The sequence below is a fragment of the Vipera berus genome (genome assembly GCF_964194415.1).
Source record: "Vipera berus genome assembly, chromosome: 1".
NCBI classification, from domain to species: Eukaryota; Metazoa; Chordata; class Lepidosauria; order Squamata; family Viperidae; genus Vipera; species Vipera berus.
In genome coordinates this window covers 83,389,863-83,461,951 of record NC_138202.1, presented here as the reverse complement: position 1 = coordinate 83,461,951, position 72,089 = coordinate 83,389,863, and positions in this window count along the sequence as shown.

Genomic DNA, 72,089 nt, shown 5'->3' with positions numbered 1-72,089 from the left:
TCCGACAGATGCTGGTTAAACTCCTCGGCACGACCCTGCAAGGGATCCTCCCTCACCTCCTGATTCAGGAGGGAGCGAGTCACCCTAAACAGGGCGGCCGGGCGGTTATCTGCGGACGCGATAAGGGTGGCGAAGTGGTTAGACCTCGCCTCCCTTATCGCAGCGAGATAAGACCTAGTATAGGTTCTTAGTCGCAATCGATCGGATTCGGATCGGCTGGACCTCCAACCGCTCTCTAGGCCCCGTCTCCGACGCTTCATCTCCCGGAGCTCCACGGAGAACCATGGGGCTCGCCGGGATCTGCACTGGGTCAGGGGCCGCAGGGGTACAACTCGGTCAAGAGCCTCAGTGGCTGCCCTTTCCCAGGCTTCCACTAAGGCATCTGCCGAGCTGTGAGCAAGGGAGGCAGGTGGGGACCCCAGCACCGCCTGGAACCTCTGGGGATCCATTAAGCATCTGGGACGGTACCATTTGATAGGTTCCACACACCCACGGCGGGGGGTGGCAAAACGGAAGACCAGCCGCAGGAGATGATGATCGGTCCATGACAGGGGCATAACAATTGGGGAGCCCCCACCAAGATCATCTAACCACCGTCCAGATAAGAAAACTAGGTCAAGGGTGTGGCCTCCCTCATGAGTCGGTCCCGAAATTACTTGCGTCAGGTCCATGGCCGTCATGGAAGCCATGAACTCCCGAGCTAACTCAGATGATCCTTCCAGAGATGGTAGATTGAAGTCCCCCAAAACTATAAGTTTCGGGAACTCAATCACCAACCCAGAGAGGACATCGAGAAGCTCAGGCAGGGCTGCTGCTGCGTGACTAGGCGAAAGGTACACCAGCAGCAAGCCCAACTGCGCACCAGGGCCGCATCTCAAAAAGAGAGACTCACACCCGACTATCTGGGGAACGGTGGCCTCCCGTGGGCACAAGGTCTCCCTCATAACAACAGCCACTCCCCCACCCCTACCCTGAGCCCGAGGCCGGTGCAGCACCCGGAAACCTGGTGGGCAAAGATCAACCAGAGGAATACCGCCCTCTGGGCCCAACCAAGTTTCCGTGATGCAAGCCAGGTCCGCCTGCTCACCCTCGACCAAGTCACGGACGAGAGGAGCTTTGTTAACGACCGACCTGGCATTCAAGTACACCAGCCGGAGCTCAGGAGGCTGCACATCCTCACTCCCGGGACCTCGGGGCAGAGCCAGAGGGTCGGAGTGCCTCACCGCTTGTAAGCAGCGGAGAGACCTTCCCTGAGATCGATACGGCCCTCTGTTCCTACACCTGCTGCCATTCCCTAATGTCGTGGGAATAGGTAATCCCACGACTGGCCCTGGAGCCCCAGAAGCAACCGACCCCCGCTCCTCCCCCCCGCGATCCGCCTCGGCACTGGCCTGGACAGAGGTTGTTGGACTTCCCCCCTCGTCCAAACAACCAAAAGAAGAACCCTCCCTCCTCCCTAACCCTCGAAAAAATTTTGAAAGAAAACAAACCAGGGGCCTCTTGTTAGGTTTACGTCGGAGGCCCGTACCCGTGCCCAGCCATCTCTCAGGGTCCCAATAAGTGGTCCCTTCCTCGAGATTGTACTCGGCTGGAAAGGCGGGTCGCCCCCAGGAAGGGGGAACACCCCTGAGGGCGAGCAAGTCCGTAGAGGAATACCTAAAACAAGGCATAAGAGCAGTCCAGATACAGGCAGTCCATAGTCAATAAGGAGGGTCTAAGCAGAGGACAAATAGGTGTCCCGACCCTCCACCCAGCCACTGCCACTCAGCTGGGTGCACCCCCAGGACAGGCCAACCACCGTCCTCTCACGACAGTCACAAGGCCTATTCCTGGGGGAGTGGTCCGAAACACCCATCCTGGGTATAGCATGTCCCCTAGAGCTCTCACCTCTAGGGGCAGCAGATGTAAGTTCAAGCCACCCTCTCACAGTGGCTAATCCCCAGGGAACTCTGAATCCTTTGGGGATGATATGTGGGTGACAATAAGCAACAGTCCGAAGGCAGAAGTATAATAATATAATCATCCATCGTAGTACACCATCAAAGTCTGCACTGCTAAATAGCCGAGTCCTCCGTTGCTCTGCCGTTCCAAAAGATTGTTCATGGCCACAGCTCCATGGGCCCTCAGTTCTGCAGTCATTGGGGCCTTCCAGATTGTAATCTACTAAGTCTAACTCCTTTAGGTCCAAAAATCCATTGGCACCGACCAGAATCACAACAGGTGCCACGGAAAGCATAGGTCTTTCAAGGGACCGCTGGGCTCCATTGGGATCCACTGGGGTTAACCGGCTAACCCAGGAACCTTCGAGGCCACCAGCAGCAGTGAGGGTACCAGGCCATCGGGAGCAAGCAAAGCAAACAGGGGAAAAGACAAGTCGAGTGCAGCATCGCCGCAGAGCCACCAAGGCTGCTACCACCACCGGAGCGCCACTGCAGACGCCGCCGCCATTGCTGCCGCTGCCAGGACGCCGCCGGAACCAAAAATGATCCAGCCATTCCCGCCGCCGATGGAAAACGGGCCGAAAAGGCTCAGGCGGGAGCAGGCGAACGGTCGGGCAAACAATCGAGCGAGCAAACGATCTAACAAAAGCGGGCCAAAAGGCAGCAATCGATGACAAAGGCGGCCTAGAGCGGCCCGGGAGCAGCGCCGCCGCCGCCGCCATCGCCGTCGCCATCGAAGTGAGCCGAGAGCGCCGTCGCCGCCACAGCCGAAGGCAGACCAAGCCGACCACAGAAGCGGCCCGAAACGGCCCGAAAACGCCTCCGCCGAGACCACCAACAGCCAGGGACCATCCGAAGATGCCGGCTCTGCCACTGCCGAAAACGCCGCCGCCGGCCGCCGAAACCGCCAAACGCCGCCAGAAACGGCCCGGAAAACGCCCAAAGCAGCAGGAAGGCGCCGCAAACATCCAGTCCGGGAAAGCAGCAGCCCAGCAGCAGACCAGCAGCCCAGCATTATCCAGCTGCCAAATCGTTGCCATCACTATCACCCCAACACAGAGGGTATGAACACCCATGGGGGGCTCCTGGGACGCCTGTTTTCTGGGACTTGCAGAGCTCACCCTAACAGATCCGCCTGCACGTCCGCCATCTTGAATGAGTTTGTGCCTGTGACTTTTGAGAAAATAAACATGGTTATCCAAACTGCTCATTAGATTCAGGTCCTTCCTGGTTGATCGAGGCTTCTTGAAAGATGACATCTTGGGATCTGTGAAGTAATATCTGCTTCTTTCACATAAAAGTTGTCCTCATAGCCTTGAAAGAGATGCATCCCATCCTTAAGAGGCCATAACTGAACTCAACAATTCTGGACAATTTCCAGTCAGCCTCAAAACTTTTCTTTTTAGGGTAGATAGTTGAAAAGGTGGTTGGGCTTCAGCTCCATAGGATTCCAGAGGAGATGGATTATCTAAATCTGTTTCAGTTGGTTTCAAGCCAGGTTACAATATGGACAAAGCTGTGATTCTTCTCCTCTCTTGTGACCAGTTTCAATTGGCAATGAAAGGGAGGAGAGACTGAGCTGCCTCTCACTTTTGGGGTGTGGTATGATTCAATGCTCTTATCCCTTCCATTTAATATCTAGAGGAAACTCCTGGATAATTATATTCATTGGTTCTGAGCCAGCTATTATCAGTATGCTAATACTCAATAATACATTTCAGTCCTGGACTGACTAAGTGACATCCTATCCCAGTGTCTGGATGCTATACAGATCTGGATAAGAAAGAAAAGACTCAGGTTCACTGCTGACAAGACAGATGTTGCATCTTTGAATTTAGATAGTCTTTTACTTCCCCATTCAAGACTGTTGCACAATTTGGAGGCCCTCTTGGACTTGCAGTGTTAGCAGCAGCTATAGCCAAGGTGAGTTTTGCATAGCTACACATAGGGCAGGGGTGTCAAACTCACCACATCATGTGACATGTCACAACGTATTGTGACTTTTTTCCCCATTGCGGGAGCTGAGGTGAGCAGGGTTTCAGCATGATGCATCCAGCCCATGGGCCAGCAATTTGACACCCCTGACATAGTGTGCGGCTTGAACTGTATCAGACAATCATTCAGGCCCTAAATACCATAATGCCCAGAATGCAGTGGTATGGGTAGTGTGCCTAATTATGCTCCTGTGACATCACTATCCCTTGAATTGCACTGGTAACCTGTTGGTTTCCAGGTGCAATTTAAGATGCAGATTATTACTTATATAGTCCTTTAGCACATTGGGCCTGGTTATTTGAAGGAGCCTCATTTCCAATTGTTTCTATCCATCTGGTATGATTGGGCAGAGTGGACCCCATCAAGTAAGCAGTATCATCTTGTAAGACCCAGAAAGTTTGGTATTTTATAATTTTCATTGTGAACCACCCAGTGTGGTTGGGCAGCGTATAAATTATAAAAACAAATTAACAAAAAGAATCTCCCAAAGTTTCAATCTTTTTCACCTCTTTTTCCTGCCTTAGAAGAAATTCCCTTTTCTTAGGCTTTTTTTTGGTTATATGCTCTTGTAAATTATTTCCCAAATATCCTCCTCTTTTCCAAAAGAATCCACATCTCACCTTGCCAATTTCCTCCTTGAAACCACCTTCCCAAGCAACTTATATCTGAATATCTGAATATATGGAAATAGTATCTAAGATCATTAATAAAAATTACACCAGCTGGACATTTGTCAGGTGGACCTAATTTGAAGGCAACCCTTTCCCATGAAGGGGTGTTGATGTTGGTTTCCCTTTGGCTATTTGGGTAGATAATACAATATAAGTTAATATAATACCAGATGTGTGGAAACTGATGGGGTAACATTAAAAAATTATGGCCATACTTGGACTATGTCTTGGGATTTGGGACTCTTTCCCAAGGCCTATAGATAGAATTTGTTCTTACCTTATTTTGGAGCAGTATTCTCCCAATTAGATGAGTGGTACCTGGGATGAATTCCAAAAATGTTTGTTATTAAAAACACACACACACATTCCCATATGGCATCTTAAAAAATAAAATTATCTTAGAACTGTGAAGTGTAAAAGCTTCCTACTCTCACAGCAGAAGTATCTGAAGGTATATATACATATCATTCACGTTACCAGTATACTTTATTTCTTCTTCTCTTACAATTGTCAATATATATCATTTTAAGTGAACAGTTTCATAAGAAATTGTGAAAAATTAAAATAATTATACACATGAAAAATGTGAAGTAAACCACAGGTTGCCCAAGCAAAGGATCAAAGTATGAATGGCTTTGAGATGAAAAGCTTTTGTGTGTTCTTTGTATAGAAATGTTCCATTCGTTTTATTTTATATAGAGGCTTTCTGAAAAAATCTTCTATCTTTTCAAAAGAAAGCTTAATGAATAGATTACATCAGGGGTCCCCAACCCCTGGTCCATGGACCACTTCCTGGCTGTGGCTTTCCAGCAACTGGTCCAGACAAACAAGCAAAGGCCCATCCGCAGGATGCAGGTAGCACACAAAACCACGCACCCTCTGGTCTGCGGAAAAACCTCTCTCCACAGAACCGGTCCCTGGTGCCCAAAAGGTTGGGGACCTCTGGCCTATGCGAGGCCATTTGTAATGAGCAAGCAGTACAGATCCTCTGATAAGTTCTTCAAGTGTGCTGCCAAACAATCTTTAATGTTTGAGTATGCTATGGTGGTTCCTTCTTTTGAAGGTTCTGGAAGACTTTATTCCTTGGTATTTTTAGTTCCATAGATTTTCTGACACCATTTACTTAATGATGCCCTTGTTGACAACAAAATAATAATATCTTTGTGACACTGTGCATTAAAGTTTCAAAGTCTGCAATGTCATAGTGGTTATGCAGATGTTTATAATTACCTTTTTTTTACAAAAGAGAAAACTGACCCAGACTAAGAAGAAGAAGAAGAAACCAAGGAACTTCCTGAAGGCTACTTGGTAACTTACTCTAGTAATAGGCCAAAAAATTCAAGTTAACATGATACTTTGACCTTGCCACCATATTAATGCATTCTACGAATCATTCTATCTTCTCTATTCCTCCCTCTCTTTCCCAGTGTTTCTAACATATATAAGAACTTAGTCTTTTATCAAGTAACTGAGTGAGATTAGGGTTTCTTCCCTTGACATCTATTTGTTTGGAGCAATTATATCAGAAGGAACAATCAAAAAAAGGTGTAACACCAAAGCTGCCTTATTGCAGCATAAGCATTAGTAGATAAAGTTCTGTCTCTAGAAAGGAAATAAGTTACCCTATATTATGTTCTTCAGAAGAAATCTTGAAGCATATGCCAAGAATGGATTTACAGAGAGAGAAAGAGAAAAAAGATGAGTATTAGATAAAGGTTCTGCAAATTTCTTACATTTGAGAGCAATATGGTGGACAAAATCATGGTATGGCTAGAAAAGAAGGTTTCTGTACACACTTTGTTTTAGCACCAATCTAAAACAGTAAAAGTACAAATATCCCATGCCCTGAAGCTATGTTCATTATTATCATGAACTGCCAAAAATATATCAATTACATACATTTTGATTAATAACGTAATACATTTATTCTGCTCAGAAGGTTCTAATGCCTATGATACTAAAGTAGTGGTTGCTGACCAAGAAGTTTTGGTTTTAAAGGAAATTCCTCCAAAGATTTTAAGGAGAAGAAAGGACTTTGCATTTCTTGTGCAGGAACTTAAGCAACGTGATATAAGGTTCAGATGGGAGATTCCAGTTGGGCTGGTGGCGATGTATGAAGGTAAAAGATACCGTCTGGTTACTGTGGCACAGGCGCGTGATTTCTACAATAATGTTTTAAAAGCAACCCCACTATCATTTCTGGAAGTGGCAAAGGGATTTGGTGAAGAAAAACCTCATGAGGCTGAAGATGGTCAGACAGAGGAGGATGGTGCTGGAGGGGATCAAACTACAACTTTGTTGGCTGATGTTGGAGAGCTAAGGGTGACGCGTGCTGCTTTAAAAAGAGCAAAACAAATAAAAGAACAAGACCAGCAGAAGTTTATGGAACTTTCAAAGCGCACTTACAGCGAGGCAGTGGGAGGAGCGCGGCCCAAAGGAGACAGGGCCATTGAAGAGGTGCTCCAAAAGCTTTGGGGCGACAAGTATGGCGACTAAATTTTTAACTTGGAATGTTAATGGATTAAATTCGCCTCAGAAGAGAAAGTTTTTCAATATCTAAAACAATTTAAGACTGATGTTATATGCTTGCAAGAAACGCATATTAGGGCTATGGACCAAAAGTTTTTACTGAATTCAAGATTGGGTACGCAATTTGTTGCCTCTGCAATGAATAAGAAAAACGGAGTGGTTGTTTATGTTAAAAGTGCTATAACAGCGGACTTAATTGAAGCAGATAAGCATGGAAGATACGTAATGATAGATTTGTTGCTAGAAGGCAAAAAAACGCTTTTAGTTGGACTGTATGCTCCTAATCAACAACAACAACAGGCTGACTTTTTTAGCTCACTTCATACAAAGCTTACTCAGTTGGATTACAAATCGTTTATTTTTATGGGGGATTGGAATGGCGTTTTGGACGTACAGATGGATAAGGCTGGTTTTTTTTAAGCGTATTCCGTGTCATGCCAGACTGCCTAAGTCTTTTTTCGAAATGAAGGATGATTTGGAACTGCGAGACATTTGGCGTGACACACACCCGCATGAAAAGGATTATACTTTTTTTTCTGATAGACATCAATCTTTTTCTAGGATTGACTTTATTTTGCTGACTAATGATTTTTTTTTCTAGGATTAAGAAGGTAAAGATTTGTGCAAGAGCTATTTCTGACCATAGCCCAGTATGGTTAGAGATTAATAAGGACAACAGAGATAGGCGCTCGTGGCGCGTAAATGAGAATTTGTTTAGAAACCAGAAAAATGTGGAAGAATGTAAACAGCGGATGAAGGATTTTTTTGAAATTAATATGAATAAGGATACTTCTATGGATATGGTTTGGGATGCTAGCAAGGCCTATATGAGAGGAGTGTTGATATATATGAATAACAAACATAGACGTACTTTGGAAGCTAGAAGGAAAGAATTGGAGAATGAAATTAAGGAAAAAGAGAATGCTTTGATTTTGAATCCATTGGATGTGAAGACTAAGGAGGCTATCAAGCTATTAAGAGGACAATTTGATAAATTAATGGCTGATCAAGTGGCAACCAACTTGAGGTTTGCCAGGCATAATACTTTTTGCAATGCTAATAAGCCAGGTAGATGGCTAGCTTATAGACTAAGGAAAAAGCAGAGGGCTTCTAACATAGACAAAATTGAACATAAGGGGAAGGTAGTGTTTCAACAGGATTTTATTAAGGAAGCCTTTGTGGATTTTTATTCTAAATTATATGCTAAGGAGAAGATTAATGAAAAAGACATTGATGAATATTTGGAGAATGCTAGCATCCCGGTTCTTACGCAAGTACAAAAAGAGGAGATTAATCAACTGATTACAGAAGAAGAAATATTTACAGCAATTAAGGAGTTGAAGGTTGACAAAGCGCCAGGTACAGATGGCTTGACTGCGGCCTACTACAAAAATTTACAATTAGAGATGGTTAAACCGTTAAAGGAATTGTTCCAGACAATCCAGAGAGGGGGAAGGGTGCCTCCATCTTGGAGAACTGCTTTTATCTCTTTGATTCCGAAGGAAGACCAAGATGCTACTCAAGTAAAAAACTATAGACCGATATCATTATTAAATACAGACTACAAGATATTTGCTAAGGTGCTGGCTAATAGATTGATGAGGGTTCTGCAACGGGTGATTCATGGGGATCAAACTGGGTTTATTAGTGGTAGGCAAATGAAAAATAACGTGAGGCATATAGTTGATGTGTTGGAATTTTTGGAAAGGAACAACCAGATCCCTGCGGCGCTAATTTTTTTAGATGCTGAAAAAGCTTTTGATCAATTGAATTGGCAATTTTTGATGAAAGTTTTAGATAAAATGAATTTTGGGGATAAATTTTTGCAACCAATTAGGGCATTATATCAAAAACAAACAGCTCGAATAATAGTTAACAATAGTTTGTCAGAAGTATGTAATATTGAGAAGGGTACAAGGCAAGGGTGCCCGCTATCGCCTTTGTTATTTGTGTTAACATTGGAGATATTATTGGTAAAAATACGAAATTCGGAAAGAATTAAGGGTATACAGATTAGAGATCAGGATTATAGATTGAGAGCGTTTGCAGACGATCTGGTTGTTTCAGTGACCCAGCCGGAGAGCTCTGTTGTGGACCTGATGGAGATAATAATGCAATATGGGAAGGTTTCTGGATTTAAAGTTAATGTACAAAAAACTAAAATCTTGGCCAAAAACATGACAGCATCGCAAAAGGCCCTTTTAGAAGGGTTAACTGGATTTGAGATTGTGAAAAGGGTCAAATATTTGGGGGTGCTTTTGTCGCCCTCTAATACAAAATTATATAAAAATAATTATGAAAAATTATGGGGAAAAATCCAAAAAGAAATGGAGAGTTGGGAAAAATTGCAATTGTCTTTGTTGGGGCGAATCGCAGCAGTAAAAATGAATGTCCTGCCTAAACTCTTATTTTTATTTCAAATGATACCGGTTCTTAAGAAAGATTCTAACTTGGAGGAATGGCAGAGAGGTATCAATAAATTTGTTTGGGCAGGGAAAAGGCCACGAGTTAAACTTAAGATTATGCAGGATACTCGTGAAAGAGGTGGTCTTAAAATGCCTAATCTTAAATTATACTATGAAGCTGCTGCGTTAGTAGGTATAAGTGATTGGATTAATTTGACACAAGAGAGATTATTAAATCTTGAGGGCCACGACTTGTTGTTTGGTTGGCATGCATATTTGTTGTATGATAAGAAGGTAGATAATGTGTTTAGGGTGCATATTTTAAGACAGGCATTGCTGAGAGTTTGGAAGAAGTACAGACATAAGTTAGACTGTAAGATACCATTGTGGGCAATTCCAAAACACGCAATAGAAAATATACATGCTGGTTTCAAACATGATGTGACTACGTACAAGGAGATTTTAAGCTTGGAAAGAAATGTCTGGTCTTTGAAACCATATAGTCTCTTGCGAGATGAGAAGATTGTTCAGAATTGGTTCCAATATACTCAGCTACGGGCCAGGTGGAAAGAAGATCAGAAAAATGGTTTTACAATGACGGATGAAAATCTGATAAAGCAAATCAGAAATCAGGGTCCAGCACATATTAAACGGATATATCTTGCATTGATAGAGATTGACTCAGAAACAGAACTTGTTAAGGACTGTATGATAAAATGGGCCCAAAACATCCAAGAAGTTATTACAATGGACACGTGGGAAAAGATTTGGGTGAGGAATGTAAAATTTACACAAGCTCAAAACTTAAGAGAGAACTTTTATAAAATGTTTTATAGATGGCATCTAGATCCTAAAAAGTGATGGATTTTAGAGTTTATGGTTGTTAGTATATGGTTGTTTATGATTGTTTTTTTCCTATACCTTGTATTTAGCTCTGGGAAGTCGGGGGGGGGGAGGGGGGGAGGGGTAGGGAGGGAGGGAGAGGGGGGACTGTTAAAGATAAACTGTATGTTAAAACTTTTCAATAAATAAAAAACAAGATTAAGAAAAAAGAAGGTTCTAATGATGAGCCAAGATTTTTCTTCATTTTTTTTAAAAAATATGTTTTATAGTTGTTTTATGCCTACTGGAGACTTAACCTGCATAGATTACTTCATATACAACCCAAAATCAGTGGGAAATTATGCTGAACTTGTTTGATGGTTTTTTTCCCCACTGGATTTTGGAGGTATGATCTTGGGAACCAGGGATCCCATAAAGGGGAAAGAGGGAAAAAACGGTTAAAAAAGATTTAAAAAGGGTTAAAAAGGAGGGTCATGGTTATGTTTGGCAATTAAACATGAGATGCCCAGCCTTTATTACATTAGTCAGATACTAAATGAAGAAAATAAAAGTCGACACAAACTACAAAAATGCAAAAAAAAAACAAAAAGAAAAAGGCAGTGTGAAACAGGAAAAGAAGAAAAAAAGGAAGAAGAAAGAAATCTCTCTCCTCTCCATCTCTTAGATATGGAAAATAAAGTCCAAATGCTATGTCAATAAATATATGTCAACAAAAGTCCAATAATGGCAATCAGCTGTGACTATTTTAATCTTTTAATTCTGGTCAAATAAGCCAATCTTATAAATCTTCCCTATTTTCTTTTTTAAAAAATATTCCTTAATCCCTAAAAAAACTCCCATATATAACTGCTTATCTATGTTTCAATAAAAAATGCTTTAGGACTTTAACAAATTTACTTTGTATCAATAAGAAATTTATCTCTATTTTTGCTTGTTTCTAAGAAAGTCCTGAGAAACCTATATGTGGGTCAAGAAACAAAAGTGACATGGAACCACTGATTGGTTCAAAATTGGGAAAGCTGTCCGGCAAGACTGTATACTGTCACCCTTCCTGTTTAACTTATATGCAGAGCACATCATGAGAAAGGCAGGGTTAGATGAATCAAAAGTTGGAATTAAGATTGCCAGGAGAAATATCAACAACCTAAGATATGCAGATGATATCACTCCAATGGCAGAAAGTGAAGAGGACTTAAAGAGCCTCTTGTTGTGAGTGAAGGAGACTGCAAAAGTTGGCTTGAAACTAAACATTAAGAAAACCAAGATCATGGGATCCAGCCCTCTCATTTCCTGGCGAATAGATGGGGAAGAAATGGAGGTAGTGACAGATTTTATTTTCCTGGGCTCCAAGATCACTGCAGATGGGGACTGCAGCCAATAAATTAAAAGTCACTTGCTCCTGGGGTGGCAAGCCATGGCAAATGTATACAGCACACTAAAAAGCAGAGACATCACCCTGCCAACAAAAGTGCGTATAGTCAAGGCTATGGTCTTCCCAGTTGCAATGTATGGCTGTGAAATCTGGACCATAAGAAAGGCTGAGCGCCAAAGAATTGAAGCCTTTGAACTATGGTGCTGGAGAAGACTCCTGCGAGTCCCTTGGACTGCAAGGCGATCAAACTGGTCAGTCCTAGAGGAGATCAACCCTGACTACTCTTTAGAAGGCCAGATCCTGAAGTTGAAACTCAAATACTTTGGCCACCTAATGAGAAGGAAGGACTCACTGGAGAAGAGCCTAATGCTGGGAAAGATTGAAGGCAAGAGAAGAAGGGAATGACAGAGAATGAGGTTGCTGGATGGAGTCACTGAAGCAGTAGGCATGAGCCTAAATGGATTTCAGAAGATGGTAGAGGACAGCAAGGCCTGCAGGATTGTTCTCCATGGGGTTGCGATGGGTTGAATACGACTTCGCAACTAACAACAAAAAGAAAGTCCTTCCACATCTTACCATAGGTATGAATAGAATAGAACTCAAAAGGACCTTGGAGGTCTTCTAGTCCAATCCCCTGCTCAAGGAACTTTCTCCTTAATTCTAGATTGCTTCTCTCTTTGATCAGTTTCCAACCATTGTTTCTAGTCTTTCCTCTAGTGCTTTGGAGAATAATTTGACCCCCTCTTCTTTGTGGCAGCTTCTCAAATACTGGAATACCGCTATTATGTCACCTTTATTTCTTCTTTTCTTTAGACTAGCTAAACCCAATTCCTGCAGCCGTTCTTCATATGTTTAAGTCTCTGAACTTTTCCCAAAATCTCAACATCTTTTCTGTACTATGCTAACCAAAATTGGTTGCAGTATTCCAGGTGTGGTCTCATTAAGATTTTATAAAACGGTACTAATACTTCATGTGATATTGATTCTATGCCTCTGTTTATACAACCCAGGATTGTATCAGGTTTTTTTTTTTTGCACATTGCTGGCTCATAGTCAAGTGATCATACACTAGGACTCCTAGGTCCTAAAAGAGATGAAAAGATATTAAACAAGAAACTCATTTGGATATTTTTTTCTTCTTCTGGATATACAAAATACCAGTAGGACTCCAAGGTCCTAGTGGTCTTTTGTATATCCAGAAGAAGAAGAAAAATATCCAAATGAGTTTCTTGTTTAATATCTTTTCATCTCTTTTAGGGAATGAATCATCCATCAGATTCTTATATATTACATTTAAATCCCCCTTCAAATAAATTTGATGGGCATCCATTCCAGCTTGCTATTGTTTTACAACTTCATTAGAACATGCTCTGTCAATTTTATCATGCCTTTGATCTATTCTGTCCAAAACCTTGGCTGAGAGATACTCAAAAGTTTGCACTAAGGATTTCTGCTCCATTTTCTTTATTCTCTGTTTATAGTGACCAGCCTTCAAGATCTGCTTATCATAACAAAACCCCAAAAGCAATCTCTATTTTCCCATAAGAAGATATCTTCTAAATAATTCAAAAGTGTAAGTCTAAATTCCTCTGGACTCTTAGTTTGTTATTAAAGTTCCAAAATTCATGTATTAAGCACTCTTTTGCTGTGTACTAAAAACTCCCAAAAACCAACTATATATTTTTAAAACTTTTAAAATCATGTTTATGCTATTGTGTTTTAAAGAGTGGAAACTCACCCAATAAATAAAACATTGCCAGTTCAAAGGGTTTTAATCTCTCCAATAAAAAAAACAATCCAAAAAAGTAATTCAGTTGAGCTTAATGTCTGTAAAGGCTCCTATGTAACTATGAGCTTGATGTACAGTCCTGACCGTCATCTACTTCGCTCATAAGCAAATTGTGAAAACATCAGTTTCCATGGTCTACTCATGGGGAGCAGTGTCCGGAATCATATGAATAATTGCAACAATCTTGCCTTTCTTCTGGAGAGATTATGCCATTTGGGATCCAACATCCAGAAGCAATTTTTCTTGCAAAAACTGTATTTCTAGTCAGCAAAAGCCAGCATGGTATCAGTTATCATGCAGCAAGCGGGAGATCAAACAGATTCCTAACCAACCTAGCTGACAACTTTGTCACCCAAAAGGTGGAGGAGGGAACTAGACATAAAGCTATACTAGACTTAATTCTTACTAATAGAGAAGAAAGTGATAGAGGGCATTGAAGTTGCCGGAACCCTGGAGGAAAGTGACCATGTCATACTGGAATTTAATATAATGCAAAGACCAGCAATAGAAAACAATCCAGCCATGGTCTTAAACTTCAAAAGAGCTGACTTTAACAAACTTAGAGAGAACCTAGGAAAGATCCCAATGATGAAAATCCTAAAGGGGAAAACAACCCAAGAAGCATGGGAAACTCTGAAAAATGCAATCATAAATGCCCAGTCCAGCACAATACCACTGAAAAAAAAAACACAAGAAATTCAAGAAAAAAACCAACATGGCTACACAAAGATGTCTCTAACAAATTGAAAGACAAAAAGGACAAATACAAAAAATGGAAAGAGGGGCCCATTATCACCAGACAGCCAGAACATGCAAAGATGGTCAGGAAAGCAAAGGCTTAGAATGAACAAAGACTTGCAACAGAAATCAAGGATAATAAAAAAAAAGTTTCTTCCAACATATTAACAACAAGAAAAAAGTCAAGGAAATTGTAGGTCCACTAAAGAGAGATGATGGCAAGGAAATAACAGGCAACAGGGAGAAAGCAGAGCTACCTAATTCTTACTTTTCATCAGTCTTCACACAAACACCTATCCAACCTTGATTAATATAAATCACCGGGATCTGACAAATTACATGCCAGGGTTCTGAAGGAGCTGGCAGATGTTATCTCAGAACCATTGCACCACATCTTTCATAAATCCTGGAGCACCGGGGAAGTACCTGAAGATTGGAAAAGGGCTGATGTGGTTCCCATCTTCAAGAAAGGGGAAAAAACAGACCCAGGGAACTACAGACCAATCAGTTTAACATCAATAACTGGGAAGATCCTAGAAAAGATAATCAAAAACCAGATCTCCGAACAACTAGAAGCAAACAAAGTTATAACTAGTAGCCAGCCTGGGTTTTTAAAAAACAGATCATGCCAAACCAATCTTATTTTATTCTTTGATAAAGTGACTAAATTAGTAGGCCAGCGAAATGCTGTGGACGTAGTATACTTAGATTTCAATAAGGCATTTGATAAAGCAGACCACAACCTACTCCTTGGTAAGCTAGAAAAAGATGGAATAGACAACATCACCACCAGATGAATCTGTAGCTGGCTGACAAACCATACTCAATGAGTAGTCCTCAATGGCACTACATCCACATGGAGAGAAATACCACATGGAGTACCACAAGGTTCTGTCTTAGGCCCAGTACTCTTCAATATATTCATCAATGACTTAGATGATGGAATTAAAGAGGAACTCATCAAATTTGCAGATGACACCAAACTGGCAGGAGTAGCCAACACCCCAGAAGATGAACTCAGGATCCAAAAAGATCTTGACAAACTTGAACAATGGGCCCTATCCAACAAAATAAGTTTCATTGTGGAGAAAAGCAAAGTTTTACATTTAGGCAGGAAAAATTAAAGGTACAAGTACAGATTGGCTGAGACCTGGCTTAAAAACAGTTACTGTGAGAGGGACCTTGGAGTGCTAGTGGACGATCACTTGACTATGAGCCAGCAGTGTCCAGCAGAAGCCAAAAAAAGCTGCTGGGTTGTATAAACAGAGGCATAGAATCAAGATCACACGAAGTATTAGTACCACTTTATAAAAGCCTAGTGAGACCACACCTGGAATACTGCAGCCAATTTTGATCACCATATCACAAACAAGATGTTGAGAGTTTGGAAAAAATTCAGAGAAGAGCAACTAAGATGATCAAAGGCCTGGAGGCTAAAACATATGAAGAACAGCTGCAGGACTTGGCTTTGGCTAGTCTAAAGAAAAGAAGAAATAGGGGAGACATGATAGCAGTATTAAAGTATTTGAGGGGCTGCCTCTAAGAAGAGGGGGTCACATTATTCTCCAAAGCACCAGAGGAAAGACTAGAAACAATGGTTGGAAACTGATCAAAGAGAGAAGCAATCTGGAATTAAAGAGAAACTTCCTCACAGTGAGGACAATTAACCAGTGGAACAACTTGCCTCCACAAATTATGGGTGCTCCATTACTGGAGATTTTTAAGAAGAAACTAGACAGTCACTTTTCTGAGATGGTATAGGTTCACCTGCTTGAGTAGGGGGGCTACACTGGAAGACCTCCAAGGCCCCTTCCAGCTCTATTCTATTCCAGTTTGCCATGGCACTTCTAAGAAATCAAATACCACATACTTCCTGTGTGAACAACAATCAAAACATTTCTGCCTTTTATAAAATGAATAGAACTGTCCCATGTTGTGAGAAAACCAGATTGGCACATTTACTCCCTTATTTCCTAATCTCCATGGACATGCATTATAACATCTCAAGTATTTCAAGTATTTGCATCAGCCTAGCAAAGTTGGTGTAGCTCAGGCCATATGTGCCTTACTCCTTGGTCATGACTGCAATGCAATAAAACAAGCAGCTGAGAAATAAAGACAAGCTTTCACATTTTAGGCTTTTTTTTGACATGTCAGTCATGATATGACTTGATTGATCTTCTCATATAAATAGGGATTGAATTTCTAATGACAGATTAAAATAATATTGGTTCCAGAGACCACATAATCCCACTCAATATTTTATAAAGCCTCGACTTAGGTAATAAATTTGTTTGTCTTCCTTTCATAAGTAAAGATTTGTAAAGCTATAATGGCACTACATTTTTTTTTCTCCTTTACTTGGATGGGAATTGCTCCTCATATATTTAAATAATTACGTGATCCGTCTCTTAAATTATCATTTTCTGAAAGCAAAAATTACACTACAATTCATAAAGGGACCCCTATACTTCAGCTCATCTCTACTGTCTGCTCTTCTATACTTTATTGACGTGACAGGCACTTTGCTGCTCAGGTTCAATTGCATTTGGTTGCATTCTCAAGAGAAGCTGTGAAGTGTTGGATTTATGCTTCTATGTATGGTTAATTAGGTTGTGCTCATTAAAAATGGAAGGACAAATGGTGTTTCATGGTATGGACAGCCTTTTAAAGAAACTACCACCTAAACCTCAGGATTAGGTGGATGCTTTCTGCAAGATGATTTTGGGTACATTTGGTCTGAAGGTTGCTAACAAAATGCATCCATACCACCTGTTGTGACTCAGGGCCAGCCTGTGGGTCCGACAGCCGGGTCCGATGTATCGGAGGACTCAGATGTGGGGGAGGAGGGAAACGAACCGGCTGATGATGATTTGGAGGCTTTGCAGAGTCCTCAGCCGGGGACCTCTTCTCAGCTGTGTGAGCCCGAGAGTGCGGAGGATGATGACCCACAGCTGGCCCTGTTCAAGGACGCCCGACGCAGGAGGCAGACGAGCAGGGACAAACAAAGAAAGACTATGGGACTCCTCGGGAGGAGGCACAGGGAGACCACGCCCTGAGCTCTCTATAAAAGAAGTGTTTGGGGAGGGGCTGGTTGCTGAAAGCAACTTTTCCGCTTGAGAAGACAAGCTCTTGTGTTTTTGTTAACTGCGTAATTAAATCTTGGCAGAAGCCTTTTAGCCTTGGACGCTTTCCAGACTCTTCTCTTAATTAGGGGTTGCGAGAAGAGGGCTGGTTCAGAACACCACCATGCATTCCCAAAACCCTTTTTCTTCTCCCTTGAATAAAAAGGACTGCCTAATCTTAATAATAATAATAATAATCTTAATAATAAGGGACGTGGTGGCTCAGTGGGTTAGGACGCTGAGCTTGTCGATCAGATGATTGGCAGTTTGGCGGGTCGAATCCTGAGTGCCGCGTAACAGAGTGAGCGCCTGCTACTCGTCCTAGCTTCTGCCAACCTAGCAGTTCGAAAGCATGTAAAAATGCAAGTAGAAACATAGGGACCACTACGGTGGGAAGGTAACAGCGTTCCATGCGCCTTTGGCGTCTAGTCATGCCAGCCACATGACCACGGAGACGTCCTCAGACAAGCACTGGCTCTTTGGCTTTGAAACGGAGATGAGCACCGCTCCCTAGAGTCGGAAACAACTAGCATGCATGTATGGGGGAACCTTTACCTTACCTTTACCTAATCTTAATGGCTCACCACTTTTTTAATTAAAAAAAATCTGTAAGGGGAAACTATCATGCACATAAAATATGGTCAGAATATTGTTTAACTATTGGCAAAGTTGCTTCATGGCTGGTTTCCATGGAAATAATTTTGATTGGGTTTAGTTGTGGAAGTGTTATAATTTCTTGGCTCAAAATAGGCATGGCTTCTGATTACCGAGGCTGTGCAAAGGTTTAAACGGGTATTTTGCTCTGATGAAGTTTTGAATGGAGAAGCTCCTTGAAGCTGTTTTATGATCAAGACACTTGATCCTTTTGTTTTGGGGAAAGCGAAGCAATCACTAAGTGTTCCCACACAGAACTCATGTTGCAGGAGAAAGAAGTTGTCCACTGAAGCATTGGCTGCACTGCTTCCAGGTTGAGTCCACTCCAGAGAAAGCTTCACATAGTCACTTGTTAAGCCTGCATCTTCTTCTAATGTCCTTCTAGGGTCCGTGGTTAAGAGAGCCCAGGGAAGTGAAAGAATAATTTATTAAACTTGTATGCCTCCCAGAGTCATTGAGAGTAAAGCAGCATACAATTTTAATAAATTATTATGGTTGGTTATACAGTCAGCCAGATGTTTAGACTGGATATGGCATTTTTGTCCACTATTGAGTCCTTCTCAAGGACTTGCTGAATAATATTAAAGGTACTGTTGCAGGATGTAAGCTGTTCGAAGTAAAGCTCTCTTTTGCAATTGACTGAAGGTGATTTTGTCAATGTTGATGGCATTCAAGTGGTGCTCCAGATGTTTTAGAATTGAACCCAAGGTACTTATTCTATGTTTGTTTTCTTTTGCTACAGTTGTTCTACTTCTGTTTGCCAGGTCTTGTTGTCCAGTGATTTCTCTTTTATTCTGCTGTCTCCAGGTACTGCAATGACCCACCATTCAGACTTTTTTTTTCTTATCAACAATTGTTAAATCAAGGGTTGTTATGTGGCAGATGTGCCAGAACACTTTAGCTTCTTTATTATCTATGACTTAGTCTATTTTATGACCCTACTAGTTCTTGCTTCAGGCAAATGGTATTTCTTGCAGATATATGCAGCAGTGCTGCTACTTTGCATGCCATTGTTTCTAGTCAGTCTGTAAGATATTCTTGCAGCAGCTAACTAGGTTCATTTTTTTTCTTCAGCTTCTTTGCAGAGGTGGCATTTCCTCCCTGTTGCTGTCTTTTCTGGATTTCTATGAATTTATTCTTACGGGTTAGTCTTGTGCAGCCAGAATTAACTCCTCTATCTCTTTCTTCAGTTTTCCTGCCTTTAGTCATTACTAGGTTTTATTGTCTGTTTACCTATTTTCTTTGGTAAGTAAAATCTGTTAACCTTTCTTCATGGATGAAGGGTAGGATCTGCTGCCATTATTTTTTTGGTCTTATTACATACCCAGATCCCAAGTCCAACGGTAAAGTTGTCTTCAAAATCTTACAAAAGTCCAGTAGAGTATGGACAAATCTAATCTCTAGATTTCCAAAGGGTGGGACACACAATCGAAAATGTTCTCTTCCTGGAAAAAGGGAAATCAGTGGCCATTCTGAAATAACTATGGTATCCTATGAGGAAAGTGTGTATATGTGTGTTTTTGTGTATATATTCATCTTTTCAAGAAAAAGTAAGGAACTATCTGACTCAGATAAAGAGAGCCACTGAGTGATGTCCCTCCTAATCTAATAGGTGATATCTCATAGGTTTCTAGCATTCAGAATACCTCTATTGTAGGTTTTTATGCAGCATGGTTTATAAAATTGCCCATGAGAAAGAATGTATTAAAATGGAATCATGAATCAACTGGATTTATTACATGCACAGAAAAATCGGTTTGTCTATAAGTGGGGGACAGAATTGCTTTTAGTTCTGTTATTTTTTTTTAATCAGGGAAGAAGGCTTCAAATAATGAAACATAGCAACTGGTTTACAAATCATACTTGTTTCACATAGTCTACCTAATTTTCTTGGAACAGGGGAGAAGGCCTGATTGGTTTTTGCCAGTTCCCCACCCCCACCCCAGATATTGCAGATGTAAATGAATAAAGGACATGCATATAAACATATAAAAAGGAGAATATAGTTGCTCCACATAAGTTAGTTGGAGAAAAACAGTACATCAGATAGAAATTGTACATCACACACTCTCTATCTTACTTTAAAAGGTTAGCCTTAAAAAGTTTTGACAAGCATAACATTTAATCATGTGTGTTCCCTTTCATAATTACATCACTTTCTTCAAATGTAATGATGAGCAGGGAGCACATTCTCTATTTCAGGGGTAAACATCTGCTGCAGGGTTACAAATGTTGACAAACTGGCACATTGTGATTTGTAATATTTTACCTGAAGAAAAAAACCAACCCCTAGAGTATTAAATATTTCATGTCATGCTGAAAAAGAAACCAATGTTTGGATCTAAAGAGCAATCTTACATTCCATTCAAAATCAGTTACTGAACTGGTATCCTATTGAGCTGCTGCTGCTGCTTCCTGATCAATGCATGGGTTACTGTGAAAAACTGTGATTGATGAGGGTTTTCATTTCCAGCAAGTGGTGAAGCAGACCTGTTTCTGTTCCCACATCACTACATTTCATAATCTTTGCTGGCAATTACTGCTGAATTGTCTGGTACAGGTTTGGCTTAGAGCAGGCATGTCAAACTCGCAACGTCATGTGACGTTGCACGACGTATCGTGAGTTTTTCCCCATTGGCGGCAATGGGGTGTGCACGGTTTCCGGATGATGCATCTGGCCCGTGGGCTGGCAATTTGATATGCCTAGCTTAGGGGATAAGATCCTGCTTTCTGTGTAGATGTTACTCCTGTAAGATAGTCTAGACAAGAAGCGCAACTAACACTAGCTCTACCATTATTGTAAGGTTTCATTAACAGAATATTGCAAGACTGAAAGTATTTCTCACTTCCTTTAACTCTCTAGAAAACTAGAGAGGGTCTCTTCTGAAACATTTTTCATGTCTTCCCTCCTTCTGTAGGCTGAGGTATCTTTTATACACCAGTTGTATGGTCCATCTCTCTCTCCCGCCCCCTCTCTTTCTCCTGTCTCCCAAGGCCACTTCCACATGCCATTACAGTAAAGAACCAGAGAGAAGTTGAAAGAAGAATCTTACCCTATCCCTGGGGAGTATCCTCTTGATGAAAGGAGTGCAAATGGGAAAAAAATAGCTACTGGGGAGATTGAAATGGAAGGGCTACAGGGAAGTGCTGAAAGGAGCAGAAAGAAGTTTGGATTTGGCAGGAGCAGCTGAGGGCTGGATCTGTAATCATATCACTGTTGTTTAAAGTTGGCTGGATAGTTAGGGGGCTTATTAGGAAGAAGTGTATGGGTTTAATGGCAGGAGAAATGAGACAGAAGAAGGGACCAGCAAAATAGGAGCCAAATTAGTATGGCGATGGATAGAAATGGCAGGATGCTGATATATGGCAGTTGTCAAGTGTCCAAAGTTTGATTATGTGGCCTTGGGGATACGGCAACGGTCGTAAGTGCAAGAACTGGTTGTAAGGCAGTTTTTAAAATGTCATTGTAACTTCAAACAGTTGCTTAATGGATAGTGGTAGGTTTAGGACTACCTGTAGACTCAGATTGGAACAAATGCAGGCACTTTCTCCTTCAGATCAGATCCCCAACTGGATGCATGCTGGTTGGAGAGTTGTTTGTGCAGGCCATTCTGTTATTCATTGTGATGTTCATCTGAATGCCTGAAAAAAATATAAATAGAATGGGATCAAGAGATCAATATTTCAAGACTGAAATATTACACAATTACAATTATTTCTATTTTCACCTTCACTGTGTCACAAATATGAGCTGTCACCGGTGTGACTACTGCCTGTCAATGGCCTTCAGGATAGGCTGACACAGGAAATAAAGATTTGTCCCATGTTTGGGGCCTAGCAAGGTAATCTAAAAATAGTTAACAAGCATTTGACATATATCTCCCCTTGCTTCTCAGCTAACAAAGCGAGAGAGACCCTGTGGCTTAGAGGTGAAAACAACTGCCTAATGTGTAATCAGCCCAGGTTCGAATCTCAGAAGGGTATGGCTGACTGATGAAAACTAATAAGTTTGAAATGCATATCAGTCTCCCTTAATTCTTTGTTAGCAATTTAAAAATTTACACACACACACACACACACACACACATATATGTTAAATGCTTGTTAACTATTTAGATTACCTTGCTAGGCCCCAAACATGGGACAAATCTTTATTTCCTGTTTCAGCCTAACCGAAGGCCATCGACAGGCAGTAGTCACAACAGTGACAGCTCATATTTGTGTAATTTTTTTTTTTAATCTCAATGGGGCATCCCTCTTTTGTGGTCATCTCTGCAGCCTGACTTCGGATCCATCTAGGGCCCCCCTCGCAGGGCGAAATTAGCCATGGGGTGTGGAGGTCCGCTCTCACATAGCCATGCACTATGACTGCAAACCAGAAGTCCTCAAAATTAAGGAGATGGATATAACGGTTAACAAATTCCAGTCTTTCCAACTTCCTCTTCTAACTGAGACAGAGGTCCATACCCATCTTTAGTTGAACCTAGGATACATTCTTTGCTTAATTCTTCCCTTCAGTACACTTCCTTTTATGTTGGTTGCTACTTGAGCAACTTCTTGCACACCAAATATTTATTTTATAGCATTTTCATTGCCACTCCAAATAGTAAAAGGGAGATCTTTCCAATTATATTATACCTTAATCCATATCTGCAACCTAATAGGATCCATTTTATATCTTCATTTATTTGCTTTGCAGTGCCTGTGTATCATCTACTTTCAAAGGCAAAAGAGAATAAATATCGGTATAGAAGTTTTGTTTTTTGTTTTTTGTTTAGCAGAAGCTGCTTAGCATAAGCCGAAAATGGCTTGTGTTTTTTTTTCTCATAATGATTAAAGACAAAAAAGCTCTGTTCTCTAGTGCATTTGAGTACCTCCATTCTGACTAAAATCCCCTTGAGTATTAAACCTATTTCCCCTTGTTTTCTTGTCCACCTAGGACAGGAAGAATAAAAGAAAGAAAACAACAAAGATGGCTGTGAAGCAATCCACTTCAGGTCTTGTCAGGTTATAACCTTCACAGGCTACCTGAAGGCCAGCAGCATATTTACTGTAATTAAATATTCTTGTAATTTTGAGTTTAAAATGAAGCTATTTTATAGTGTAGGAAATACCTACCGAGCCAGTGTGATACTGTATGTGTTCAAGGGGAAATGTTGCAGGAACAATCAGTTAGGGCTGTTCTTTTTTGTAGCACTCAGTCTGAAGACAAGAAGGAACTAAATGTAGGAAGGAAAGAAAAAGACTGCACACATTTAGGTTCAACCTCTTTCACTGAAGCAGTTATTCACTTTAATTGCTACTGACCAAGGATGGAAATCTAGCACAAAGACCAGTAGTTCTCTATTCTGATTGTACATGAAGAAGACTCATTGTTTTGCTGTCCATTACCAAACATGGCACCAAAGTTAAGAAGGTACCTAGTCCTAACCCATAAATAATACTCATTAGGGAGTATTTATGCCTGATCTCTCTATTGCTTCATTACCGTTACTGAATCTGCTGAAAGTTCTAGTACCAGCCTAGATAACTGATGATCTACAAAAGAATCTGAGAAAAAATGAAATCCCATCTAACTTCCCATAAGTTCCAGTTGGAAAATTGTGACCGGTCAGTTAGTTGAGCTGCTGATATCAAAATCTCAATATGTAGGGGGGGTTGGGGCAAGATTTTGGAAGTGGATTGCCTTTGGCTACTTCTTAGGACTAGAAGAGAGTGGCTGACCCAAGGTCACCTGCAGGCTTTGTGCCTAAGCAGGACTAGAACTCATGGTCTTGTGATTTGTAGCTGGACTCCATACTCACACATGCAAAGAAAATACAATTCAGAATATACTTAATATGCTAATAGTAATCTATAGGTTATTTTCTGGATATCTGATACCAACACAATGTTCTCTTTTACAAGTTCTATTTGATTGTGGAACTCAGTCTCTGAGGAAAATATGGGTGACTTCTGTGCCACTGGGTTTTAGAGAGCAACTCAAGACATAGTTCTTCACCCAGCATTTACAAACTAAACATTTTCATTTCACACACACGCACACACACATATATATAAAATAAAGGGAACACAAGATAAGACATCCTACTATTAAATACAGTACATTGTGTTGTTTAAGTGTTCCCTTTATTTTTTTGAGCAGTATATATATTATGTCAGCTACCATTTATTAGTGCTGGCAGCAAGACTTTTGCTAGTGCTGGTATCCCACTTTTATAGTCCATATTGCGTGTCTGGTCCTTTTTTAAAATTAAAAACTTTGTTCTGTATGCCATAATTGATTTATTTAGGAGGAAAAGAAGGACATAAATACATTTACGGCTACTTTCTGCATCTATGTAATTAATTTCATGTGGCATATTGTGCTGTTTTACTTTGCCAGCTCTCCCTGCAGAAAAGTGCTCTGGACATGATCTCAGGAGAGCCCCAAAGCAACTGCAACTGTGCCGAATGAAATTCCTCAGCAAATGATCTTCACAGCTCAACTAATCTCAATGAAACTTGTAACAGAATAAAAGTAAATTGAGCCATTTTCACTTACTTGTTCTTCCATCAAATAGCCTCTGGCAAGGAATTGTTATTAAAAGTGTTAACCTATGGCAGTTATTTAGCCAAGACTTTAACTGCGATTGTTACTGAAATGAAGGCATTTTGCATGTATGGAGTCTGAGTTATGGGGTTTTTTTTGGAACATTATAATTCCATTGCATTTTATTTTATTCTTTCGCAAATTATAAACTTTGCGACTTTTGGGGGGGTTTTTATTTGATGCTGTGTTTGGTTTTGCTTAAATAATATTAATTCTTTCCTATCAAGAGAGAGCTTACCTCCAGTGATGGAGCATCCACAACTTCTGATAACTTGCTCTCAGAAGTTGTGGCTGTTCCATCATTGAAGGTTTTGAAGAAGAGATTAGACAGCCATCTGTCTGGTATAGCAAGGGTCCCCAGCCTTTCTGGGTTGGCAGCCCAGGATGGGGCAGGGGGGAGGGTGTTGAGGAGCCTTTATGATGCAAATGGGGCCACAAGTGCCCATGGGATGCTCGGGTGATGGGTGATGCTAATGCCTGATGTGATGCTAGCGCAAGTGGAGGGAGTGCGGCAATGCTAGTGACCACACAATGCTTGTGGTATCACTAGCACCAGCACATCGCTGCGATACTAACGCAAGTGCGGGGGGTTGCGAGTGTGCACATGCACATGCATTGGCCAGCCACCCACACGGCCCAGTGGCCAACAGCCCATGGCCTGGTAGTGGGATGCAGACTGCAGTTTGGGGACCCCTGTGGTATAGGGTCTCTGTTTCAGCAGGGGTGGACTAAAAGACCTCCAAAATCCCTTCCAATTCTGTTTTTCTGTTAATGAATGAAAAATACCTTAATGAAATGTACCTACAGGCACTAATAGGCACTAAAGCCCAGAGCTAACTGGCTTTGGCAGATTAAGCTAATGTAACGAAGCCTGCACAAATCAGCAACCTTCCCAATTAGCATATTTCTATATCTACAACCATATCATCTAGCTCTATATCTACTAACAAATATTATTTCCCAGCTTGTGGAAAAGAATATCTCTCGTGTTCTCTGTTTCCTTGACCATCTAAAATAAGGGAAAGGCATTATTCAAAGCTTGTCTCTGATGTTAACCCATATGTCTTGAAAGATAGAGTCCCAGACTACATTTTCAACAAGGAATGAACTGAGGCAAACTATGACAACTACTGTAATATTAACGGGGCATAGTACTTTCTCATCTGTCAATGACCTTTAAAAAGAATTGTAGTTATTCCCTTATAATATTTTCTCATTTATTACCTGTCTTTTTGTTGAATTTCAAAGCCTTTATGTAACAGAAATATAGATGCTTGCCTTCAAAATACAGAAATATGATTTGATTATTATAATGGCTTTAGGCCCACAGAACTAATTCTTTTTTTTCCTCTCATTATGAAAGGATTTTTTTTTTGGAAGATGATGGTGGTTCCTCATCTAAGCAGTTCACTGGAGACAGACAAGCTCATATCTTGCAGCAAAAATGTCATAAAGAAGTAGTTTTTCAGATCTGGCAGAAGTTCATTAAAGTGATTATGTGTGTTCTGGGATAGTGATCTGAATAATTATTGTCGGTGAAGCCTTATATTCTAAGTATCATGATAGCTATTGAAATGAATGAAGTCTGAAAGATTTGTTCTTTCTTACTGCTGAGTTTAAAAACCTTTCTTAAATGTAGTTTATTTTATTTTCTAATATTAGACATCCCCTCTTCTACATATGCTTTCTGATCCTAAAGGCTTGTACTGTATGTATCTTCCTGGTTTCCCTCTTCTTATATTAAGTAATATATACAGTATTCAACTTGTTTTACGCTTGTATTCTGATTAATTTATTGAGTACAAATCATCAAGTCATTGTTGATTCTTAGTGACTATATAAATAGATTTTCTCCATGATGATCTGTCCCTAACCTGGTCCTTCAGCTCTTCCTTGCACTCATCACCAGTATAATTGAATCTATTGACCTTGCTGTTGATTATGTTTTTATCAATCAACCAATCATCAATCAATCAATCAATCAATCAATCAATCAATCACCAATCAATCAGAATAGAACTGGAATGGACCTTGGAGATCTTCTAGTCCAGCCCCCTGCTCAAGAAGGAGACCCTGTATCATTTCAGACAAGTGGCTGTCCAGTCTCTTCTTAAAAACATTGAGTGATGAAGCACCCACAAGGTCTGAAGGCAAGCTGTTCCACTGGTTAATTGTCCTCACTGTTAGGAAGTTTCTCCTTCATTCCAGGAATTAATTCACTTTCTTTCCATCTTTCCCAGTATTAGAGCCTTCTCTAAAGAGCTAGGTCTTTGCATAATGTATCCAAAGTAAGATAATTTGAACCTGGTCATTTGTGCCTTGAGTGAGAACCCTGCACTGATTTGGTTGGTGATCCATTTTTTGTAACCATCGCTGTCCAAGTTATTCTCAGTACACTAAAGCTCATGCTCATATATAATCTTCCTGTCCTGCCCTGATCCTCCTTCAAAGTTCAAGTTTTGCTTCCTTCGAATATGGCTCACACAATTCTGAACTTTGGGAATATAGACACATCACAGTATTTGAATATTTTTCCAAGACTTTGATGGCTACTCTACAAAAGTAGGTATTTCTTGACTGCTTTCCCCTTTTCTGTTGATGGTTGATGCTAAAAGGGATAAGCTATCCAGCATTTTCATATATTCACTATAAATTCCAAGGCTTTGGGTCTCATTAGTCTAATCTTTATATTTTATTTGAGACCATTTTTTTTACTTTACTCATTGACTTTTATTACTAGGGCTCCATATTATGGTTCTGGATCTGTACATATGTTACCCTACGGGACAATGAAATGTTCTGAGATTCCCAATTTTTAAAGAATATTTCACAGCTTGACAAGAATGACAGAATAACAGAGTTGGAAAGGACCTTGGAGGCCATCTAGTCCAACCCCCTGTAGAATGGTGGCGAACCTATGGAACAGGTGCCAGAGGCAGCACTCAGAGCTCTCTCTGTGGTCACCCACACCATGCCCAGGAGGTGGCAACTATCCTTCTTCAACCAGCCGCCTGCTAATTCGCCAAAGTCCCATGTGGCTAAATACATCCCGACATGGCTGGTTTCCTTCCCCCCCATCCCATCCCTCCTGGCCTCGCATGCTTTCCTTTTCCCAGGCACGACCCACTGCATCACCTCCTTGGCTGTTGGCCAACCATCCATCTCAGAGGAGGCTTCTTTGAAGTGCTGGTGATGGGCTGTGGAGACCCAGAGTGCGCCTGTTGAGGGGCCAGCAGGCTGTGGTTACTGACGGACACTGTTGGCCCCCATGAGCTCACTGGCCTCTGTGTGCAGGGGCCAATGGTGTCAGGCAGCAGCTGCCCCAGCCCTTGCCTTGCCCCATGGCAATGGCACTCCCACCCTGTCTTGCCTCACCCCACAGGATGAGTCTCCTGCCTACTGCCCCACCTGCCTACTGCCCCACCTGCCCCACCTACTGAGACCTCCTGGAGCTCCCCCAACCCTGCCCACCCCCCACAGGTGTCCCTCCCCACGAGCAACATTGAGGTGATCACACCCACTTTTGCCATACTCATCCAATCTTCCATGACCACCACAGCCACACCCACCCAGTGGGCCATGACCACCTGGCACCCAGCAATAAATAAGTGGATTTTGGGTTGCAGGTTGGGCACAGTCTCTAAAAGGTTTGTCACCACTGCCCTATATCATTTCAGACAAATGGCTGTCAATCTCTTCTTGAAAGCCTACAGATATGGAGCACCCACAACTTCTGAAGGCAGGCCATTTCACTGGTTGATTGTTCTCACCATTAGGAAATTTCTCCTTAGTTCTAGGTTGCTTGTCTCCTTGATTAGTTTCAATCTGTTGTTTCTTGTCAACATAATGATCAAGACAAAAGGCCTTTTTATAATCAATGGCTTCTTTTTGGTATCCTTTGGCTTTTTCAATTATCCAACATGCATCAGCAATAATGCCTCAAGTTCCTACATCTTTTCTAAAGCCAGCTTGAGCATCTGACTTTTTTTCCATATAGAACTCTAATCTACCTTGGATGCATTGGATGTTCCTAAGCATTATTTTAATAGTATGTGAAATTAAGACTATTGTATAGTTTCCATACTCCATTAAGTGTCTTTTTAGAGATATTGAAATAGATATTGACATTTTCCAAACTGTTGGCTACTGTATTGTTCTCCATACTAGTGAGCATACTTTGGCTAGAAACTTTACTTATTCCTCTGTTCTTACCATATTTTTGTAGCATTCCTATCACCTTCCAACTACCATACTTCAAATCCTTCCTTCCTTCCTTCCTTCCTTCCTTCCTTCCTTCCTTCCTTCCTTCCTTCCTTCCTTCCTTCCTTCCTTCCTTCCTTTATTGGAAGATGGCCATAAGAAAGGGCATGTTATATGTAATGCTCTTTTCCATATAGGATATCTCCTTTTGAGATACTGAAAGATCTTTTGAGATACTGGGTTTTTTTTTAGGTTCCAAGTGAATAAATTCCTTTTCTCCAGATTTTTTTACTATTAGATTTGAATAATTTAATGAATCCATATTATATCAGGATTTATATTTACATGTATTTTATTCAGCAACTACAACAATAATGCAACAGAAGCTGAAAAGTCTTTTCTGGCTTAGAAGAGACCTTGTGGTCTGAAAAGCTGTATGTATGTTCCACCCCCAATTCATAGAGATATTCTTGATAAAAGTATAATTCCCTTTTATGAGACAAATTTCCATGTAGTATTAAAATAGTTACAGTTTTGGAATTGTTTCCAATGAAGCTGATATAGCATTAGATTTCACACATAAGCACTTCAGATTCCCGAGGATTTTGAAAAGCTCTTTTCCAATCAAACAATAGTAAATGAGAATTAGATAAATTCTTAACAATGGTATGTCAATCATCTAGAAATACCAAGGAAACATCTGACTGCTTTTTTCTGATTCTGATTCTGCACTATTAATAAACTGCAGGAAGATATCAAACTTGTTAGAAGTAAATTTTCACTGCACTGTGTGTTCTACCCACATGCATCAATCAGAAAATCCAATAGGTATTAGGGCAACATAAATCAGGCAGAAATCTATCATGTATATTTATTAGAATTGAATTTCAGGCAGGAAAATTATGATCACAGGTGAAAATTCTCCCCCATGTTTTTAAGACATATTGTTGGTTTGGCCATTTTCTAAGTAGGAGAGGAAAAAGAAGCTGGCATGTCAAAGGAACCCATCAAAACATTAGTCTTCCTGCATATACATTTTGATGAATTATTATCACTAAACAACTTGCCAAACTAGGATCTAAGTATCTTTACAAATATTAATTTGTTACTGGAAGCAGGATTTAGCTGTAAGTTCACCTTTGCAATCAACCAATTACACTTTCCAGCAGAATCATGGAATTAGATTGTAATAATGAATTAGCCATAGACTTTATTTTCAAGTGTATTGTGTGTGTGTGTGTGAATACACACATATGGACAGATGTACATACTGTATATTGATACACACACAGACACACACACACACACATATACATACACACATATATGTATATGACATATACATATACACATTTGTTGTTGTTAGCTGCGAAGTCATGTCCAACACATCGCGATCCTATGGACAACGTTCCTCCAGGCCTTCCTGTCCTCTACCATCTGCTGGAGTCCATTTAAGCTCACGCCTACTGCTTCAGTCACTCCATCCAGCCACCTCATTCTCTGTCGTCCCCTTCTTCTATTGCCCTCGATCTTTCCCAGCATTAGGCTCTTCTCCAGTGAGTCCTTCCTTCTCATTAGGTGGCCAAAGTATTTGAGTTTTAGCTTCAGGATCTGGCCTTCTAAAGAGCAGTCAGGGTTGATCTCCTCTATGTGTATGTGTGTATATATGTGTGTATATACACATACACATATACATACATACACACACACACACAAAACATAATATTATAAGTTATCTCTATATTTGTGGAGATCCATTTGACAATCAAATATACAAAGTATGCAGAAGAAATTCCATTTATCTATCCTAAAATTCTCACTTGAAAATAGAGAAATACATGATTAATATTTGATTCCCAAGCCTAGACAGTGCTGGAATCTTCAATAAATCAGTTTCAATTAATCTTCAGTGGCATTTTTATTGCAATTGTTAAAGTTCAAGAACCAACAATTCTGATAACACATGCCAAGTGTCTTTGACATAATAGCACGCACAAAAACTCTGCATGCTTTTTCCTGTCAAATACTGTAAAAGATGTAAATATTGGAATTATTATTAATTGCTCTGGGCTGGTTGTACTCTGAAAGGAAATAATTAATATCTTTGTTAATTGAAGCTGCAGGGGGAGTGTTAAAGAGGAACATAATGAAGCAGTTTGGAAGCTGGCCAGAAAATGCAGGAATGATATCTCTTCCCTTAAAGGAAGTCTCCTGAAATTGTTAATAACTCCAGCTTGCTTGCTATTTGGCTAGTTTAATGCTCCTGTAACCACTAAAAACTAAAAGAGATATTCAGCAGAATGTGCTAAGAAAATCCTTGAAATCAAAGGAAAACAGCTAGGCATGAGAACTGAATACTAGGCAGGATTTCAATAGGGCTTGAACCAGATGAGGGTAGAGGATTTTTCTTTTTCTTACAAACTTCTGTTTTCATTGGCTATTACAGGCAATCAAGAAGATGAAAGGGATGTTATGTAATGTTCTCCTTTGAAATGCAAATAAGAAGGAAAGAAGCATTCCATCTTTTGTCAGGTAGTTGACTGGAAGATCAACTCTATAATTTTAAGAATTGATGTTTTTCAATCTGTGGATTGCTCCCTTAAAAACAAGATTTGGCACCATTTGTCAAGGAATGGTGTGAAATGGAAAAAGAGTGAGCATTATTGGCTTCAGGAGTATCAGTCTCAAGGATATTACGACTTATTCTAAATGATACTACTTGGCAACAATGAATGTCATTATATTGTAGCTTTACTCTTCTGTTTCTGAAATGGTGGCAAAGTATTATTTACTATTAATAGTTGTGGAATAGTGATTGCAGTAAAATAGAGACTCTACTACTTTGGAAAGAAAGAAAGAAAGAAAGAAAGAAAGAAAGAAAGAAAGAAAGAAAGAAAGAAAGAAAGAAAGAAAGAAAGAAAGAAAAAGAAAGAAAGAAAGTTTGCCTTGACACAAGTTGGAGAGAAGTATGTGTGTGTATATTCTTAATATAACATAGTTTTATATATTTCATTAGTATCTAAATATCTGTGACAAGCTCTGCAAAATAGATACATTTTAGTTTAGTTTTTACTGAAAAATTGTATCATAACATTCAGATATATTCACATTTTTTAAAAAGTCAAATTTTCAGCCAAATTGTGAGATTTGAATACACCCAAAGAAATGTACTTATATTATACAATGTTAAAAATAAATTGCCCCCCCTTTTTTAAATCCCATTTATATCCCGCCCTTCTCCGAAGACTCAGGGCGGTTTACAATCTAAAGCACAAATCAATGTGCTTAGCAATAGCCTTCATTCTATGTATATGCCTGCTTATTAGGGCTTTTGCCCCCCCCCCAGCGGCATTATTACAAAGTCAGCTTATTGCCCCCAACAATCTGGGTCCTCATTTACCTACCTCGGAAGGATGGAAGGCTGAGTCAACCTTGAGCCTGGTGGGATGTGAACCTGCACTTTAACTAGATATAATGAAAGTAGTGTGTTGTAAGCTTCCCTGCTTACACAATCTTCCAGCAATTAACCCCACGTGATACTCTTTAGTAAGACAAAACCCAATACATTACACCCCTCCCCCCTAGAATGTACAAACATAATAACAAAAGGAATGATTACAGCAATTACAAGGTTTACAAAGATACAAAAGTAGTATGCAAAAAAAGTACACACCTTTCTGTATTTTGCTAATACAGAGGATCTCCTGGCTAGAAGCAATTCAATGACACATAGAACATTATAGCTCAGTTATTTTGGAACAAAATCCTGTACATACGCAGGAGGCTTGCGAACCCTCGTGCAATGCCTGGGAGAGCCGGGCAGTCCCCGGTCCACCAGCTTTCCCACCAGGCTGGGTAGACCAGGGTCCATGAGTTCAAGTGAGTCTGGCTGACTCGGAATTCTCTGGCTGGCCATTCCAGGTCAGCCCACCCCAGAGTCTAATCCTTCCGCAGAGTTAGCACAGTGGCTGTAGTGTTCTGGTTGACTTTCTCCATCAGGGGCCGCATGTTGCACTCCTGGGCTTTGCCCCTCTACGACCACCTCCCCGTTGCTCTGACTGCTTGGGACCTCAAAGCATGTGGATTGTTCAGCCTGGTTGCCAGTTTGAGGTCTGAGGATGGGACCTGGGATGAAGTCCTCGCTTTGTGGCCGTTTTGGAAAACGCTTCCTAAGCTGATTGATATGGCGATGAACAACTCGCCCGCCCTCTAGGCCCACTTTGTATGAGAGAGGGCCCGACATTTTGGTAATTTTCCCTGGCACCCACAAGTTCCCATGCCCATAGTTCTGGGCCCACACCCTGTCACCCACTTGCAACTCCCTCGGGGATCTTGGCCAGAGGCCTCTGCTGCCACCCAGTCTGGGTACAACCTGTCCAGTTTTGTGATTAGTCCCCTCTCCCAGCACAGCTCTGCTGGGCTTTTGCCTGTTGGCAGAGCAAAAAGTCGGCCAGTCTGTGATGCCAGTCCCCAGTCACTATGTGCTTCAGTGATTCTTTTGTAGTGCACACCATTCGTTCAGCTTGCCCATTACTAGATGGATGAAATGGAGCCGAAGTCACATGCCTAATGAGATTTGCCCTCAGGAAAGCCTGAAATTGTGCCGCAGTGAATTGGGCCCCATTATTGGACTCTATGACGTCCAGTAGCCTGTGCATTGCAGTTTCCTAAGCACCTGGATGGTCCTAGCAGTAGTCATATTTGCGATTGGTATAACTTCCAGCCATTTAGTGTGGCTGTTGACCACTATAAGAAATAGTTGTCCCTGAAAGGGCCCAGTGAAGTCTATATGAATCCTCAACCAGGGTGTGTGTGTCTCCTCCCATCTATGGACAGAAGCGTGCGGCATTTCAGGCCTAGACTGCTGACACGTGTAACACCCATGTACTTGAACTTCTATGGCTTTATCTAATCTTGGTCACCATAAATACCTGGATGGCCTTCATGAAGCAATTACAATAACCTGTCCCTTAATGAGGTGGAAACAATAACCTTGTTCCCCTATAGAATACAACTCTTATGAGCTGAAAGCTTGTGTCTCCTTGTGAAGTAGCTCTGGAACTCAGGTCCAGGGATTTTTTCTAGCCACCCCGTGTGGCTAGTGCTTTCATGAACACTAGGATAGATAGATATGAAGACCATCTTTCTGGGTGAGCTATATCAAATTCTTCCAGCTTTTCAACCTTTGCCATTTCTGCTGGTCTTCACAGCTGGGGCTCGTCGTCTTCTTATCCTGCTCCTCCATATGCCCAGGGACTGGTCCTCTTGGTGCATGGTTGCTAGCGTGGCTGTGCTAGGCCAACCATAGGGGGGGGGAATTGCTTTTCCTGCCAGGTGTGTTCTGGCCTCTCCCCTAGTGACTCTCAGCTCTGTTGGAGAAGCAGAATCCCATCCTTGTCACCAGTGTTGTATACTGGGTTCTGTGCTTGATCAAAGAGACGAGGCAAGTGAATTCAGCAAGAATCATTCTTTTATTGCTTACAGGAACTGAACTGAGAAACAGAGCTGCGAATGCAGCTATTTATACCCTGGCCTCTAGGTGGCGGCCAATAGGTTTAAAGCAACCTATTGCTGCCCTAGAAGCAGCCAATGGCAGCGCTGGAGACGGGTTGTCTGAGGAGCTGGGAGCCGTTAGCCAGCTTCCCTGCTTACACAACCTTCCAGCAATTAACCCCACGTGATACTCTTTAGTAAGACTAAACCCAATACATTACACAGTGCACTAAGTTTATTCATCAAAACAAGTGCTTTGATTTGTGTACTTATGAATATGCTTGCTTTTGTAGCACACGTTTCATGTTAGCAACAGAAAAATCAGTTGATGCTGATTTTTTTAACTGAATTTTTAAACTCAATTTAAAACATTACATAAACAATATGTAGCACAATGCTGACTAATGGTTCCTAAAGAACTCATATTTAAGCATGTTAATGAATGCTATAAAGCAGCAGCAGTCACAATTAAATCTTATACTCTTGATGATAATAATAATAATAATGAAAAACTGAGTAGTTCATTGGTAAAAAAAATAAAGCTTTGGAATAGCATATTAGAAAACAAAGAGTTAGTACCAAGCCAGAGGAAAAGAGAAAAGGTTGGGGCTTTTCAAGGGCACTTCAGATCCAGATCCTGAAAGAAGAGAAGTACAGCAAAGCAATTCTTCATTCTGTTAGAGTTGTTAATTTGAGGCTCAGCATCCATTTTGCCTTATAAAATCAATTTAAAGCACTGGATCATTATATTTTCCTGTGTTGCCCCCTTGCGTAATAGGATCTTTTTTTTGAAAGAGAAAAATAAAATTTTATTCCATTTCTTTTGCTTCTCTGGTTCTTTCTCACTTTCATTTCAAAGGGTTTGTTGTTGGGGTGGTGGTTGCCATTTTTTTACTAGGAAAAAAAATGTTTCTGTTGCTTTTGCTGCTTCAGAACCTAGAAGCAAAATCTCATTGTTCTTCTCTTGACATCAGACTCAATGTAGTTGTCTGCTATTAGATTTTTTTCCTTTTAAGATAACAATCAAAAACAGAATTGTATTAATTTTAAGAAGTCTAAAGTAGATAAAAAAGGAGAGTTTGGCTGGTTATGAAAGGCTCAGCTTCCCCAAGTTGGAGAGGCAGATGTTTTCAAAAGTTGTCACTGTTTTCCTCCTTTTCCCTTGACTCTCAGTAATGTTATGATCTCTGATCCCATCCATATGGATGGTAGCTCAGCTACATCCAAGTGCCTGAAGCAGATTTCATGTCTGTCATCACAATGAAGGAGAACAGCATAGTTCCAAATCTTTCCATAGACAGAATACATTAATAAGTCACTAATCCTTCTTTCCCTTCCCTTTCTTCTTCCTTTAACTTTTAGTGAACTTTAGGTCATATAAAAAGGGAGGTTTGTTTTGTTGTTGCTGCAACATGGAACTGTACTTGGGTGGAAAAGTCTATGCACGCATATTTTGCTTCTAACAGCTAGTTCAGTGATCCTTGTTTTGCAAATCAATTGCTATGATCTATATAGTAGGACACTGAGAACAAACTTGAGTGGATCAAAGAAAGGGACATGTACCTCTTCCTCTTTCCCTCTCCAAACTCACATTCTTATTTAATAAATCTCTGGTTTATTGGTCACAATAATGAACTGCACAATACTTTGATTGTTACTAATCTTTTGTTGATCTCTAAACTGACAGATATAGGGACGCGGTGGCTCAGTGGGTTAGGACGCTGAGCTTTTTGATCAGATGGTCGGCAGTTTGGTGGGTCAAATCCTGAGTGCCGCGTAACAGAGTGAGCGCCTGTTACTCATCCCAGCTTCTGCCAACCTAGCAGTTCGAAATCACGTAAAAAATGCAAGTAGAAAAATAGGGACCACTACGGTGGGAAGGTAACAGCGTTCCGTGCGTCTTTGGCGTCTAGTCATGCCGGCCACATGACCACGGAGACGTCCTCGGACAAGCGCTGGCTCTTCAGCTTTGAAATGGAGATGAGCACAGGCCCCTAGAGTTGGAAACGACTAGCATGCATGTGTGGGGGAACCTTTACCTTTACCTTTAAACTGACAGAAAATGGGCATTTATCGACTTTCTGGTGATTTCTTTTCAAGTATTAGGAAAATGAACCCATATTTTCCTTTAGGGATTGTTTTCAGTTTCTTCAGGTTCTCTTCATAGGACTTGGATACTACTGTTCTGAGTTTCTTCGTTGCTATTCTCCCAACTTTTCCATTTTTATATATATTTTACTTACGGTATGATGTCCTGAACTGGATCTAGTTCTTGAAGAAAGGATTAACCAATGTAGATTAAACTGTCCTGTTGATACAGCTGAAAATGCATTCCAAACAATCACAATAGAGCACGAAGGGAGGAAGACCTTGGAGTCCTTCTAGTCCAGGGGTCTTCAAACATGGCCCTGTTAGGACTTGTGGACTTCAAATCCCAGAATTCCTCAGTCAGCATGCCTGTCTGAGGAATTCTGGGAGTTGAGGTCCACAAATCATAAAAGGGACAAGTTTGAAGACCCCTGTTCTAGTCCAACCCCTATACCATCTCAAACAAGTGGCTGTCCAGTCCCTTCTTAAAGACCTTCAGTGATGAAGCACCCACAACTTCTGAAGGTATAATTGTTCTTACTGTTCCGAAGATAGAAAATTTCCCATTTTGCAATCATACCAAATGACATTTAATTTACAATCAATGTCTATTTTAATAAAGCACCATCAATATCTTGATCAGTTTCTTAAATGTTCCTGCTATTTTCATTCCATTCATGTACTTAACATTATTTATTCCCTTCCGTTATTGCTGTTTTGGATAGATGATTCTGTCCATTGATGTGGACTATTTGGGGAGTCTTCCTGGGGTTTAAATCACAGATACTTGGAGAAGATCAAATTTAATATCAAAATCTTTCCTTTGAGATTATAATCCTGCTTCTACCCTTAAGGGATGGAGCAGATTGGTATTATAAATCTCAAGCTATTATAGATGGCAGCCTAAGTTAAGGAAAAATAGGTCTTCCAAAGAAGTTGAGGATATGTGCTGGGTTTGGAAGCAAACTGTACAGCAATACACAAAACAGTAGCTTTCATATTCTTTAAATATTTTTAAATCAAATATATTTGTAGGAAAAAAGATTCTTGCAAATGTGTGATATGTCTTTCCTTAGGATGACTCTACTAACAGATGTTGCTCCAGGAATAAACATGGGTAAGTATATTTTTAAAATGTATCATTTTTCTGAAGCAGCTAAAATAATTTTCCTCTTTTCCTTGTAGGAATTATTTTTAAGGGAACTATTTAAAGTGCATTAAGATAATTATTGATTTTCCCCCTCCGCAAATTAGTTGGGAATTGTATGGCTGGTATTTGACAATTTGCTGCTAATTTCAGCAGCTCATATAACCCTGAGAACTACTGTGGACCACAACACACAAACCATCAATGGGCTCAGGGTTGCTCACCCCAGTTTAGCTATTTGTTATTCTTGGATTCCAGTAGATGTTCTGTTGAAGGTAGTAATTATATCAATCAATGATAGTATATATTTTTTAAATTTTGTGGAATTGTATTGTAATTGTTTTCATTATGACAATTGCAGGGGGAAAAACAAACATTTGGGGGTAAAGGGAATAGGATAATTGCCTCTTCTACTATCTTTTGACAGGGGATCATGGGAAAGACAATCCCATTTTATCAGTTAACAACCAGCAAACCTTCCCTATTTGCACCCTCCTGAGAACAGTACTTGCATGCTTTGTAATAGGAGGTAGTATTTCAAATGAGATGTTTCCCACTTTGCTTTCCTGATGGAATCCATTTTAGATAGTCTGAATGCAGGATCCACTCTTATCCACTCTGCTCAGGGTCTGCTCACTTAGGGCAAAGCCTTATTTTGAGAACCTTGATCAGTGTGATAGCATAATATTCAAAAAGTAGTGAGAGATTCTTTTATTCACATACTACAAGATGCTTTTAGAAAGTACTTGGGTTTCCCCATTGTACATCTCAAAAGAAAGACCTGATGAGGACCACAATTTCTAGGAGGATTCTAGTATCATCTAGCTTGTCCTGAAGCTCAAGTCTAGAGAAGAGATCCTACAATGAAAAGTATCCATAAGACCTCTTTCACTTACAACTTGTTTATACCATATCAAAATCGGAATACATTTTAATAACCACAATCACCTCCTACGCTGGATTATTCTGGGACTTCTCGTTCAACAAGAGATTCTTAAACTATTTTGTTAATTCAAAGGGAACAATGTTTCATACCTTCCCTCTAAATTAACTTGGGCTTGGCTTAATGACATCATGAAGTCCGTCAATTCAGGATGAGGTTGTGTTCTCTCTCATCTTAACATTATATTAGCATACAGCTAGACATGAAATTGTTTATTTAAATAGTTCTGAAGAACTTGTCAACAAAATTATATACTTGTATAAAAAAGGTGCTTGTATTTCTTTTGAGAAAATTTCAGTGGAGATGACCTAATATGGTTATTATATGGTTGGTTGTGTTATGACTTTGGTTCTTTTTCTGGCAAAAAGGATAATTTTAGATGCTGGCACTGAATTTTCATAGGAAAATAGTTGGCCCAAATACGGGACAAATCTCCACAGACGGCAGTCACAACTGCACCAATCATTATTTGCGTACATTTTTTGGATTGCTAACAAAGAATTAAAGGGAGACCCCCCTGTCTCTTCCCTCCCTGATGCAGCTGACAAAGTGAGAAAGAGCCTGTGGCCTAGAGGTTAAAACAACTGCCTAATGTGCAATCAGCCCAGGTTCGAATCTCAGAAGGATGTGGCTGACTGATGAGAACAAATAAGTTTGAAATAGTTATATCAGTCTCCCTTTAATTCTTTGTCAGCAATCCACTATATATCAGAAAACACACACACACACACACACGTGTGTGTGTGTGTAAATATATATATATATATATATATATATATATATTTACACACACACACACGTGTGTGTGTAAATATATATATTTAAATATATATATATATATTTAAATATATATATATTTAATCCAATATATATATTGGATTGCTAACAAAGAATTAAAGGGAGATAGAGATATATAGATAGATATAGATAGATATATATACACACATACACACACAAACACATGCTTATATATGAAAAAAGGTTTTATTTTCTTTTCTAGAAGAAAATACCAGTTTTCTAAAATGGCATAAAAGCCACAATTAAAACAGCAAACCCTAGAATTAAATGCTTGTTTTTGTGATGCTTACAGCTTACTTATCTATCAGTATTTTTGTACAAAATAGACAAAGCAGATGAAAAAGCCCTCTTCAAAACTAATTTTCTGTTTCTGTCTCTTGTCTCTCTCTGTCTGTGTCTGTCTCTCTCTCTCTCTCTCTCTGTGTGTGTGTGTGTGTGTGTGTGAGAGAGAGAGAGAGAGAGAGAGAAATTTTCCCCCTAGTTTTTAAGAGACCTTTTTATATTTATCTATTTTGTACAAAAATACTAATAGATAGATACATAAAGAGTGTCTCTGTGGTAAAATTATTGTGCAGTCACTTTTCTCTTCCTATGTATGTACATTTAGCAAAATCAGAGTCAGGTATTGAGATGGGTGGCTATATATATTTCATAAGTAAATATTACAATAACAACAACAACAACAAAACAACAATAACAATAACAACAATAATAATAGAGTTAGAAGGGACCTTTGAGGTATTCCAGTCCAACCCCTTCCTCAGCCAGGAAACTCTATACCATTTCAGACAAATGGTTGTCCAGTTTCTTCTTAAAAACTTCTAGTGTTGGAGCATACAAGTTGTTCCACTGATTAATTGTTCTAACTGTCAGGAAGTTTCTCCTTAGTTCTAGGTTGCTGCTCTCTTTGGTTAGTTTCCATCCATTGCTGCTTTTTCCTGCCTTCAGGTGCTTTGGAGAATAGCTTGACTCCCTCTTCTTAGTGGCAGCCCCTGAGATATTGTAATACTGCTATCATGTCACCTCTAGTCCTTCTCTTTATTAAATTAGACATACCCAATTCCAGCAACCATTCCTTATATGTTTTAGCCTCCAGTCCCTAATCAACTTTGTTGTTCTTCTCTGTACTCTTATTATAGTCTCAAAAACTTTTTTTACATCATAGTGACCAAAACTGGATGCAGTATTCCAAGTGTGGCCTTACCAAGGCATTATAAAGTGGAATTAGCAATTCACATGATCTTAATTCTATCCCTCTGTTAATGCAGCCAAGCACTGTGTTGGCTTTTTCGGCAACTGCAGCACACTGCTGGCTCATATTTATGTGATTATCCATTAAGACTCCAAGATCCCTTTCACAGTTATTATTAGTGAGCAAGATACCACTATACTATACCTGTGCATTTGGTTTTTCTTGCCTAAATGTAGAATCTTATTTTTTTCAGCATTGAATTTCATTTTGTTAGATAGTGCCCAATGTTCAAGTCTGTCAAGATTTTTTCTGAATCTTAAGCCTATCTTCTGGAGTGTTGGCTATTCTTGCTAGCTTGGTGTCATCTGCAAATTTGATGAGTTCCCCATCTATCTCCTTATCCAAATCATTGTTAAAGATGTAAAGAGGACTGGGCGCAGAACAGAGCTCTGGGGCACCCCACTAAACACTTCCCTCCATGTAGATGCAGTACCATTGAGGACTACATGTTGAGTGCAATTGGTCAGCTAGTTATGAATCTATCTGGTGATTATGCTGTTTAACTTACATTTTTCTATCTTATCAAGTTATATGTTGTGGTCTACTTTATCAAATGCCTTACTGAAGTCCATGTAAGTTATATCCCCAGCATCCCTCTGGTCCACTAACTTTGTCACCTGGTCAAAGAATGCAATAAGATTTGTCTGGCATGATCAGTTTTTGACAAACCCATGTTGACTTTTGGTAATGACTTTGTTTGCCTCTAGGTGTTCACTTATTCGTTGTTTCATTATCTTTTCCAGAATCTTCCCAGGTATTGACGTCTGGCTGATAGGTCTATAGTTTCCTGGATCTATTTTTCCCCTTTTTTGAAGATGGGAACTACATCAGCTCTTTTCCAGTCCTCTGGTAGTTCCCTAGTGCTCCAGGATCTTTGAAATATATTGTTCAGTGGTTCTGAGATCACACCTGCCAGTTCCTTCAAAACCTTGTGGTGTAATCCATCTGGTCCTGGTGATTTGAATTCATCTAGAGTGGACAGGTGCTCACTTACCATTTTCTTGCCTATCTTAATGTGTTTCTAATCTGTTTTTATGGTATTGTTTTTGATAGATTGGACTGTGCTTTCCCTTTGGGTAAAGACAGGTGCAAAAAACATATTAATATGTTTTTATATGTTGCACTACTTACCACATTTTTTGTTTTTTGTTTTTTTGTTTTGTTTTTGGGTCTTCATTGTTGGAAGCCAAACTCTGGAGAAGCTCCAGTGTCATTAATTTCATGCCCATAAACATTGGTTGTGATTTCGGTAGCAATAGCAATAGAACTTAGACTTATATACTGCCTTGTAATGCTTTAAAGCACTCTTTGGGGTTTTTACAATGTCAGCATATTGCCCCCAACAATTTGCTGCTCATTTTACTGACCTTAGAAGGATCAAAAGCTGAGTCAACCTTGAGCTAGTCAGGATTATGGGCAGAGTTTGCCTATAATACTGTATTTGAATCCATGTGCTACCAGGGCTCCTTTCAATTTTAATAATCAGCGCAAGGGTTCCTGTTAGAGGAAGATTTCAAAATAACTTTTGTTTTCAGAAGTGAGTATCATTTTTCCTAACCAAACTGTTCAGCTGAAAACATTTGCCAGTTTTATTTTTTGTGTTACTTACTATAAGTTCAATAATGCATCTTAAACAGAGTCCCGTTGGAATAAAACATGAGATATCACCTTATGTATACCTTTGTAATGTTTTTCTGTATGAAAAAGACTGCATGGAATTGTCATCTTGATCAAATGCAAACACGGATAAAGCAAAGCAAATGCACAAGTCAGAAAAATAAATGTGGTACGTATCTAAATATAGTAGCAATTCTTAGAAGACCTGCTTACCCACCTTGGCTGTCTGCATGTCTTTTTCTGTTCTAAAAGCATGATCAATAAACTCATATTTCCTTGTCATTATAATTAATTGGTGTAAATTTAACAGGAAGTTATGCCTCTTTCCCAGCATCTCACTGTTAAAGCATAGTACTGGAATGTAAGTGAGTCACAAGAGGGGGATCTTGTCTTTTGTTTCTTTGTCAATAAATAAAATAAGCTTACAGATTCATTTTGTGCATTCCAAGTAAAGCACTTCTTTGCCATTCACATGCTGAAATAAAGAATGTGACAGCTTCTGACCTCTAAGATGAGAACTCATTTTTGCTAATGTAAGCACCATATATCTGAATCAAATGAGTGAAGCTTATGCAATCTAACCTTTTAACCACGGGCTATTGTATTTCTTCCTTATGTTCTTGCAGTGGTAATAAGAAGTATATAAAAGCAGAATGAATGGGCTATTATCCTAAGATGATAGGTAAGTAGGTAGGTAGGCAGGCAGGTAGATAATAGATAGCTAGACACAGACAGACAGACAGACAGAGAAAGGCAGAAGGATAGATGGATGAACAGACAGATAGATGCATGCCAAGGTTCCCTGGGGGGAGGGTTTAGAAACCAGGCATGTATTGATGTATTATTGGTGGAAAATATTTAATTAAATATCATAAATCAGCTCTGGATGGGACTTTGTACTCGGACAGCTTTAGCTGTGCATGTTGATGACCTGTGGCAAGATCAGGATGGAGATAATGCTTCCATCATTGCACTCTTTGTTCTCTCAGTGGCCTTTGATACTGTCAATTACAGAATCTCTTTAGATCAGCTACAGGAATTGGAAGCACTGTTTCCCTTTCTTCCTTAAAGGGGATTCTATTATGTAGGCAGTGAGGAGAGATCATCTTCTAGGCCTCTCCTATGACATTGCTGGATGAGGTATCTAGTGGTTGGTTGTATCATCAACATACAGATGACACCCAATTATATATTTCAACCCTAGACCAAACAAGTAAGAATGTCAAGATTCTGTTACAATGCAGGCTGTGTAGGCTTGGATAGGAAAGAATTGACTCTGATGCAATGCTAACAACTGCTTGTAGATATTAGGCACCCTTACATGTGGGATATTACTTTTGGAAGGGGTAACATTTCCAATTTGAGAGCGGTATACAATATGAAGGGTTGTCTTCAACTCAAAGCTCCTATTCAAAGAGTCACTCATACTTTAGTCATGTCACAGCTTGACTATTGAATATGCTCTAGCTGGTTGTATGTATTTTTGTCTATTTTTCTGCATAGATCTGAGCAATCAGATCTCATTTTGTTTTGTGTTATATTTTGTTATTATTCCTTATTGTATTGTGTACTGCCCACAATTTGTCTGAGGTTGATGACGCCTAAATTGAATAAATGTAATTAGCTGATTTTTTTTAATCTAAAAAGAACACCATCAGGATGTTTAGATGTAAAACAAATTAATAGCTCAAATCTATTCTGAAAGGCTTTAAGTTGAATATAAATCTTATTCAAGTAGAACTTTACAGATGAATCTGTAGCTAGATCATCTCAATATTACTTGCATTCAATCCTCCCACATTCCTTTCACGTTTATGCTTATTTTATAAACAACACATGCATGCTTCACACTCACACAATTGGATTTGTTTTTTATTTGGAATTGTTTCCAATTTACACATTAGTGTTTATGTTGTGCTCAGTTTACTCATATATCTGTAATTATTGTGCACAACCTCTGAACATATTTTGAGGACGATGCTAAAAGATTCCATGAATTTTTGACTATTTGTGCCAAAATTAATTTCTTCCACAATTACTCCACTGACAGATTTTTCTAAAATGCTTCACTTATAGTAAGATAAGAAATATTTAATAGAAAAAGACAGAGAACATTTATAAAAATGCTATGGTAACTGTTGTAAGCAAAGCACATTTGAAAATGCAAATTACTTAATTAAAAAGAGTGAAATGTTTATTCCATTTTGCATTTTGAGTTGTCTAAAAAAGAAGAAAAATCAAGATAGGAGAGGATATTTTCATCCCCGCTTCAGTTCTTTCCTTAATATTTATATGATTGTTGATAAGAATGTTTGGTGATAATTAATTGAATTTATTTGTAGCCCTTTCTCAAACTCTGTAAATATAGCCTGGGAACAGAACATTTCTTTTAAACCTGACCAATATAAAAATTTGAAGGACAATTTACAGGTGTAAATTAAGTACAATACTGAATATCAAAATACCCTTGTAGTAGTAATGCATATCTAATTCTTATTATTTATCTTTGTGGTAGGTTTTTTTTTTTGTGGTAACCAGGCAGAAAGTAGACTTCTTAGAAAAAGAACTTTATTATAGAAATATGTATAAAACACGCTGATTCACATACTAGAGTATGATTTTTGTGTGTATGTCTTTTCTAACCTGTATTCTCCTGTTTTAAAAAGTGCTTTCTGTCTTATTTTAAATTCCTATATTTATTGTTTAAATTCCTATATTTACTGTTCCATTTCAACCCTGAAACTCTTTGTCTTCTTAACAATATCTTGCTCTAATTCTTCATTATGCCTCTCTTGTTTTTCCTCTTTCTATATTTGTCTCTTGTTAACATTTGCTTTGCTCTTTTATTGAAGTACAGCTTATCCCTTAAACTTGTATTATTTTAGGATCTCTCTTTGTTCTCTCTCTTCTCCCACCCACTTCCCTCAGTCTCTTGTTTTCCTTCTCTCAATTTCTTCTGCAGATTGGAGTTGTTGTTTTTTTTAAAAAGGACAGTTGTTGCTTTTCTTCTCCTGTTTTGCACTGTCACTTCTCTCACACAGCCTTCTCCTTTTGCACAGTGGTCCCTGTGGCATTTCTTCTCTGAATATCTTTCACTATCCCTCTTTTCACGCTGGCTTCTGACTCTTCCTTTGCAGACCCTGGAAGCCATAATCACTTCTGAGTCTGGATAACAAATTGTTGGGGTAAAGGTCAAGTCTGCCTCAACTTCTTTAGCCAAAAAAAAATATCACTTTTTTCCCCTAGCACTTCTGCAGTTCTTCTGTGCTCTCATCCTGCTTCGTTGCTCTTGTCCTGTTAATGCAGACATGTCAAACACAAGGCCCGGGGGCCGGATCCGGCCCGCAAAGTGGTTTCATGTGGCCTGCGAAGCCATCCTGGAAACAGGGAGGGAACAGCCCCCACTGCCTTGGCCCTGGCCACCCCCACCCAGGCCACCCCCACCCGGCCCCCTGAAGGCAACCACAATGCTGATGCGGCCCTCAATGAAATTGAGTTTGACACCCCTGTGTTAATGCAATATAGATTTCTCCAATAGCAATATCTCCTTTTCTTCTCATGTTTGTTTTTTTCTTCCTCTTTCTTCTTAGAACATTTTCTGAGATTCAAGGTGGTTATTTTCTATGGGCTTTGCAAGTTCTACTCTTTGCCTTCTTTTCTTCCTGTCCTTTTTTTCCTCTCTGGTCATTGGCAGGAAAATGTTTTTATGTTATCATGAACAATGCGCCCTTCTCTGACCAACCTTTATCTTCTACCTTTTTTCAGCGCTGTGTCCCCAGTTTCACAAAAGCAATGTCTATATTCCAGAGCATATGCACATCTGTCACCCAGCTGGCTTTCATATCTGAGAGAGGAGCAGAGTTCAGTCTTTTAATTTTTAATTCAGCCTCTTAGTTACTACACTGTCTATCTTTTTTTATTTTTGGAGTTTGTTTGCAAATGCAAATGGAAACAAACTTGATGATCAATAGAGCAGCAATTTTAATTAAAACTGATTCTGTCACATTTCTTAATTTATCCCATTTATAAGGCTGTCCATCTCACAAAAAGTGACTCTTGGTAACCACATTCCTCCAAGCTACAAAATTCATGAACAAATAATACAAGTGATTTATTGCACAGAAGCTTTAGAATATGAGGTATGTTGCACAGTTAGACAAACACATACAGTAGATGTTGCATTAAATGGAACAGAGAGCAAAGCACCCTAAGAGCAGTTTAACGTAAGATTAAAATGTATTAGATGGGAAATGTTGATAGTTTAGGAGATTACTCTATCTTCTAGTCCTGACATATTTTTGTATATGAAAATATGGGACTAGTAAAAGCACAGGGGAAAAAAGCTAAATATAGAATAATAATGTAATGTAATGATCTCTTGGAACTTGCTTCACTTGAGTCTCTTTTACTGATTTGCTGGTTTAATGTTTTCTGAACTTTTCATTACACCATTTCTTCAGGCAATCTTCATATAAAATTTCTTCCTTGGGACAAGAGTAATTTGTGCTATAAAAATAGCATGATGGTATCTCTTACTATGGAATTATAGACAATATTATTGTTGAGGTTACAACATAATTGTTTTTATTAGTTCTTCTCAATATTTTGAAAAAAACCTTCCAATTCTATGACAAAGTTTGTGCCATTTCGCTTAAGAAACCTTGAGTTTTGTACTACCATTTGTAAGTGAATATTGACATTCTGAACTGTCACACTAAATCAACATTTACAATTGATCACAACATATTATATTGTGCATGCTACATCATTTTGGTTTTTCTGTGGTATTAGCCCCAGTGTCTTCGGATAATCAAAATTTGGATGAATGGATAATGGATCAGCTAGTTTTCTTGTCATTTCTTCTGTCCTCTTCTATGATTAAAGATAGATAATTGATATATGGATGATAGATGATAGATAGATAGATAGATAGATAGATAGATAGATAGATAGATAGACAGACAGACAGACAGACAGACAGACAGATAAATAGCAACAAATGGATATTGCTTTTCACTTACCAAGAAAGGCACAAAGCAGTTGTTATTATCAGAGTTGAACTTTTATTAACTATTTATAACGTGGTCAATATGTGGTCACTAAAATGTGGTTAGTGAAGCTGAAACTCTTTCTAATAATGGAAAAATCTGTCTAGCTCATATTCTTAGTTTATCTTTTTTAGTCTATATATTATGTGGGAATGATCTTGAGAGACAAGGCAAAGAGATGCTGCCTAGGAAATGATCAGATATGAGAAGGAGGAGCCTGAAGTTGAATAATGGACAACAACAACAACAGCAACAGCAACAACAACAAAATAGAAAAGATCCACCCTAATTATCAGGGGTCAAAAAGAGACAATGGAGATTTTCACTTTCAGATTTGAAAATTTTTGTTAATGTAGCCTTACAATAAAGTAGATTTAGCTAATCTGGTTGTTTTTCTTGTCTCTTCTACTTAGCAGGCTAACAATGCTGTTTGAATAGAATAGAGCTGGAAGTTACCTTGGAGGTTTTCTGTTCCAGCACCCTACTCAAGCAGGAGAACCTATACCATCTCAGACAAGTGACAGTCCAGTCTCTTCTTAAAAACCTCCAGTGATGGAGCACCCACGATTTCTGAAGGCAAACTATTCTACTGGTTAATTGTCCTCACTGTTAGGAAGTTTCTCCTTAATTCCAGGTTGCTTCTCTGTTGGATCAGTTTGCTCTACCTACCTGTCCTATTCAGGTCAAACATACATATACATGAAGAGATTATGCTATTTTTTTCTTTACTAAGTGAAGTTTGCAAACACATAGGATTGCAATAGAGAGACCAGTTTCTCCCAAAGCTCAGCAGTTCGGCTTACAAAAATTGCAGATCAAAGCAGCATGCAAGAGAGTAGTCAGGCAGAATCTGAAAGTCAAAACCTGTAGCAGAAAACACTAGTAAGACCACAGCTGGAATACTGCAGCCATTTTTGGCCACCATATCACAAAAAAGATGTTCAGAGTTTGGAAAAAAATCAGAGAAGAGCAACCAAGATGATCAAAGGCCTGGAGACTAAAACATATGAAGAACAGCTGTGGGACTTGGGTTTGGCTAGTCTAAAGAAAAGAAGAAATAGAGGTGACATAATAGCAGTATTCTAGTATTTGAGAGGCTGCCACAAAGAAGAGGTCAGGACAAGAAACAATGGTTGGAAACTGATCAAAGAGAGAAGCAACCTGGAATTAAGGAGAAACTTCCTAACAGTGAGGACAATTAACCAGTGGAATAGTTTGCCTTCAGAAATCATGGGCGCTCCATCACTGGAGGTTTTTAAGAAGAGACTGGACTGTCACTTTTCTGAGATGGTATAGGTTCTCCTGCTTGAGCGGGGGGGGGGGGCTGGACTAGAAGACCTCCAAGGTCCCTTCCAGCTCTAGTCTATTCTAATTGTCAGCTGGTGCAGATTCATAATCAGAGTTGCAAAGGTTTATAAGTCAAGGTACATCAATAACAGGTAATTATCATCATTGGTGAGCCTGTGCTTACTGCTCCATTTTAATAGAAGGAGCCTCGGTGTAGTCCATTTAGTGGGGCAGAACTCCTGCACGAGCAGTCTCATAAAGCATCTTTGGTCTATTCTCTTTGCAGCTCATCAGGCTCTTGCATTGGGAAGGAATAGTAAATCCACACCCTCATATTTCTGATATCTTCTGATTACTGCCTGTCCAGCCTCCAGTGCCTGCTCAGACAGCAGTTCCTCTGGTGGTGCTGGAGCTGGCTGCTTGTTATATGTTGTTCCTTTTGGAGTTGGCTCTGGCTGCTTGTTGTCAGTTTTATCCTCTAACTCCAGATCTGAGCCCACTATGACAGCACGTCTACTAGCCAATTTTCAGTGGGGCTAAAATTTACAGAGAATGGCATTCCCCAAGTGAAAGACCTGCTCATTTATTCTGTCTCTCTCTGTGTCTGTCTCTGTCTATATTTTACACACACAGAGAGAGAGAGACAGATACACACACACACACACACACACACACAATACACCAGCAGACCCAATGCAATATAGTTGCATGTCTATTTTTTAATATATTTCCTCTTTCATAAAGAAGTATGTTCCAGATGATTATTCCTAAAGTTTCTCTGTGGCAGAATGCATGCCTTTTTGGAGTTATGAAGAAAAGAAAATCAAATCACGCTCTAATATCTCCTTCAGCATTAAAGTGCCATCAGCTATTTCCTTTGGCAAATTTCACTGGATTGTTTTCCTCTCCATATTTCCTGATTGATATGAAGGCTTGTATCGTGTCATATTAAGAGGTTTCATCAAGCATTCAAATGCATCTAACTAATGTAACCTACATCCCTTGAAGTGTTACATCTTTCATCGCCTAAGCCATCTAGCAGTAAACTCAACTCAGCGGGGTTCCTTGTGAGAGAAACCCATTAAAAATACCTTTTTGTATTTTTTTTCTTTTATAGATTCCCAATATCTTAGGGAATATTTCTTATCAAAACCATTTTGCATCCCATGATAGAAGATGTGGCTGCCTCATTGACAAACAAAAGAAGCAAAACCTGAAAAACATGCCTGAGGAGGTGATAGTAGATATGTGCTACTTGATTGTTTTATGTATCTCTCAAAATTTCTGTACATTCCCAATGCAACTAAAAATAACTTTGCATGGAATAATGAGGAGGACAATATTAATTGCTGTGACTATTTAGTGACAGCACTGCTTATTGTCTTATAAAAACTAAGAAGTTCATCTCAAAAGCTTAGAAATATAATGCCATTTCAACCTTCCCTTTCCCTTATTGTACATGTCACTTCTCATAGGAGAATTTTATGTATAATATGAGTCCAGAAAAAGAGAAAATCTGTCCTTGAAGGAGACACAAAAGAATTAAATTGATAAGAAAGTGCCAAGGTAAATACTGTATAAACTGCCATCACATATTTAAAATAAGAAAGCAAAACCAAGCATGTTTCTTCTTCTTCTTCTTCTTCTTCTTCTTCTTCTTCTTCTTCTTCTTCTTCTTCTTCTTCTTCTTCTTCTTCTTCTTCTTCTTCTTCTTCTTCTTCTTCTTCTTCTTCTTCTTCTTCTTCTTCTTGACTGATGGTGAATTTGTCAATGCCAATGGTGTTGAAGTGGTGCTCCAGTTGTTTTGGGATTGCACCCAAGTGCCTATTGCTATTGGTACTACCCTTGCTTGCCTTTGCCACAGTTGTCCTATTTCTATTTATAGAATTCTAAAGTCTCAGAGCAATTTAATTTCTTAATTTTCTATGACTTTCTCTATTTTATGGTCCCACCAGTTCTTGCTGGCAGGCAAATGATATTTCTTGCAAATCTTCCAATGCACCATTGTTGGTACTTCGTCATGCCACTGCTTGCAGTAAAATCTTCTTGCTGCAGCTTACCAGGTGGTCCACTGTTGCTTCAGCTTCTTTGCATAGGCAGCATTTACTGTCTGTTACTATCTTCTCAATTCTGGCTTTGTATGCATTTGTCATTAAGGTTTGGTCTTATGTGGCCAGAATTAGTCCCTCTGTCTCTTTCTTCAACTTTTCTGCTTTTAGCCATTGCCAGGTCTGTTTTCCCTGCTTTTTTATGTACTGGTCATGTAGTACTTTGTCTTCCCACATCTCCATTCTGTTCTTTATTTGGTCTTTCTTGCAGGCCAGTTTGGTCTGTCCTGTAGTCAGTAAGCCTTCCTGGTATATTAACTTCAGTGCATCTTCTTCACTGTCCTTCAAATATTCTTCCAAAGCCATTTTTTTCATCAACCATCTCATTGACTTGCAACATTCCATGCCCACCTGTTTGCCTTGATAGGTAGAGTCTGTCAATGTTGGTGCGAGGATGAAAGGCATGAATCATTGTCATTATTTTGGCCTTCCTATCCATTGCTTTTAGTTTTGCTTGTAGTATCCTCCTTGTAATATGTTGTTAAACTGTTAAAATGAGTAGGTATAGATCAGTTAGATGTTTCAACCAAAAACCATGCAGTTCATCTTCAATTGGTGCTGACCAATTCTTGGTCTTCCTTACTCTTTTCTCTACCATTTCTGCTATTATTACTAGTTCTTTCATTTCAACTTCTTTTTTATTCTTAGCCACCCTCATTTAACCAAGTTGCATCTTTGTTGTATTTCTTTGGGCTATCTCATATCTGTGCTCAGAATTGCACTGTTTCTTCCTTGTCAGGTACTGACTGATTCACTGCAGTTTCCCCACTGATGGATTAGTAGAAACATTTCTGATTGGATTGAAATTGGAGGTTCTGTCTATAATTTGCAATTCAAGCTTCATATCTGCTGATCTTCTTGGCTATAGCTGTTATTTGCTGCTTTGTTATTTCCAGACTGCAAGCAAACACCCCAGCTCAGAGAGTTAGAGAGGGATAAAGTTAATATGACAGGCTGCAGGAAGTATATCATGGAACCAAAATCACATGAATTGAACACTGAATAAAGTAGAAGTAAAGAACTGTGGCCTTCAGAGAAGTCTAAAGTGTGAATCATAGAAACTCCACCCTACCAAATCTAGTTCACAAGGAAAAGTGTTGAGACTAGGAGCTGTGTTTGTAAGGTGCTGGGATCTTTTTCTCTGAACTGCTGAAAGCACAGAATAGAATTTATTAATTAGAATGTGGGTATCATATTTTTGAAAATGATTTTTCATTTTTGAAAAATTTCATTTTTCATTTTTGAAAAATTTCATTTTTCATCTTTGAAAATTCAGGTACTTTAGTGAACAAAAAATCTGGCAAGTTGATATGAAAAGAAATTAACATTACAACTTGCCTTTGGATATCCAAGGTGAAGCTCTTTTCATTTTGTTAAAGCATCTGGCTGGTGTGATCTTGGTATGGAATTTTCTTTTCTTTTTACTGTTAAGAGCTGAGATGATTAGTTTATTTATGTATTTACAAATGTATATGTCCATCTCTTTCACAAAGTATACTGTACCTATGTGGGTACAAGAGCGAAACATGAAACAATAATTTCACAAGAAACTTTATACCCGAGACCACAAGCACAACCCAACTTATTTTTTAAAGAACAATATTAACCAGCAGAGCTCACTTAACTATGATATCTGTCCCAAACATCTGGGGGGATAGCCAGTCATCAATGTCTTACAAAAGACTAACAGGGTGATGGCTATTAGAAATTTTGTCCAATTGGAAGAAAATAATTGAATATGTTTAGTTTAACTGGAAGAAGGGCTAAGGGTGATATGATAGCACTGTTCCAATATGTAAGGGGCTGCTACTGTTGTGATTCAGGGCCAGCCTGTGGGTCCGGCAGCCGGCTCGGATGTCTCGGATGACTCAAACGAGGGGGAGGAGGAGGGTGTTGAAGACGAACTTGCTGATGATGGCTTGGAGGCTTCGCAGAGCCCCCAGCCAGGGCCCTCTTCTCAGCTGCGCGAGCCCGACAGTGCGGATGATGATGACCCACAGCTGGCCCTGTTCAAGGACGCCCGACGCAGGAGGCAGTCAAGCAGGAACAAGCAGAGAAAGGCTGTGGGACTCCTCGGAAGGAGGCACAGGGAGGCCACGCCCTGAACTCTAATAAAGGGAGTGTTTGGGGAAGGGCTGGTTGCTGAAAGCAACCGCTCCGTTTGAGGATCAAAGTTCCGGTATTTTGTTTCTTGTTCTGTTGTTTTGCTTGTGAATTAAACTTGGCAGACGCCTTCCAGCCTCAGTTGTTTTCCAGTCTCTACCGTTTGTACAGGGGTTGCCTTTCTGCAAGGCCGGTAGTAGGCTGGTACAGAACAGCTACAAGAAGACAGGGTCAATCTATTTTCCAAAGCACCTGAAGGCAGGACAAGAAGTAATGGAGAGAAGCAATCTAGAACTAAGGAGAAATTTCCTGACAGTTAGAACAATTAATCAGTGGAACGGGTTACCTCCAGAAGTTGTGGGTGCTCCAACACTGGAGCTTTTTAAGAAGAAATTGGACAACCATTTGTCTGAAATTGTATAGAATTTTCTGCTTGAGCAAGGGGTTGGATTAGAAGACCTCCAATGTCTCTTCCAACTTTGTTACTCTGTTAACTAGATCTAGATTATATCATATTATTGTATTTTTATTATAATGTCAGTATCTAGTATGATACTGCAAAACTGGTATTTTACTTTTCAGTATGTGATATTCTAATTTCTTAAACTATAACATTTTAACAGATAAAGAAACAAGTTATATATGTGTTAAACGAGTTTCCATACCTTTTTGCTTTAAACAATAGTTTCAGATTTAAAAGAGATAAAGATGAAATTTTCTACTTCAAATATGGATTATTATTTAATGACTTTTTATCCCCAAATGAGAATTAAATTAGGTAAATAAAAACAATTTCCTCTGTTCTTAGACAAGAATGTGTGTGTGTGTGTGTGTGTGTGTGTGTGTGTACATATATGTGACAGAAAAGAATTATATAATTTAACAAAGTTTATTTAAACCTCTAACTGATTATTATTTTTTCTGGCTAGCATTTAAACATCTGCATTAAACATTACAATTGGCAACAGCAAAGTGGTCTACAAAGGGGATAATAGTGTTTATCTCCTTGATCCCTTATGTTCCTTTTTCAAGTGAGATATATTAATAGGTCAAACTCTTTGAATTCCTCATTACACAATTCATCTGAGATATCAATTTATCCTTTGTGACCACAGGAGTGAAGATTTGCCTATATACTGCAGATTGCTAGTTGCACTTTTTTTTGCTCTGCTAGCTGCATTGGCAACATGATATTAGTTTTAACATTTGATTAAACTGTGGCTGCACTTTCTGTACCCCCAGGTCTTGTAAGCCATCAGTTCAGACATCCTCCTCATAAATATGAGGTAAGGAGAAACTAGTAATATACTCATAATTACTATTAATTGAAACAGAAAAAATCTTTGTCAGAAATGTTTTGAACCATGGTGGTGCAGTGGTTAGGATGCAGTTTTGTAGGGTAATTCTGCCCATAGCTAGGAGTTCAATCCTCACTGGCTCAAGGTTGACTCAGCCTTCCATCCTTATGAGGTCAGTAAAATGAGGACCCAGATTATTAGAGGAGATATGCTGTCTCTGTAAATTGCTTAGAGAGGGCTGTAAAGTACTGTGAAGTGGTATATAAGTCTAAGTACTATTGCTATTGCTATTTGAAGCTCCATGACAGCTGCAACACCCAGATTCTTATGACATGAACTAAGTTAAAATAACCTCACAAAAACAATGAAAGATTAGATTTCTAAGTCACTCAGTGAAGGCATTCTATACAAGTATGCAATTGTGGACATTGAACTAAGTGGTCACATCAGCATCCTGTGGTCCCAATTGAGATCATAAGATGAGAACCAGCTGTGTACACTTCATACATGAATTAACATTTATTATTGGGAATCATGCTGAGAGGGGTGCTTAGAAATGTGCCTGCATAGTTTTGCGTAGTACAAATGTTATATATTTTAGTAGACTTTTTGGAGGAGGAAAATCATATGTAAATTACCTTTTTTTCTCTTTTGGGGGTGGCAGAGAAATTGTCAGTCAACACATGCAATATCAATTTCCATTGCTTTCCTGTTAGTTACCTGATCTTTGGTACTGTATATAATTCAAAAAAACATGAAAGTCTCTCAACAATATTTAGGTAATAAATAACTGCTATCCAAAGGAAGCCACAATAGCATACAATCACAACATGTGAAGCAATGCTGCATTTTGAGCCCTATATCTAGATTGATGGACTACATGCATTAATTTTCTAGTAACAAGATACCTAGATCCCCCAAAGGTGAGAATTATTATAGAGTGAATCATAATTTTAAAGCTACACAATGGGAGGTTGTGGATTTTTTTATTTTTTAAAAAAATATATTTTATTGATTTTTTTAACATTGTCAAATTAATATTTGGTAAACAGTGTGTTGTCTGGGTTTACATTTAAAAACAATCCATAATAATTAATTTCTATAATTCCATAACCCACATACTAGCTTTCATTTATTTTCTCTTCTTCCAATAATATTCTTCCAATAACATTTCTTAATATTTTGATAGCTAACAATTGAATATAAACATTTTTCTAGTATTTAACAACCACATCAATATAAAGTTCCCCTAACAGAAAAGAATTGGTCATAGAGTGTGGAGCCCCGTGATCCCTTGGCTATTTGCACTACTGTGCAAAACCGGACGCCCTTGGTTTCTTTGGGTTTTTGTTTTTTAGCTTACCTTATAAGATAGCCTAGCCAAATGTGTGAGTGTTCTTTCTTTCATTGTATAATCATTTCTCCAGCAATCTGCAATCTTCTCTGCTGCTCAGATTCAATTAAATACCAAGGGAAAGCATTGTGAGAACATGCCTCCCATGGGTATTTTATAAATCAGGACAGGCTCGGCCAAGAATGCTGCAGGGTGATATAAAGAGATATAAAGGAGACTACCCATTTGCCAAAATAAATACTTCCAAAAACTTCATTCTAGAGACATTTCTTTTTAAAACTGAAAAAAATACTCTGAAAGAGAGACAAATAACCAGAAGCATTGCCATCTGATGTCAGATGACTTCAGAGTGCTTTTCTCTTTCTGCCTTTCCTCATTTGCACCTAACCAGAGAAGAAAAATGTTCTGACAACATTGGAACATTGTGTTCAACTCACCCACAGCCACGGAGTGAAACAACTTAAAGTTATCAGTTATATCAATGTTAAAAGTAGTATTTTACTTTACTTCAATTCTGCTGTGGTGAAAAATACTTTGGTTTGGTTTTTCTTAGTTCCAGCCTGCTTTTTATCTTCAAGCAGCAGTAGAGGAATATACACAATACACACATCCCTCTGCTCCAGGGTAAAAAGCAATCTGATTTGGAAGAAGCAGACAGTTCGCAAAAAAAAAAAAAATCTACCATGGTTCTTTATGAGTTCCTGCTAAAATTGTGCATCTGCCATCTGCTTTGCTAGCTCATTTTGGCCTTAGTTTCTCATAGTTTTGTTGTCCTTGCAAGATATAAAATTCACAGGTCACAAATTCCCAGGTATTTTCATTTAGGAAAATAAAGGACTGTACATGGTGGATATTGTGCCTATGTCATAGTTCTGACAGATGAAACCCTTCATGGCATTGTTTTCCTTAAAGAGTCTTTTATTGGGGAAACAAAGTATCAGCACTACATAGTTGAACCCAAAACCAAATTCCTCTCTCCTGGATACAAAGTTTCAAAGTACAATTCCCACCCTCAATGATCTGTCATAAGCACATTCCCCAACTAGCTTATAGCACAGGCTTTCTCCTCAGCTCTCCAGCCCGCCAAAACATTATCAGCTCTGGACCCAGTTTGTCCTTGAGTTCCCATGGCAGAGTTATTATTATGGCTAACTGAGCTCACATCCCAATCCCCCCTCCATGCACCAACTAATTCTAGAATTAAAAAAAGTAAAAAGAGAAAATGGCTACTTTTTCATCTGTTGTCAAAGGAAGATCATCCAATGTTAGCAGTGACAGCCTATGCTTGTTCTCTTTCATTCATATATACAGTTTATGCAGGATATTCAGCTTAGCTTTCAGAAGGAGGGGGAAAAGTTACAGGAGCACAAAAAATACTAGATATTTATTCCAATTCTCATATTTGTCCATTTAACCCCAAATTTGTTTTTATCTTGAGGTTAGAATGACAAGAAAGGAGACAGTGTTTTTTTCTCCAAAAAAAGTTTTGTCTTCCTAAACTAAACTGAAGCAGGGTTTTAAGAAGTACTTGAAAGTCTTGATTTTTGTGGTTTCTGTTATAGAGAAGTAATATGGTAACTATGTGTGAGACAAGGAAGTTGAAGCAAGTTAAGTAAGGATTATTTCTCCAAAGGACTCACTTGCCTTGCACTTTTTCTGTTGACTAATTTCTGCTCAGCAATATCTTCTTAGCTAAGAACAGACCCATTGAGTGCTGACTGCAGAGACTGCAAGAATGAAACCTTTACATAATAATTTCACCCTAACTGATGTAGGTTGGTTGACAAAGCAAGAGTATAAAGCCACATCAATCTGATTTGTAACCAGATAACCAGATGTTTGGACAGGTATTGGGCAGAGAGGCTTGTAGGAAAGGCCAACATTGAGCCAAGAAACAAACATAATCACATTCAACAGAAGTGGTCCATTAATCAGTCCCTTAAAGCTAGCAGTTTCTATCAATGAATATTTCCACAATGCAGCCTGAACAATCTGAAAAACAGTTGTTGATATTGGGTGTAGCAAACTAAGTTTCCCCCTGTGTTTTTGTCACTAACTATGTTTAAGAATGCAGCAACTGCCTGTTAAGGGTCAAACTGGGAAGCAGGGAATCTGACTGGTAGCCCACATTTCCAATCATAAAGCAAAGCCACCACCCTTTCAGAAAACACCAAATCAGAATATGCAACCCAACCAGCTTGTTCTGAAACTTTCAGAAACCAATCTATTTCTCCATTAGGTTGGTTTCTGGATGTTTCAGAGCAAGCTGGTTGGGTTGCATCATTGTCAGGAAATGTCTGTGATATCTCCAGAAACCAATATAAGGTTTAAGACATTATCTTTCTTTCTTTCTTTCTTTCTTTCTTTCTTTCTTTCTTTCTTTCTTTCTTTCTTTCTTTCTTTCTTTCTTTCTTTCTTTCTTTCTTTCTTGTTTCCTTCCTTCCTTCCTTCCTTCATTCATTCAATTAATATAGCCACCCACCTATGTTTCAATTATGTGAGTTATCATGACAGGAACCCTCACTTGTTTACTCAACTTTGCTATTGATCAAAGGATCAGTTTTGGCTTAGTCCAGTTGGGCCTAGTAATTCTGCAAGGCTAAGGATCTAAAACAAAACAAATGCATCAGGGCTTTTACAAACAAACTACAAGCTTCTTGATAAAGTTGCCACATTACTTTTTTGTTCAACTGATGATCAAACACTTGATCACATGAGGCAGTTTCCCAAGGGAATGGCACAAATGGATCAAGAAGCCATTCATTAAAATATGCATTGTCACATCAATATACCCATTAAAGGTAATTACAATGTAATGGGCAGTTTGGACAAAATTAGGATTAAGTAACCTTCAACATGAAAATCAGAAGGTTTTATTCCTTCTTTAAACTGGTTTCTTACCAAGGTCAGCCACAATCCCAAATGACCTCTTAAATTTATCAGAATAATCTACAGAAATTGGCTGAGGCACCTGGGTGGTTTTTTTTTAAATAAATGAAAAAGGGATTTAAAGTGTAGATAATTGCCTCTGGAGCTGTATTGCAGGAAGTGGGGGATGGTTTTGTAAGTGAGCATGTGAAAATCTAATGCATATTAGAGATCCAATCATCATTCTCCATGCACAATCTTGTATAGGCTGATGTATTAACAGACCCACACTGCAGTCTGCACTTTATACACTCTATAATTGAGTCTTTATTCATTTCTTTGTGGGATTACTTATAATTGGAATAGGGCTTTTGGTCATTTACTCTAGCTGTGGTCCACAACAGGAAAAAGCATGCATCCAATTGAATTAAGGCCAATGTGCAACACTGAGGGAATTAAACCACAGAAACTTCACAGAAAGTAAATGGAACATTATATTAATTTGTAGAAAATTCTCAGTGGGGGGAAAACATGAGTCATAACAAAATTTCCACTTGATAGACATAAATAAATGTCTGCAATAACAAAATATCATTGCAGCAAAGGGCAAGAACATATCACCAAGAGGATCTGACAAAAATTACTAATAAGATAAACTAAAGGTTAAATAAGGAGTGCTTGGGATGAATATGACTCTATAATGTCTTGTTAAATCTCTGTAGGGATTTATCACTATATGTTGTTTTAATGTAGAAATACCTCACCGCAGCAACTTTGAAAAATAATTTAAGCATCTCATAAATAGAAGCAAGCAATGTGAGTCAAAGAAAATACCTATGGTAATATTAGTCAACCCCTTCATGGATTACTGCCTTGTCGTGGCGAAGGGGCTTGCGTAACTCAATGAAGCTATGAGCTATGCCGTGCAGGGCCACCCAAGACGGACAGGTCATAGCAGAGAGTTCTGACAAAATGTGATCCACTGGAGAAGGAAATGGCAACCCACTCCAGTATCTTTGCCATGAAAACCCTATGGACAGTACCAAAAGGCAAAACGATATGACGCTGGAAGATGAGCCCCTCAGGTCGGAAGGCGTCCAATATGCTACTGGGGAAGAGCAGAGGGCTAGTACTAGTAGCGCCAGAAAGAATGAAGCGACACTCAGCTGTGGATATGTCTGGTGGTGAAAGGAAAGTCCGATGCTGTAAAGATTTTTTCTCCATAGGAACCTGGAATGTAAGATCCATGAATCAAGGAAAGCTGGACGTGGTCAAACAAGAGATGACAAGACTAAACATTGACATCTTAGGTATCAGCGAACTAAAATGGACAGGAATGGGTGAATTTAATTCAGATGACCATCAGGTATACTACTGCGGGCAAGAATCCCTCAGAAGAAATGGAGTAGTCTTCATAGTCAATAAAAAAATAGGAAAAGCAATACTGGGATACAATCCTCAAAATGACAGAATGATCTCAGTTCGAATCCAAGGCAAACCATTCAATATCACAGTAGTCCAAGTCTATGCCCCAACCACCGGTGCTGAAGAGGATGAAATTGACCGGTTCTATGAAGCCCTACAGCACCTTATAGAACTAACACCCAGAAATGATGTCCTTATCATCATGGGGGATTGGAATGCTAAAGTAGGAAGCCAAAAGATAACTGGAATAACAGGCAAGTTTGGCCTTGGAGTACAAAATGAATCAGGGCACAGGCTGATAGAATTTTGTCAAGAGAATACGATGGTCATAGCAAACACTCTTTTCCAACAACCCAAGAGACGGCTCTACACATGGACATCACCAGACGGTCAACACAGAAATCAGATTGACTATATGCTCTGCAGCCAAAGATTGGAGAAGCTCTATACAGTCAATAAAAACAAGACCTGGAGCTGACTGTGGCTCAGACCATGAGCTTCTCGTTGCAAAATTTAGGCTTAAACTGAAGAAAGTAGGGAAAAGCACTAGGCCACTCAGGTATGAATTAAATCATATCCCTGTTGAATATACAGTAGAGGTGACAAATAGATTTAAGGAATTAGATCTGATAGACAGAGTGCCTGAAGAACTATGGACAGAGGTTCGCAACATTGTACAAGAGGTAGCAACTAAAACCATCCCAAAGAAAAAGAAATGCAAGAAAGCAAAATGGCTGTCTGAGGAAGCTTTGCAAATAGTTGAGGAAAGGAGGGAAGCAAAATGCAGAATTCCAGAGAATAGCTAGAAGAGATAATAATGCCTTCTTAAATGAACAGTGCAAAGAAATAGAAGAAAACAATAGAATAGGGAGGACCAGAGATCTTTTCAAGAAAATTGGAGAGATGAAGGGAACGTTTCAAGCAAAAATGGGCATGATAAAGGACCAAAATGGCAGGGACCTAACAGAGGCAGAAGAGATTAAGAAGAGATGGCAAAATTACACAGAAGAACTATACAAGAATGAGCTTAACATCCCTGATAATCACAATGAGGTGGTCACTGACCTCGAGCCAGACATCCTAGAATGTGAAGTGAAGTTGGCCTTAGAAAAACTGAGCAACAACAAAGCTAGTGGAGGTGACAGTATTCCAGCTGAGCTATTCAAAATCTTAAAAGATGATGCAGTAAAAGTGCTACACTCAATTTGCCAGCAAATTTGGAAAACTCAACAGTGGCCACAGGATTGGAAAAGGTCAGTTTACATTCCAATTCCAAAGAAAGGCAGTGCCAAAGAATGTTCAAACTATCACACCATTGCACTCATTTCACATGCTAGTAAAGTTATGCTTAAAATCCTACAAGCTAGACTTCAGCAGTATGTGGATCGAGAACTACCAGAAGTGCAGGCAGGATTTCGTAGAGGCAGAGGAACTAGAGATCAAATTGCCAAAATACGCTGGATCATGGAGAAAGCTAGAGAGTTCCAGAAAAACATCTACTTTTGCTTCATTGACTATGCTAAAGCCTTTGATTGTGTGGATCACAACAAACTGTGGCAAGTTCTTAAAGAGATGGGAGTACCAGACCATCTTATTTGTCTCTTGAGAAACCTATATGTGGGCCAAGAAGCAACAGTGAGAACTGGACACGGAACCACTGATTGGTTCAAAATTGGGAAAGGAGTCCGGCAAGGCTGTATACTGTCACCCTGCCTATTTAACTTATATGCAGAGCACATCATGAGAAAGGCAGGGCTAGATGAATCAAAAGTTGGAATTAAGATTGCGGGAAGAAATATCAACAACCTAAGATATGCAGATGATACCACTCTAATGGCAGAAAGTGAAGAAGAACTAAAGAGCCTCGTGTTACGTGTGAAGAAGGAGAGTGCAAAACTTGGGTTGAAACTTAACATTAAGAAAACCAAGATCATGGCATCCGGCCCTCTCAATTCCTGGCACATAGATGGGGAAGAAATGGAGGTAGTGACAGATTTTATTTTCCTGGGCTCCAAGATCACTGCAGATGGGGACTGTAGCCAAGAAATTAAAAGACGCTTGCTTCTGGGGAGGAAAGCCATGGCAAATCTAGACAGCACACTAAAAAGCAGAGACATCACCCTGTCAACAAAAGTGCGTATAGTCAAGGCTATGGTCTTCCCAGTTGCAATGTATGGCAGTGAAAGCTGGACCATAAGAAAGGCTGAGCGCCAAAGAATTGAGGCCTTTGAACTATGGTGCTGGAGAAGACTCCTGCGAGTCCCTTGGACTGCAAGACGATCAAACCGGTCAGTCCTAGAGGAGATCAACCCTGACTGCTCTTTAGAAGGCCAGATCCTGAAGCTAAAACTCAAATACTTTGGCCACCTAATGAGAAGGAAGGACTCACTGGAGAAGAGCCTAATGCTGGGAAAGATTGAGGGCAATAGAAGAAGGGGACGACAGAGAATGAGGTGGCTGGATGGAGTCACTGAAGCAGTAGGCGTGAGCTTAAATGGACTCCAGCAGATGGTAGAGGACAGGAAGGCCTGGAGGAACGTTGTCCATAGGGTCGCGATGGGTCGGACACGACTTCGCAGCTAACAACAACAACAATATTAGTCAGGAAAATGGTCCTCAGAAATCCAAGCAAATCTCAATGAATTATGAAGCTATGGCTTTGTCCTTTAATTCATTTTTTTGGTCATTAGGTTCAGTGCCAGCATTTTATAAAAAATGCATTGCCAATTGAAGATGTGAAGCACAAATTAAATGAATTCCTGTTTTGCAACTGTCTGACTTTCATCTTGACACACAATAGATAATGGATCAACACATTGCTGAACCTTGTTACTCAGAAACAAAACAAAACCAAAGAAAAATTGCTAAGCATATTCTTCCAAAGGGCAGCAAGTTATGTCTGCTCTATTGTAACACATCTACGAATCTTATTCCTTTTCTACTGTCTAGCAAATACATTTGAATTCATTAAACAACATCTACTTGCATGAGTCTTTGATTTTAATGGGTGCTGTGCACATGAAAGTGGGAGCAGGATTACAGGCCAAGTAATTAGTTTGCCCTCCAATCAACCGTGTTTGAATAACAAAGTGTTTATCATATGATTTTGGGGGCATCTGACATTAAATTTAAAATATAAAAGTATGAATCATGTGGCATATAATTGAAGATTTCTAATCTCGTCAGTAGATGGAGTCTGTCATCAGATAAATCAGTTTATTTGGAGAAGACAAGACTGATTTTTCTTTGAATGTTCTTATAGTGAATAAGAAATATTGCAACAATGAGTTACTGCCTTCAAGCAAGATTCAAGTGTATCATGATAGTTGACCAGTTATTTCATCAGCTTAACCCATACAGTGAGGCTGATAATTAGGCTGAGGTACTGGATAATTAATGCCTGTCACCGCATCCCTATGCGGTTTTCCTAGGTGTCATTACCTCAAATATTTTTCAAAACTTCTTGTAACAAATTGGTAAAGTTTTTTTTAAAATTTCCATTCTATATGAAGGAAAAAATATCCCAACCATAATAATCATGAAACAGATGTCAGATGAGGAATATACATCCCTATGTTAAAATTAGTTTATAATTAAAATTCCTAAGCAAAAAATATTGATAATTTTAAGAAAACAAATTTTAAATACAGCATTTTAGAATAAATGATATTTTGTTCTCTCATTTAAATTATAGATATGGATTCATTGGTACTCAGGAAGCTATCCATCATTGAAGGAAGGAATTACAGGTGTGATGTGCCTGAAACAAAGCCCTCAGGAAAGCATGTCTGATTTATGAGATAGCTAGGCTTTTTACCTTTTGAAAAAGGTAGCTGCAGTTATAGACTGTTAAGCCTCGTGTTTCCCAAGAAACTTTGTTTTCCTAGGTGTCATTACCTCAAATATTTTTCAAAAATTCTTGTAACAAATTGGTAAAGGTTTTTTTTTAAATTTCCATTCCATATGAAGGAAAAAATATCCCAACCATAATAATCATGAAACAGATGTCAGATGAGGAATATACAAAAAAAATTATGCACACAATAACTCAGAGATGAGTTGTCTGTGTTTTAGTTAGAGAAAAATAATAAAATTCAATAAATTCCCATACATTTCAATAAATGTATAAACAGATAAACAGATTCTTAACCAACCTAGCCAACAACTTTGTCATCCAAAAGGTAGAGGAGGGAACTAGAAGTAAAGTAATACTCAACCTAATCCTTACTAATTGAGAAGAAGTGATAGAGGGAATTGAACTTGCTGGTACCTTGGGTGAAAGTCATGATGAAATTCAATTTAATGCAAATACAAAAAATAGAAAATAATCCAACCAGAGTCTTAACTTTCAAAACAAACTCAGAGAAAACCTAGGAAAGATTCCATGCATGAAAATCCTAAAAGGGAAAACAATGCAAGAAGTGTGGGAAACTGAAAAATATGATCATAAAAACCCATACCAGCACAATACCACTGAAAAAGAAAAACAAGAAATTCAAGAAGAAACCGGGATGGACGCACAAAGATCTCTCTGACAAACTGAAAGACAAAAAGGACAAGTACAAAAAATGGAAAGAGAGACACATAACTAAGGCTGATTATCAGCAGCCAGAACATGCAAAGATGAAGTCACAAAAGCAAAGGCTCAGAATGAACAAAGACTTGCAACAAAAATCAAGGATAATAGAAAAAAATTTCTTCCAATATATTAATAATAAGAAAAAAGTCAAGGAAACTGTAGGTCCACAAAGAGAGAAGATGGCAAGGAAGTAAAAGGCAGTAGGGAGAAAGCAGAGCTGCTTAACTCATTCTTTGCACAATCTTCACACAAAAAGAAATTATAGCACAACATACCAAAAAAACTATTGCGAAAGACAAACTAGAAACAAAAATTCAAATAAGCAAGAAAATGGTAAGAGAATTATATTGACAAGGGCTCAACAGATTACACTCCAGAGTTCTGAAGGAATTGGCAGATGTTGTCTCAGAACCATTGCCATATCTTTTAAAAATCCTGGAGCACCGAGGAAGTACCTGATAAATGGAAAAGGGCTGATGTGGTCCCTATCTTCAAGAAAGAAAGAAAAACAAAAACAAAAACAAAAACAAAAAACTCAGAGCCATGAAACTACAGACCAATCAGTTTAACATCAATACCTCGGAAGATCCTAGAAAAGATCATCAAAAAGCAGATCTGTGAACAACTAGAATAGAATAGAACTGGAAGGGACCTTGGAGGTCTTCTAATCCAGTCCCTCCCCCAGCTCAAGGAGGAGAACCTATAGTACCATCTCAGACAAGTGGCGGTCTAGCCTCTTTTTAAAAATCTCCAGTGATGGAGCACCCACGATTTCTGGAGGCAAGCTGTTCCACTAGTTAATTGTCCTCACTGAGGAAGTTTATCCTGAATTCCAGGTTGCTTCCTCTTTGATCAGTTTCCAACCATTGTTTCTAGTCTTTCTGTCTGGTGCTTTGGAGAATAATGTGACTCCCTCTTCTTGGTGGCAGCCCCTCAATTACTGGAATACTGCTATCATGTCTCCCCTATTTCTTCTTTTCTTTAGACTAGCCAAACCCAAGTTCTGTAGCTGTTCTTCATATGTTTTAGTCTCCAGACCTTTGATCATCTTAGTTGCTCTTCTCTGAATGTTCTCCAAACTCTCAACATCTTGTTTGTGATATGGTGACCAAAATTGGCTGCAGTATTCCAGGTGTGGTCTTACTAGGGTTTTATAAAATGGTACTAATACTTCACACAATCTTGATTCTATGCCTCTGTTTATACAACCCAGGATTGTTGTATTAGTTTTTTTGGCAGCTGCACACTGCTGGCTCATAGCCAAGTGATTGTTTACTAGGACTCCAAGGTCCCTCTCACAATAACTGTTTTTAAGCCAAGTCTCATCCAGTCTGTACTTGTACCTTTGATTTTTCCTGCCTAAATGTCAGTCTTTGCTTTTCTCCACATTGAAACTCATTTTGTTGAACAGGGTCCATTGTTCAAGTTTGTCAAGATCTTTTTGGATCCTGAGTTTGTTTCCTGGGGTGTTGGCTACTCCTGCCAGTTTGGTGTTATCTGCAAATTTGATGAGTCCCCCTTTAATTCCCTCATCTAAGTCATTTATGAAGATATTGAAGAGTACTGGGCCTAAGACGGAACCTTGTGGTACCCCACTGCTTACTTCTTTCCATGTGGATGTAGTGCCTTTGAGGACTACCCATTGAGTATGGTTTACCAGCCAGTTACAGATCTATCTGGTGGTGATGCTGTCTATGCCATATTTTTCTAGCTTACCAAGGAGTCTGTTGTGGTCTACTTTATCAAATGCCTTACTGAAGTCTAAGTTTACTACATCCACAGTATTTCAATGGTCTATTAGTTTAGTCACTTTATCAAAGAATGAAATAAGATTGGTTTGGCATGATCTGTTTTTAACTCAGAAATAACTTTATTTATTTCTATGCAAGTCATTTGCTGAGATATGTTTTTTTTCAATGTGCCATTTACTTCTACTTCTACTACTACTACTACTACTACTAATTATTATTATTATTATTATTATTATTATTATTATTATTATTATTATTATTATTAGGGACGCGGTGGCTCAGTGGGTTAGGACGCTGAGCTTGTCGATCGGAAGGTCGGCAGTTTGGCGGGTCGAATCCCGAGTGCCGCGTAGCAGAGTGAGCGCCTGTTACTCGTCCCAGCTTCTGCCCACCTAGCAGTTCGAAAGCATGTAAAAATGCAAGTAGAAAAATAGGGACCACTACGGTGGGAAGGTAACAGCGTTCCGTGCGCCTTTGGCGTCTAGTCATGCCGGCCACATGACCACGGAGATGTCCTGGACAAGCGCTGGCTCTTCGGCTATGAAACGGAGATGAGCACCGGCCCCTAGAGTCGGAAACGACTAGCACACTTGTGCGGGGGAACCTTTACCTTTACCTTTTTATTATTATTATTATTATTATTATTATTATTATTATTATTATTATTATTATTATTATTATTATTATTATTATTTTTATTATTATTATTATTATTATTATTATTATTATTATTATTATTATTATTATTAAATGAAGTCCAGTGAGGTCAACCATATCATTTGCAAGCCCAAGTACTGCATAGCGATGATTTTGTTTTTGTCTATAACTTGTTCTATATAGCTAGCATGAACTCACATTTTTCACTGGAGCCATAATAAGAAAGCAAAGAAGACTGATGGTAAAGTGCTGAATATTAACCAAACCTTGCATGAAAATTCAGAACTTCTGTGAACAGTTGCTGCTCTAATAGAAGAAGCAACTAAAAGATCTTCCCATTGTGTGTCTTCAAATATTGCTGAGGAAGTGGTTTCACAGAATAGACATTATCTAAATTAACACTGTTTCACACTTAATTTGCTGTGCATAGTTTATTCTGCCTTCCATGGCAATTAAATTTTAAAAATGCTAGGCCTGCAGGATCAAGAGAAACTGGAGCCTAATATGATAGTTGTGGGTCTGCAAGTTTACATAGAGCTCTTAGTTAATGCATGTATTTTAATCACTCAGAATTATAATCTAGTCATTGCAGAAGGCTAGTTAATAAAGACAAATTCAATGGCTGATTGGAGATGACAGCTCATGTTATCTGAGAACAAAAACAAGTGATCTGAGCAAACCCAAATTCATATCTTGTGTGTTAGCAAAGATGTTGCAATTATTCCTCTCTTCTCTAATGATTGCAGGAGTTTAGCCACAGTGTTCACTTTTTTTTGTTCGTATTATTGAGAAGACTTTTTCATAAAGTGATATTACAATATTTATATTCATTAACCCTTTTGTGTATTTTCATCTATATATTCAAATAGTTCATATGTCATATCTCCAATTATCCAATCCTTTCCAATTCCATATCTAATCTTCACAAATGTGAGAAGTCTTCAGAAAGATTATTTAAATATTTAGCTGAAGAAATTTAGAAGAACTGTGTAAATAGATTCTTGTTTCTATAACATTATTTTCCAGCTCTTTATGGAAAAAATTCCCTGGAAGATCCTTTCCTTCAATACTAATAACTATTCTTTTTCAGATTTTGTTTTTGATTTATTTGCTCATTAAATTTATATGCTGCTCATCTTGCTATACAAAGTGCTTTTATAAAAGCTTCATGCTTTTATTTTTCCACTTTGTTGGAATTTTTGGCCATGTAATGAGCTTTTACATACAAGGAGGCTGACGAATGGATGTTAATGTCCCATTTTTCACTGTAGTGTATAATCTTTGCTTCCTCATTTCTTCAGTTAAATCCCCAGAGAAGGCATCATGAATCCATTCTTGTGGGACTTTTTTCAGATTAGGCAATAGGAGACTACAAAATGATGGAGTGTAACAAACACACATACAGGGAGACAGAGAAAGAGAGCAGTGATCAGTTGCTTTGTAATAATAAAATAAGCAGAAAAACATTACTAAACATTGCTAAAAGAAATGTAGAAGCAGCCTGAGATTGAGGAAAGAGAAACAAAAGTGCCTTTTGCACTGGAAGGAAGCTTTCAAGAAACTGGATAGAGATTTCCTGACAGATTTTACCTGCAGTTTCACTTTATCTCATAGCAGCATTGGGCCTATTGCTTTATAAGTAAATTTAAGTTAATTAAACAGTTCTTCAGTACATTATAATATAAGCACCATGGGGCAGGAGACTGTCTTTTGTTAATGAAAACTGGTGAAGCACCCTTATAATGTCTTTTTTTTTACATCTTGAAATCCAGTATTTTGTTAATAAAGGAAAATTAAAAAATCAGGCAGATGGAGGAGAGATTTATCATAATATTATTTATCTAAGGATTTTGAAGATGTAGCCAATAAAGATCAGGATGTTGGACTGGGACTTAGACATGCAAGCCTGTGTTCCTTTTGAATGTGTTAGGGGAAGCTCTTGCAGACACTATTGTAAGGCTTTCTCTTCTTTTTCTTTTTAAAAAGGTATGTATGCTGTGTTACATTTTTAAAGGCTACACAATTATTTACTTAAATGAGTCTTTGTATATGGATATGCTAAAAACAAGGACACCTAAAGGAGCTCCAGTCTAGAATAGGGTCAAGATGTAGAGGAGTGAGGAATGAGATTAACTACTATGTTAAAGAAAAAAAACCCTCATATATATTCTAGGAATGGATTGTCTGTTGTCAGTCACAACTTAACTCCTAAGGCAAATAGAAATTTATGGACATTTTTTTTTCATTAGAATTTTAGTATATAGAGAAGACACCCTTATGCATGTATGTCAGAACCTTACTTTGTCTTGATTGCTCCAGAGAGTATGAAGTTTTTCAATTATGACCAACATTCATATTATAACTTTTAGGTGATATTTCTCCCCATTAAATTCTATGGGATTCAATTTTGTTTGATAAGTATGAGAATACGTTTCATTCACATCAGCCATGAAGGACAGATTTCATTTCTGGCAGACTGTATCATCTGAAGTGTTCTACATTCTGCCCTAAAACAGATTCAAAGGATCACAATTTTTCCCTATCATAAGGAAAGATGACTGAAAAATTAAAGAACAGAGACTTAGCAGATGTAAAAAGCCAATGAATGACCCTAACTCTAAAAACAAATGCCTCCAGAAGTTGTGAATGCTCCAACCCTGTAGGTTTTTAAGAAGAGACTATACAACCATTTGTTTGAAATGGTATAGGGTTTCCTGCCTGAGCAGGAGGTTGGACTGGAAGACCTCAAGGTTTTCCAATCATCATCATCATCATCATCATCATCATCATCATCATCATCATTATTATTATTATTATTATTATTATTATTATTATTATTATTATTATTATTATAATTGCAAAGGATCACAATTTTTCCCTATCCAAAGGAAAGATGACCAACAAAAAACAAAGAATGGCTTCTTAGCAGATTTATAAAGCCAACGAATAGTCTAATTAAGAACCATGTTGTGAAACATTTGAATTTCTTTGAAGGAAAATGCAGTAAATGAAGCAGAAGCATTTGAAGAAAAAGGACATAAGTTAACTCAGAAGAAAGAGGAGGCAAGTGCATCTGAGAAAGAAGAGCTGAAATTACTGATAACATCAAGTGTGAAGTTGTACAGTTTGGGAAGAAGGAACATCCTACAATAGTGAACCAAACCAATTGGCCATCCCAGCCACTATTGATCAGGCTCCAATTTAATGATTTTAAATAAGATGGTTGAGAAGGTTAACTAGAATGAGAGTTGGATTCCTTCCTGTCAGGATTCAAGCTCATGCATGGGACAGAAACCACATTGGTCATGCTTGTGAATGACTTGTGACATAATCAGGATAAGAATAGTTGTAGAGAATAAAGAAGATGACCTTGACAGAGAAAAAACAGGTCAAATCAACAAATGGAAAAACATGAGTATTGGGGGGGGGGGAGTAAAGCATAGTGGACATACAAGACTGATATCATCTCCACTATGTAAATGAGACTAAGTAATCAACCTCACAAGAAGTCCAAAACCTCTTTAATTAATATTGACTACAGTAACAGAATTTTGCAAGTCTGACTATGCTTTATTCTATCACTCTCTCTCTCCCCTTCACCCATACACTTTCCCCCTCCTCATACATTAGGGAGGTTTCTGCCTGAATCATTTGGGTGTACTTGAGCTTAAGCCATGTTATTTACCCTTGTCACTTTGGTAAGACGTCCAGCATATTTCTGTTTAAGTCATCTTCCTTATCTTCTACCATAATATATTCCTTCTTATCTTGCTAAATCTCTCAGTAGAATTCAATAGTATCAACTATGATATCCCTTTGGATTGTTGACAAGGGTTGGATCAGAGACACTGTTCTATAGCAATTCCATTCCTTTTGAAGTGGGTGGTTCTGTCTGCTAAGAGAAAGGAAGTCAATTTTTGATTTGACCCATATTCCCATATTATTTAATGTCTACTTTAGACCTTTGGAAGATATTATTGAATAGTTTCAGGTTAAGTATTATTGTTGGGACTATTCTAGATGTCAGGTGTTGGCAATATTCTAGCTTTACATCTCTATTCTAGGCTGAGAAATATGGTGTGCCTTGGGGTTGATAGCTGCTTGATAGGATGAAACAGGCTCAGATTGAATTCCAACAGCAGAGGTACTATTGGTACAGAAAGAAGCTATGCTAGATGTTCTAATACTCCAGGACTAATTTAAAATGCTGGTGATAACTTATAGAGCCCTTTACATCATGGGCCCATGTTATCTTTGGGACTTTAGGACATCTTACTACTTACATGGTCAAGCTGGGAAAGGTCCATTCCTTGAGATTTAAAGGGATTAGAAGCTAAAAGATGAATAGCTTTCCCCATGAAGTTAGATTAGTCCTCCTCCCTCCTATCCTTTAGAAAAAATGGTAAAAACAGTACTCTTTCACAGAGCTTTTGGAAATAAAGATTATTTTGTGGAAAGCAACTGACATGTTTTATTATATATTTGTAATATGTTGCTTTAATATTTTTATTTTATAAGCTACCTAGATTCAGATGACTGGATGATATGCATAGTGTTGTAATAAATAAGTTAATAAATAAAACAGTAAATAAAGGTAATCACTGATTATATGACTAATTGATGTAATGATCAGTCATGTCAAAATGATTTCCAAACATGACCAGTGATAAAATGAATGAAAAGATATACAGTAGAAGAGGAATTGTTCCATTTTATACCACTAGTGTTGCATCAAAGATCAGCATAGAATGGCTGAGAAGCCATGAGAAATGAGACTCAACAATCAGTAGCCTAGCTGTTCATTCTGAGATGAAGATATTATGAAATACCAATCTCTCTTTTTCATAAGGAGTAAAGATATAATAAAGCCCAGGTTTCAATCAACTCTAAATTGCTGGTAAAAGTCCATCCCATTTTACTGTTGAATCCTGTAAGATAAAAAAGGAAAGGGGGATAATTAATTGAGCTCTTTATTTAATTCTCTCTCCAGTGACATACCCTAATACCAGTATGTCCCTACTGGTATTCATTTTGACAGGGAGAAAATATGACTGGCCAGCCCCTCTTCTTAGATCTGCACCAAGAGGAAAGAATGGTAAATAGCTTTGTAGAGTCTATTAATTTAATCATTTTTAGTAGAAACAATTTGGCAGATTATAAGTCATTTTTCATTATATGTGTAACCTGTTATTGAGCAATTGTTAAATAAATGAAAGCAATTATCATTTGCTAGTATGAGTGATACCCAAGAATACTATGTGGAGAACGGATGTGAATAGATGAAGATTAGTGAGTGAATTTGATCCATTTTTAATTCTGCGTTGATTTTCTGTGCACAGCCTCTCCTGTATTAATCTACACTAATCTGAGCAGAAGAACATAAATGGAAGAACACAAATAATTTCTTATGAAGGCTATTC